The following is a 72,089-nucleotide window of genomic DNA, read 5'->3' as shown; positions in this document are numbered from 1 at the left end:
CTTATTGGAAGTTAATGTTCGGAAGGTATTTCAATACAATGGCGGAGGCATCACTAAAATTACAAGGCTACATGTGCACCCCGGTGTTTTGCAAGGCTGAATGTTTGGAGCCACGAGACAGATACAATCATAAGCAACATGCTTATTTAATGTTTATCCAGCTGATTACAGCAATGCGTTTTATATGAAAAGCGCGTTTTGTATTCTTCTTTTTATTGAATAAATAGATGTCAAATTTCGGCCGCACCACTTGGAGATGTGGTTTTGAAGCAACAACGTTGTGGGCCCTGTTCGTCAGATAGTCCGACGTCGGCATTGTCGGTGTTGGCGTAGTCAGCAAAAATCACGGGCATACCCGTGGTAGGTGGCAGTTGACAGGTGTACTGAGAGGTTGTCTAGTTTCGTGACGTCACGGAAGCACACGTAACATTACACAATATATTTCTTGCCACTGTGCCAATACCCTAGGGTTAAAGCTAGCATAAAGACAGTAATAAGGTGAAACACATGAAGGTCCTTACATGTTTTTATTTCTGGCCTATTTTGCTACCGAAACCAGTTATTCTCGATATCAACAATTATATTTCAAAGCTTCAAAATGTCTGGCCTCTATTTAAAGTCGAAAAAATAGAATTAGTAAAACCAACACCCGAAGAATATATCTCTCCGCTTCAATACTCTCACCTCGAAATCGCACACGTCTTCGATATTCAGATATAAGAAAAAGGAATCATTGTTGCCGTTGATGTGCGGTCCACCGTAAGACGATGACTGTTCTCTCAGATTCAACTGTCAATGTTTTTTATTCGTGTTCGGCTTTCAAAGCACTGGTTAGGGCGAAGTACGTTTTTAAAAATAGGTACATGATCCACCGATAATATCTATTATTAGTGCGAATGGATGGGAGAAAATCGATTATTGTTCAAAAGTACATTACCTTCCTTCTACTCTGTTATAGTTCAGCGACAATAACCTCATTCCGCTACTCATCACAAATTCATTGTTTGATTCCAACGTTATGCGCTTTTAGTGATATTCCCTCTAGTGATATTCTTTCTAGTGATACCCCCTCTAGTGAGTTCCGTCTAGTGATATTGTGCCTTTGTTATACATTGCCCTAATGCCAGCCAAGCTCTTGACAGCTTTTTCTTCCGTGCTTTTCTTTTTTATAGGGAAAATTCATAAATATTCATTGATTGAATAACTGAGTTTTGTATTACAGAATCGTGTGAATGATTGGATATTTTGTACCAACAGATTATTTATCTAATTATTTATTAGTTACCTCAATAAAGCCCCTAACCCAACACACGGCCACTAAGGAGAAGGCACAAATGCACACAACGCTGTTTCTTACTGCTTCAGGAAATCACCCTTTCAGCGTCAGTAAACTACCAGTGGCCACCCGTCAATAGCGGCGATGCGTGCTGAGTTTCGAGCAGTCTATTCCACACCAACAGCGTATATTACCGAAGAAGAAGGGACTCGTATTTACCACCATGACCAAACGCTCTACACCTTGTTCTCAATACTAAGCGTTTGACCATATCCTACTCGTTGTAAAGGTATGTACCTAAAATAGGGCTTTGTCGGGCTGGTTGGTTCATGTTGAACGGAAGGAAGAAACAGCTCAAACGGACGGGACGCGTAGAAAGGCGAGAAGACACATGAGATGTCTGTCTCATGTGTCTGTCTCGCCCCTCTACTCGTCGTGACAGTTTCAGCTGTTTCTTCTTTCCGTTCAATATGTACCTAGTCCACATATATACCAGTTCGAAGTTGAGTCATAGCTGCGTTAGAGGAATGTAAAAGATAGAAAGGTCTGGCTTGGTACCATACGGCATCAAATGCATGCTACATGCGAGGACTTAATCACAGCGCTGACGGCTGGTTATTGATTGACAATTGATCTTTACCTGTCACGCCATGGTCTGATGGCGCGGTGGGCACCATATGGGATATATGCTTCACATTAGCAGGCGTGGTCCTAATCGCGAATGATGGAACGGGGAATCTACTGCTCCCCTATTTTTCTCCTTCTGTGACGGTATGTTCTACTTGAGGCAGGCAAACAAAGCAGCATCGAGAGTGCAAGGGGGCTTTCGCAGAATTAGTGTCACATTTTTTTTTTCTTACACTACGAGAAACCAGCATATTTTAAATTGTTTCATGTATCAAATTGTCATGGTTTCAATACAAATATGATTGGTAGGTTTGAGTGGTCGGGTTTAACGTCCCAAAATGACTCAGGCTATAATAGACGTCATAGCGAAGGGCTCCGGGAATTTTGACGGGGTTCTTCAAAGTACACTGATATCGCACAACATACGGACGCCTTGAGTTCAGCCTCCTTCGAATCACGGCCGCGGCGGTCGGGATTCAATTCTGCATCCTTGACTACAGCAGCCGACCGCTGTAACCACTTCCCCACCAATGCTGGTCGACAAAAATATGAATACCATGTACTGGCAGCATACTAGTTAGTCAGCTTTGGTTCTTTATTGGCATCCCATGGAGGAGCAATGGCTCTCTTAAGAGGTTGCGACATAGAAACCAATGCCGGATACAAAAAACAAGTTCACGACCCCACGTATATAAAAGTTGAGGCAAAATTCTATAAATATCAAGACTACGAGCGTTAAACTGCAAGATTCAAACTTTTATTGCGTATGCTCCAATTGTTGAAAGTGCATTGTCATGACTTTTGCATCAGTTCTGGTGGTTTGTATTCTCTTTCTCTTAATTTAATAATTTAAGATGCTTTTAATATTGTTGTCGTTGTAGTGAAAACGTTTAGGTTGAGCAAAAATAATCTTGCTAGTTTTTTGGAAGGTTTGCAAATCAGCACTACCAGAAGAATGCGTTTGAAGGGCAGAACAACTGTTTCTTTCTTCTAATCTTACTTCGAAAACCTTCCTGCTGAAACAATGGGACCATCTCATTGCAAACAAGAGAACAAAAATATGGAATGAAAAATGAAAGGTACGCCACGTGGTCCTGTGGTGTCTGATTCAGACCAGACGCATGACACGGGATCACGCAAGCGCAGTATGCAAAAACCCTCCTTTATTCATCACAGTGAAGCCACTTATATAGGGAATCATATTGAATGACGATGACGATATGTACACTGAAAGAAACGAAACTGAAACAAGAAATAAGGATACAACAGGTCCCAAAGAAGCTAACAGAGTGAGTAAATGTTCTCTCGTAGTGTAGCACTAACCATTTTTCAACGAATCCTGTTTGAAAGGCGCACGCCTCTCGGCCATTCCACTTCATTCGTCTTCATGCAGATTAGTCCCCGCAGGCTAAGCCCCATACAGATGGGGAGAAAGCAGCGCATTTAGCAGATTGAAATTTCTCAGACTACGGAGAAGGAGCGGAACCCAGTCCAACCCAGTTGCGACAATCTAACTGCCGCCTCAGGAGGTACTGACGTTTAAATCGGGTCATTTATCACGCTAGTGTTTTAACCTCATTCAGGAACATTGCGCGAATGCTCGCGCCGACAGCTTACGGGATAGCCTTCACCCCGCGCGTTCAGGCTAGGGTCTACGGCTGAGATTGATTGGCAAAGTAAAGGAAGCACATGTCTGGCTTGAATTTATAAAACGCAGTCTACTTTTTATTCCAAGAAAGTCTAGTTTTTATTCCAAAATGATGCAAAACGTCACTAAATACTGAAAAATCAGTGGTGAGGTCTTCCGCCGAAGCCGGAAAAGCGCAGTTGTAAGAAATTTCATCCTTGACAAAGTTAATAATCTCATTCATCCTCCTGACTGTATGGGCCCTCCTCTGCGCTTGCTTTCTCTTGGAATCTGGTGTAATATGCTTTGCGATCATCGGTTTTTCCGCCTTCATATTGCATGTCTTGCCCATGCGCATTTCTCCTTCTTAATATCGACTAAGTTGCAGCTAACTCGGGCTGTTTATCTGACCTACTCTGCGCGCTTCCTAAATATTTACGCCAACCCTCTCAATATGGTTTTCATAGCTCTCTGCCCTGTCATCAGTTTAGGTACAACCCTCTTCGTTAGCCTCGATGTTCTTTCACCATAGGCGAGTACCTGAAAGGTGAAGCTATATACTATATTTATTTCTATTAAGGATACTGCTCACTGCCAGTATCCCTGAAGTGTATCTATCTACAAAGGACTCAGCCTTCGATTCCAGCAAGGAAGGAAACCTGATGAATTTTTTTTTCATATGCATTTCAAATCAATGTTACTGCGAAATTAGTAATCCGGAGGCTACTACCGCGAGCCATTGCCCCCTTCCCCTCCACACCCTTCCCTAGTAAGTAGCTGAACTGATGGCATATCGTTAGGAAGGAGATGTGATAGAGCAGAGAGACAGAGAGACAAAGCGAGGGGTGCAGTGAGGAGAAAAGAGAGAAGACGTATTAGCATGTCACAAAAGCAGTGGCTTAAACTGCGACAAGAGTACGAGGGTAAGCAGAGGAGAGTGGTGTGCCTTCACCCACCCCTCACTTTGTTCCTCGGATCTTATCACGCGCACCCGCTTCAGATCACGTGAAGCACTTCTATTTATTTTTTATTTTTTCGCAACAGTGAAGAGGGGAAATTGCGAATTACAAGACTGCAACACACTGCTGTTTTTCTTTTTTCAATGCGTCACTGCACTTTAGGGTCGAAAAAACAGAATAAGGCACGCGACCGTACGCTACCGTATTGTAAAGTTTTCGAACCTTTCAAAAAGAGATTAATTGTCTGGCGACAGGAAGTCTCGACACGATGTCTGGGGTGTAGACCAAGCAATACCGGCTACGCGCAGCGCGTTTCGGAAAGAGCGGAGGCTTTTTGTTGTTTTAATCGCAATTCATTGTATATGCCTTCAAAATTAGGCTCCCTTCAGGGGCGCGTTGTGGCGGAAATGAGACTTAAGCGATTACGCTGATGCGAGGTGCGCGTCGGACGCACGCCGTCGCAGATGGAAGGCTTCGCGCTTCTGGTCGAGATGCGAGAGCGTCTCTTTTAAAACTCCTTTCGGTGCACGCTTGGTTTTAAGCTTTAACTTGACCTTTTCTTGGCGTTTTCTTTTTTCAGCGTAATGTTCAGATATCATTCACGCTCGATTTCCTCTGCCGGCAACAATAGGCTTCCACATTTTGCTAACTTTCACAGCTGATGACATGCATGCACCGCTCCAAGGGTAACCAAATGGATTTCAATGAAAAGAAAGCGTAGCATGGGACGACAGAAAATTAAGTCAGAGAATAAGTTTAGGAATTAAGTTTGCAGGGATCAAGTGGATGCAGCTAGCACAAGTTCGGGTAATTTGAAGAAATATGGGAGATGACATCGCCTTTCAGTAGGTATAGTCCAGATAATGATGATGATGATGTTGATGATGATGAAGTAAAGTAATGATGCACTTAACGCCATAAAATCACACGAAAAGCAAAACTAGTAGATAAGTCATTTTGTGAAAACAGCGCGCGTCCCGTTTTCTTTCTTTTTCCGCTGTATTTCGCGTTTTTTCCACAAAATGCCACAAAATCAAAGCAGGAACTGAAAGAGCATATCGCGCCTAATATACTGTTCGCAGCCCTCTCACTCTTGTTATTTCAGAAAGAGTTTAGACCCGGGGTTGGGCACGACCGCCAAGTACCGCTCCTTAACATGCGGTTTAAGACACTACCAACTTTGCTCTGAATTTGCCCAGCAAGATGGCAATGCGAGCCCGCTTGACACTTTTCATTTACTAGTATTACTGTTTGACGGTAGTGAATTGCAGTAAAATAAAAAGACAAAGAATCCGAAGCACGGATTGGAGTCGAAACATGGACTTTAAATCCAAACAAATGGAATAGCGCTGGACAACTTCTTCGAGGGCGACGCCGTATCGTCGAAGTTATTTCATTACACCTGCTCTTACTTTACCCTTGCACATCTATTATTCGAAATTGCCAGCCAGATATACCCAGGCAAAGAGCAGGTATCATTGAATATTTGTTGCTTTCAAGGCAAAAGTCTTTCTGGGTTCATGGAGCGAAAATATAAGCGCGGGAGCTGTGCGTATCATCTGCGCGTCGCATCTGTGCGCTGATCTGTACGCAAATAGCGGCCGTGGGGGAGGGAGATATAAAATGAAAACTATTGGTAGTGATGAGCAATAAATAAATGTTATAAACAGAGATCGATAGAGGTAATGACCTATGTTAAAGAAAAATATTGATAATAATGACTAAAATGACATCTAATGACCGATTATCAAGCGCAGGCCAGGAGCTGTGAATTCAAACTGTCTCCGGAACGGGGGCCGACGCAGATGTTTGGCGGACGGCGCGCGGATGGCAGTCTTTACACTGCAAACCAAACGATTCTCACTTTACTACTTGTTATGACCGCAACTGATTGTAAATAAGCAAAACATTCTCAACGATACGTTTTGACCACTACAATGACTAGGCATTACTTATCTTGACTGCTAATGACTACGAAACGACCAATATGTCAAACGATGACTTGAATTAACGCAACTGATTGGAAATGAGTAAAAACTGTTAGCTATGAGTGATATCAACTACAATGGCTAGGCATTACTCACAATGACTACTAACCGACGAAAATATCACGTAATGATTTAAATGATCGCGACTGATTGCGAATGAGTAAATGTTTAGCTAAGAGTGGTAATGCTTACAATGACTAGGCATGAGGCATCTTAACTACAAAGTGACCAACATGTCAAACAATGACTTGAATGACCGCATCTGACTGGAAACGAGTAAAAATGCTTAGCAATGAGTATTGAAATGATAAGAGGCAAAAGGTAAGTGACAAAAAGAAAGAGGCAAACGATGAGAGATAAATGATAGGAGAGAAAGGGCAGGCTTTCTCCGTTCTCCCCTACGAGACATCTAAGAGACACTAACTTTTTCTTAGAATTCGAAACCTTCCCACATGATCTAAAGCGGCGTGATCATTTCAAGTCACTTAATATCACCGCACACAAAGCACAACAACTGCGGGTACAAAACGTTAACGAAACTTTGTGGCATAGAGTTGTAATGACTATGCACTGCATGCGATTACTATCTCAATGCTGTCGCGTTAAAGGCGATGTTTTCGAAGAAATCCAGAGTTGGCCTTGTCGGCTTTGTTAGCGAAAAATCGCGGCAGTGGCTCTGGGAGATGGTAGCTAGCAGCTGACATGGAAGGGTAGTGATTGGTAGTACGGAATGTACAGCGCGCGACCACATGAAATTACTAATTTGGCAGGAGCGGCCAAATAGGGCTTCTCAATTCAGATGGTAGAGTGAGGGCAATCTAACGCTCCAGGACGCATGCATTTAGAGTCAGCCATGTGCTACCATTAGGCGAAAACCTGTGGTTTTATCAGGTAGGAAAGCGTATTTATGTCTAGTTGGCTTGCATATAATGGGGTAGCTTGCGACTGCATGAAAAAGAAAGTGTGTGTGACAATAGAGGCACGAATACGAGATTAGTGATTAAGCGAGTTGCAGGAAGCATGGACCCGAAAAAGGAACCGTACGAAGAGAAGAAACCTTGAAGTCCATTACTGGACTCAGTGGTTCAATGTAGCTTCGTCTGTCAGGGTGTCAGAACCAAAAAGTTTGGAGTTAGCCTTTTCATCTGAGGTCAGGTTTCGCATCGAGAAGTTTAGAAGCCCGCCGAACGTGATATGCAATTACTCCGAAACTTGTTCCGTAAAACGCATTTTTCTGTAAACATCAGATTATCAGATTTTATTCCATTTATCATCCCGGCCTCTTCACTCTCCCTCCCCCTTCTGCGTCCCTTCTCTAGTTTCGCTCGACAGAGTTCCCCTGTTCTCTTTCGTGTACCTTCACTGCTTCGTTGAGTAAACCAATTTACTAGAGGTACGATTTCCAACTGGCTTGTTTTCCCACTTTGACCCATAACTTGACTGAACTTCCAGGGGTTAATGGCGGAGTCGCGTGTCAGTGGCGAATGGGAGAGGTTGAACTGTGCAAATAGAGAATAATGAAGCGAGTGCATCGTTCGGCTTCGGACGACCTGCCTCCCGCACGGCAAACAGGCAAGGGGCCGGTTTCGCTTTTTTCCCCGCGTAAGATAAATTATTCTCAGACTCATTTTTCCTAAATGTAGTTGTAAAAGAGAAAAAGGGGACAAGGCACCAACGTTCGGGCATACTGTTCGCACGTGCCGGCACACAGTTGACGAGGAACAACGAAACAAAGAAAATCGCAAACCAATGCTTTCATAAAACGAAGAACTGCTGCGTGGGGCGCGGGACAACGTTTATAGAAAAACCTGGCACCCGGCGGATACTTTATCTCCTACGGCTCCTATCGGGTAGAGTCGCGGAGCGATTGATTGCATGTGTCCTCTGGCTGTGCGCAAGTGCGGAGTCGACCGACATACACGTTTGTTGGTGCTGAATGTTCCGAAGCTGCGTTTTTTTTACCTTCACTATTTTGGTGGATTCTTGTGCAGATTCAGATATGTGGCTCAAACAAACACAAACACAGGAGAAGATACACACCACACGCGCACACTACCAACTGTAAGAAGAACCGGAAAACACTTCCTCTTCTACACTCAGGCACGTCTCAACTTCCTCTTCTTCTCATTTTCCTCTTCTTTGCCTAGGGGGAAAAAGGCACTCACTTCCTCCAGACCTTAACCTTGTCTAAACATGGCGGTGACCAATCTCTTCTTCCTCTTCTTCTATTCTTCCTCTTCTTTCCCAAGGAAATATTGACACTTTCTTCCTCTCAGCCCGAAAACATCAACCAAACATGACAGTCACAAAATCTATACTGTCTTGTAAATCCACACCTCTGCTTTGCCCAGCAACTCCTACCACGCTGGACAGGCAAATATCACCACAAAGTCACAAGTCATTCACTAAAAACACCACCACACATATACAGTAGGACATGTCCATCCACACCCCATAACTTAAGTAGTCCCTATGTAATGAGAAAATTTATCTTGCCAACATCTAAGAAGCCACGAGGCCCATGTACTTGAGGGGAAAAATTCTGTAAACTCCCATGGCAAAGAAGAGGAAAATGAGAAGAAGAGGAAGTTGAGACGTGCCTGAGTGTAGAAGAGGAAGTTTTTTCCGGTTCTTCTTACAGTTGGTAGTGTGCGCGTGTGGTGTGTATCTTCTCCTGTGTTTGTGTTTGTTTGCGCCACATATCTGAATACGATGATGCACCAACTAGCCCCTCAAGCCGTTATCTTTTAAAGATAACCACTGTTAGAAATTGAGGATGATGCATATGCGGTTGCTTTGATCGCACTCAGTTTGAATGCTTACTTGCGCAAGTCAGTCTTCTGGGTAAGTTTGGCCTTTACCTTACGTCGTGTGTATAACTTTCGGATGCCAGACTGAGGAGCGCATTTCGTGCGTGCGACTTTCTGTGCTCATAGGTGTCGGTACACTTGATTATGTCAGAATAACCAGAATCAGCCTGCTAGGACCCTAGCATTCACGTTACCCCTATAGACCATTAAGGCACGTTCATACGGCTTGGTTAAAGCGGGGCTTCATATGTGGGCTGGGGAAGAAGAAAACGAGAAGAAGAACGCTCGGTCACCCACAGCTAATGATTTCGCTCAATATTTGGTTCAGCAGCGTTGAACCCTTGTAATCTTTTTATTTCATGTGTTTTTCAGAAGCAAATGACAGGGAGGATGGGGGACTGAGGAGGGGGCCTCAGCTCTGGCACTGAGTACTCTGTCGCGTGCGGTTGTCATTCCCCGGGGTCACCCTAATCGAATAGGCCAAATGTTCTGCATGTGGCAGCCTTCCTTCAGGACCTCCTTGCCATTTTCCGGTTTCGAGTGCATGCCCATTTTGGCAAAGCCCTTAGTCTGCGTCATAAAAGCACCAATTACTGTCGACCTCCCGTGGCGTAAAAAAGTGCCTCCGACACAGATTCTTGTGTGTCCACTTAGATCCATCAATGGGCGCACGAGATGACCAAGCTTTTCGCCATCTATGGAGCTTTGTGTGCATAATGTAATCGCGAATTTGTAACATTCCAGCCTGGCTAACATTAGGCAAATTAACGGTGTAAAATTTGGTCTGCTCAATACCGGTGAACAGAAAATATAACGCTTTCAGAAGGTTAGTTTTCCAAGTTTCCTATACTCATGGTACGTTGATATTGTTCTAGGCTATCGGAGCAGCGTGCAAGTTAGTTATATAGCAATGAAGCCACCTTTTCGCTCTACTTTTCTAGTAATGTGCTTATGAAAAACACAAAATTGTTAGACTGCATATAAAACGGTGTCCAGAATGCGGTCTGTTGCATTCCCATACCTCAAGCCCGTTAGCAGTGTATGTGTGCACCAAATTAGTGCCGTGAGTTTTGTGGTTTTATTTTTTGCATAAATCTTGTGTGCGCGTGTGTCCTCGCGCACCCATAAGAGGGGGGGGGGGCGGTTACCAGATAAAATTACGCGTTTTAATTTCGATAGGTCTATATATCCCTCACGCCAGCTCACATCTCTGTTCTGTATCCAGGTAAGGGGCACTGGGCGTGCTCATCACCCTTCAACTTTGTTTGTAAACTGCAATCAAGCATTGTTTTTATAGCTGAGGCCTTCTAGGCCACGTCGTTCTGCGCACTTCGGAAGGAGGGGCGCCTAGTACTAAAGTAAGTCTCCATCTAGGAGGAGAAAAAATCTTGGCACCGGAAGCCATCCTGAAGACTTCAACGTGCACCGGAGAAACTTCGGAGCTCGTATCATATGAAATATATAATATACGAGAGACATCGTAGCGTAGACGCATACCGGATTACCAGAAACTACTGTTACGAAAGCACAGTGCCCTGTTTGGCCTCTTTCCTTTTGCCTCGCATGCGCAACCGGTGTTCACTATCTGGTATACGAGCGGGTTTATAACCTTTTCCTTTGCTAAGCTTCTCTAATATCAATGCTGTAGCGGAAGTAAAGAATAATATGTACGCGGCCCGCCTTATGGAAGTAACCTACCCTCTCTTCCTGCCGCGTCTACACAGGCAGACATTCCGCGCTGAAACAAACAAAAAAAAAACAATATTTGGAGCCAATAAGCACCTGATACACCTGGACACGCCCCAAAACATCAACTGCACCGGTACACACCGGAGGAGTCTGATACAGTGCTATCATGAGGAATTTCGACACGGAACCCAGTACACTAATGTTTTTCTGCGGATCTTTGCTGAGTATATTTCAGTGCACACTTAGCTGACAACTGGTTGTTACCGCGTGAATATACGTTGTTATAATCTGCCTACTAAGCATTAATCTCTGTGAGCTTGGCTTGTGAACACAGCTTCCTGGTCCCCCCAAAAAATGTTGCAGCTATTCGGGCGTGTCTGCATACTGTATAGTAACGGCACCTTGACGTAGCGGTCTTGTTATGGCGAACCATTCTAACATGTAGGTGGAACCATAGCTCTCGTCATTCATCACATTACTTAAAAAACAGCGAGACGTTTACAGTTCCATTGAACATCGGAAGTTCACAAGTGCATCCCATTTCCTCGTAACAAATAATAAGGTACAGCGCTGCGTTATGTGAAAGCCGGCTTCGCTTTTCAGTGGCTGCCGGTATTCTTGGGCACCTTTGACAATCACTTGACTGAAGAAGTCACTAATTGCTCTGCATTCACCACGAACGTGATGCCCGCCTGCGCTTCCAACAACTGACGCTGCTTGTATAAGTAAAGTGACAATGAGTAATGTGAGTGATCCCGTCACTAGCGCACTTTTTATCGCCTCCTCACAAATATCCCTGCCACTCAGCTCGAACTTTATATGTTCTAAACCACTGGGCCTTAGCAGGGAGTTGGTTGGAAAGTTTTATACGATTTCAGAGCAGAGAAGCATCGTACTTCTGTGTCGCTGCATAGCTGTTTGCTACACAAAGAGAAGTGGGTATAGCGTCTTACGCCGGAGCACGAGGTTGTGGGTCCATCCATTGTCGACGCAATTTGTGAAATTGAAATGCTAAAGCGCTTGCGTACTGATAAATGGAGCCACCAAAATGGTCAAAATTAATCTCTATTTATTTGTTCCGTACACGATTTATAAGCAGAAACGGTGCTTTTCTACCACATATGAGAATGAAGAATAACAGAAGTACTTCCGTTATTCCAGTTAACAAGTTCTAGCATATTTTACAAGTGGATCAGACAGTTTCACAGCCTTCAAATGCAGTGCCTCTCATTAAACAGCTTGTAAGTACACAAGCGTCAACACGTGTATTCATTTCTAGTTTCTGTTTTTGCTGTCCTCGTCACCTTTTGTTGCAACACCAAAACCAACACCATGACCACTGCAGAAAACCATGAAACTTGCTTCAACACCTCAAGTCAGCAGGTAGGAAATAAGCGTATTTAAAAAAAAAAAGATAAAGATCCCTTAAAGTCACTAAATAAACAGGCATTGCCATCTTGCCTCGGTTAATTCTGAATCGTGCAACTAAGGGGCGCATGACCTAATAACTGCAGACACTAGTGCTCCATTCCTATTGTTTTTTTGTTGTAATAAATAAATTCGTCTCACGTTTATTTAAGGTGAAAGTAAGCATGCACAAATATTTTCTCGTTTCAGCTGTTGACAAGCGCCAGCATTGCCACCGAACCTCTCTGAGTAACCTGGTTGAAAGAATCGTTTTTTTTTTGGTCACTCTGAAAACAAAGCCACTTTTTAACCTACACCATGCTACATTAGTATAGAAAAATATCATTGGAAGCATTGGAGATTTATTACACTAGTGTAGCTGGGGCAGGTTAGAAAAACACTCAACTAATTCAACGTGCAACATCGGCAGGTAGAAGATCCTATGCGACCCTTTGCCCTCCCCACTGTTCGTCTTCCCAGAAGAGCATGTCATGAGCACTCTTGAATGGTATGTGTCGTACATTGGAAGTGCAGTGGCATAGGGAGGGGACGAGGGATCGTGAATGCTATCGGCATCCGCCAACGCGTTAAAAGGGGCCCGGCTAGACGCGTCATCGGTAATTTGATAAGCCCCACTCTTGCTATGGCTTCCAGCCGACCGAGCTCTGACGGAGGTTAATGGGGAGGAGAAGGAGGAAGTGCGAAGGGTATCAGGAGCGGCAGCAGCAATCAATATGCCCCCCGACGACAGATAGGGTGCGATGGCGTGGATGGGACGTTCGTTGGTGGTGGTCTGTTACACTATTGGCCAGCCGCATGGCCTAACGCATGCGCAGTTGTGTACACAACTCTCAGGCTCCAACTGCCTGGTGTGGCAGTGACAGTAAAGCTGCAGCGGAGTGTTTTTCACTCAGTATTCGACTCTGTCTTACGGATCACTCTTTCGTGAAACTTAGATTTCCGTGAAACCACGGACGCTAAGTGGTTGGCTGAAATACTTTTACGACTGTTTTTACTGCCATTACTTCAGACAGCATAATTTGCGATCCAGTATTCTTGACAAAAAAAGAAAATCGTTTATATAAAACGAGGAATCAGTCACGGGAATTAGGCGAAGTGGCCTCATGGTTTTATTTCCATTCAAAGCTTCATGAGAGCACCGCTGACGTCTTGCGAACGAACGAGTACGTATACGTTTTACTCGTTTGTCAACACAAAGTGCAATTAGCCTCCTTATCCTAAACAGTTAGCGCTCCGTTCGTGTTTCATACATTTGAGCAGGCACCCGCATTATTCATCCGGTCCTACGTTCCCTCACGATCTCCTCATTTCTTACTTTCAAAATGGACGACAATGTCATGACAGCTGTGCGCTGTCAAGATATTTCAATGCGGCGAGTTACAGGCCGCGCTCTGTCCTCTACTTTTGTTTTACTTCTTGGTGTGGAATGCTGGGACTGGGGCAAGACAGAGTGGGCGGATGGGAGTGGTGTTGGCCTTTCCTGGCTGCAATAGTTTTTCGCCCGTCACGGCAGACTCAGTAGCGGTGTTGCATCGATAGCGGCTTGACCTGCCGAAATTTTTTTCCACCGCTGAAAGTGGTGATGAGACATCATGGTCCTCTGATCAAGCGGGAGCTGCCGCCTGGTCGCGCCCTTTTCCCCAATCTCTCTGGCACTGTTGCGCTGGAACCCACTTCCCGCGTAACAGCTTCATTGCGCTATCCCAAAACACGCATGGAGCTAGCTGGTAAAGCGGGAACTGCTTCCTGGTAGCGCTCTCTCTCCCGATCTTTCTGGCTCTGTTACCCGCGGGTACCCACTTGCCGCGTAACAACTTCATTAGAGGATCCCAAAATGCGCATGGGGCTGGTAGAGTGCGGTTAACTTTTCGCTACGACGGCTGTTGCTTACATGAACTGCAGCGGGTGTACAAAAAGAACGGCGAGCGAGTCGTAACTACATGCGGAGACATGGTGCTCCTCCGCGCACTTTGTGCCTTAAATTTGCGCGCTCTTTTGAAAGCCAGTGAAACATTTCGCGCGCATTCATATGTTCTGTTGTCACTAACTTGCAATTCACTATGGATTACAACAGCGTCTTAGATCATATAAACCAAGGTGAGGACTTCTAATCCATCACGGACACCTCTAGGATTATTTAGTCAACAATACACAATAGGATTACTCCAGAATTCATCTCTTTCTAAACCGAGTGAGCAATTACTGAAAAAAAAAAAATGCATAAGCACACCGAAAGTCGAAACTGCATAAACTTATATAACGTTTCTGATCCATGTTTCAGTCATAAAAGCAACTTTCATTGGGCATCAAGCCTTACTTTGCAGAGTTTTATTTCAAGTTCAGCCAGAGAAACAGGTCTGAAATCCGCCAGAGAAAGGCGAGCGCGGTTGCTGGTTCATTAAAAATTTACCGAGCTGTACACAGGATCCGGAACGAGCAGTGCAAGATTGTCTTGCAACTTGAATGTATCTCATCATCACTCGTGTCATCATCTCGTCATCACCAGTCAGCGCCCGTCCTGTTTGTTCTTCACGTCTGTCCACGTCTGTAGCGGTGTTTTTTTCATCATAACTGAGATGTTGCATACATATTGTCAGCTGGCGTGCCGGAAAAAAAAGTTCGCGAGATTTCCTATCATAACGGAGAGGCAAGCGTCCTTTGGCAGCGTCCAGGATGGTTTCGCTTCTTATTCAACATTCATCTGGTAGTCAAGTTTAAGTCTTTGAGATAAGGATTCGAACCAGCGACATATGCATGTACTCCCAATTGTACGCCGTTATTTTAAGTGTAGTTCTTCCACCGTGAACTGAGATGCTGATCCTTGCTTTCCCCAATAAACAACCTAAACAGAAAAAGTAAGAACATTCGCGGATTGAAAAGACGGTGTTTAAATCTCTATCATGTCTACGATTAAGGCGAAGCTTGAGGGGACACCTAATGTTTAACTTGAAGGGATACCTTAGTTCAAAGTTTTTGTTGCTTTTACGGAGTACTGAATATAGCACTGAGTGTTTACTTAGCACACTGATAATCTAGGCCCGTAGGGGAGAATCATCCTTTAAGGGCAGATTCTGAACATGTTTAACTGCGCCTGTATCGATGACTGCTGCGTTATATCGAAAATACTTAACTTTCATTAAAGAGACAGATGTCACGGAGGTGTAGAAATGAGGAGTACTGAAATACTGGCATGGCCAGCATCAACTCGAGAAGACAGCTTTATGGACGCGGATACTTACGGATAGTTAAATCGACCTTCACTTTCAAGCGTGGATCACAATGTTCTCTCTTACCTTGCGCCTTTGCTTTTTAGTAAAAGGGGGGGGGGGGGGGGAATCTTGCAAAATAAGTTATTCAGCAACATATGCACTTTTTGCTCCTCATCAAACATGAAGAATGCCAGAAAGGGCAATTTGTTTGTTTTCTGCTAATAACACTAATGCTTGGGCAGAAATGCCAGGCTAAAACTTTTGTGAGAACCAGAAGAAAGCTTGGGAAAATGCAATTTACAGCGAGAATAGCAGGAAACATTTAATTGCCGTAACGGGAAACGAACTTCTGATCCGCAGAGTTGCACAATTCAACTCATGCGTGGAGATACAGCTCTCTCGGCGAACGTTATGAAATTATAGGGTGTGCACCGGCACGAAGGCGTGCAACCGCAACAAAACACGTCCGCAATAGTTTTAACAAAATTAAAAGAAAGAAAGAACTAGCGCACTTCAGAGGATTCTATAGCGTTAGTTTTAAAACTGCACTAAAGCGAGGTAAATGCATTTAAAATTTTGTTTGTTCAGTTGTTCCACGGAACGCTGCGCACGCTTGCACATCAAAAACCCATTGCAGAGCTCAGTTCCGGAGCACTATTGTAATAAGAGAAATTGAAATGGGGTATATCGTCTCTATATCCCGACTTGGCTCAAAAAAAAAAAAGAAAAACAAAACTAACGAGGCTGTTTTATTAATTTTTGCATTTGACATAACTAATGCATGCCCTGGGCCATGGTGATCCGGGGCTGGTAAACAATGCCTCGAAACATTTACGGACGCACATAGGAAAACATACCGCGGCTTTCATACAGCGGTTAAAAATGAAGCCAGGTGCAGGCAGCATTACCTGCTGATTCGGCGAGAAGTGATATCGAGGGAAAGCAGAGTCACTGAACCGTTCCTGTAGCTAGAGACATATGCAGCTAAAAGGGCAATGAATTCGAGTAACAAAATATCTTTTGTTAAATAAAAAAGAAGCAGGATATCCGGTATCCGTGCTATAAACGACAGTTTGGTTCTAATGTAGAAAAGTCATTAGCGAAGAAGGACGCCCCGAGCTCTTCCTCGCTTGTACACATTTTTGCATAGTGTATTGTTGTGTGTCGTTCGCTGGCACTTGTTACCAAGCTTTTTTCGAGAACCGAGCATTAAGGCTCCGTAACACGTGGCTTTGACAAATGTACTTCGAAAAACTTTACATTCATGAGCTAAAAAGTAGACGTGAGGAGGCGGGAGGGGAGATTATACAATTAATAATACTGAAAATTATGAAAGAGCTGAAATAGAAAGAACATCAAATCCCTAGTTTCGAAAACGCACACAGACGATGCAGTTCTAGAATGCTTTCGCGTAAATCATACAATTTATAAATTCAAAAAAGAAACGAGAGGATACTAAACGCAGTGATCGCTAGCTGTCAGGAAGAAACATGCCATGTGTACAAGTTTTTTTTGCTGCGTGTACGAGTCTAGCCAGAAACGTATTTCCCTTCAATGTTCTCAAGGCCCACAGTGGAGCAAAATATACAGTTCCCGCATCGTCTATATTTCTGTGGGAACTTCAACAGTTATAGCAATTGAGGACATCTTCATCTTTTCTCATCACAGTCGAATTCCCATGCACGGGCGCCTTAAAACCACACTTTTTTTGTAGCAGTTTCCGACTTGGTACTGGCAGGTTCCTATCACAATCCGAAAAATGTAGCACTGGCTCATCTTTTATGTCAAAGGAACTGGCCGCTAAGTCTGGGAAGGGATTCATGGGTCTGAAAGCAGAAAAGATCACAGTGTTTCTTATCGTGCAGATGCATGGTTTTATTTTCCTAGAGCAAGCATAATAAAAGGATGGCATGTCAATAAAGCCACTGAAATTCGACGAAGCAAGAGAATACGACATCTATTTCAACATAAAATGCAATGAAATTGAGATCAGCTCTGAGCGCGAACAGATCACTTGACGAGCTCTGAAGTCAGTTAGCGATTGCAGAACAATTGGTGAAGTCCTAAGGCATTTTTAAAATGAAATTCAGCTTTGCCCGATCCGGTATCATCAAAGTAAAAAAGGCGGAGGGTTTCAGAATCCATAGCTTACGAAAGTTAAGTTTCAGTACTACATCAAGAAAGCCCCAGTGAGAGCTGAAGGCAACGATGAAATTTCCCGCCCCGCTAGACTTACGTGTAAACCAACATCGAAAGAAAAAATGCCGATATCAAATTGACAAACAAAATGAGTGTTACAGTGCATTAATCACGCGTAACATAATGCCCACAACGGCAACAAAATTTGTGCAACGGCCAGCCTCTTCACAAAATTCGCGAAAACACTTACAATAGAGGCGGCACGGCATGTGTAATACTTCGCATAAAAAATTAAACCATCATTTCTGTGCAGGGCGATGTAAGCGGTGATCCACGGAAGCCATAAGGAGCTCGGCTTTATTAACTGAACAATGGAGTACTGTCCTTCAACAATCATCCACACAATGAGTAAAGGCACCTTGAAATCGCCGCCCAACAAAGGTTTTGTATTAGTACACACAAAACCGTTATAGCATACACGGCACAGAGAATGAAGTCGTTAAATAAGCACTCAGTGAAGAGAAACAGGTCCGAAATGCGTTGCTTACAAATACCCCCTTCGTGTGAAAAACACGCGCTTCACGGTTTGCTTTAGGACAAGCCAACGTCCTAACTGTCTACCCACAGTGTCTCTTAATGGCCCGAGCTAAGTATAAAGTAACGCAAGTGATGCATGAAGCGTACATGTAGGAACGACGTAGGTGGCGTGAAAAACATCTCTCAGAGCTTCGCACCAACAGGCAGGGTTAAAGGTGTCGTGAGAATTAGGACCCCGTACATTTTTAAGGACAAATATAACGACAGAAGCCCCACTTTATTTTTCTACATCTGTCAACAATGGGCGTTCCCGTGCTCTTACGTACGCCAAGCTACGGAACACGGAAGCGTTCTAGATCTGCTCTGCGGAAACATGCTCTAACCCGGCTCGAAAAAAAAAAACAACTCTCCCCTTAACCCTTTTCACAAGACCGCTTAATGGTTTCTTTTCTGAAAAACAGTAAGCGAATCCCCCCCCCCCCCCCCCAAAAAAAAAAAAAAAAAAAAAAACGGGTTTAGAGAACGTCGAGGTGTTCTGTTGTTCTTTATGTGGGGAGGGCGGGTAGAGAGATGCGCGCTGCGGTCGGGTCTATCATTTCATGCAAGGTGGGCAAATTTAATGCAAGTGGGTTCTCTACAAACAGGTTCAGAAGTAAACACACGCAGCCAGGGGGCGCGCTTGGCAGGCTTCGACACTAGCACTACGACAAATCGGAAATAAATGAAAATTGAGGACTGGGGCACCGCGCGGTGCGCAATAGTGGCATTTCCAGAAAGGCGCACTAAAAATAATTGAAAGAAGCGACGAGTGTTCTTTTTTCCTCTCATTTAAACAACACTGGCTCTACCTCATTCAAAGCGATGACGACAACCAAGTGTGAAAGAGTGTGAGCGAATCGCACGATGGTCATTGAAAGAGTCTGAAAATGTAAGCGGAAGATCAAGACCCGCTCGTTTGAGTGTCATCCAGTACTGCTGTCTCGACCTTTTCTTTTTTTTTTTCTGGGGGGGGGGGGGGTTGAGGAAAGGGGCCGTTTGATGGAACCAGCAGTTGAGTGCGCGGCTGCAACTGCTGGCTGGCGCTCTCGATCTGCGCCTCTTTTCCCCTAGGCACCGGTCCTATTGTGCCGGGGGCGCGCCTGTTATTTCGCCTTTCTCACCATTCGAGCGGGAACTCACAGCGACCGCTCCCCGATCTCGCTTTCAGCTAAGCGCTTAGCCTTTTTGCGTGTTTAAAGTTGGCATCGGTTTTGTGGTACGTCCACCTTTTCCTCCGTGTTTGGACGCGCCAAGTAGTGAGTGAACAAAGACGAACCTCTATGCGCAAAGGGATTCATATATCATGATTCGCCAGCTACTCCAAAAATGTACCGCGGTAAGCGCTACTTCGGGAGAAAGCCTAACCTTGGTTCTGACCTAGGCACCCTAATTATTTTTTCCCCAGAAAAATGAATTGTGAATTTTTCACTCTTTCTACTGAATGACAAAACAATTGTTCGCTCCTTCATGACCTGCAAATTTAGGTGCTGTCAGGTTAATATAAGGGCTATTTTCTTGACCTACACAATCTACACCAGCGCAACAAAAATCGATTGTTGGTATATGAGATTTGCTACACTAGTGTAGCTGCTGTAGGTTAAAAAATGGCAATATAGGTTTACGATGAAAAGGCGCCTGATTCCTTCGCCGCAGAAGAAGGGCAATCTATAATCCCTTCTTTAAAGGTTCAGCAATAGTCACCTGTTTGAAAATTGAACGCCAACAAGACAGCGACAAAAACAAACAAACAAAACAATAAGGAAAGCTTTAATACGGCTAAACCTAAGTAGACGAAACGAAAGCGCGTGACTCCGCCATGATTCCTTCGAACATCAAGGACACCACAGCCGGCTCTAGATGACACGAGAGTGTCGAGATTATTTTAAAAGGGGAAGCTATGCGCAGTTATTAACCATTCAGTGACATCGTTCAGAAGTGGCACTTCAGGCGGTAACGGCTGATACTTACAGACATTGCTAATACTGAATATGGTGACTTTACCTTGAATAAACTATACTTACAATTCTAGACGGCGCGAAAGTGCCAGGGCCATTTTGAAGCGGGAAGTCCCAGGAGGCGAGGCAGATGGGCAGCGGTGGTTGGAAAGAGTAGCCAAGGAAATGGAAGGCCGTGTGTCAAGGTGTCAGGCAATGTTGTATATTTGTGGAGATGTGCCGGTACGAATGACGTTTGCCTGGTGTGTGAAGAAGAAGCAGATATGCGATGTAGAAGAAGAAGTGGAGCAGCAGAAGAAGCGAGTAACGCCGCCTCCGCGCTCCACACGTGCGATGAAGCGGAAACCGCTAGACACGTTCAAGGCCATATGAAACATGTGACAACCAAGCTATGAAAGGGCGTAGTAAAGCTTCCGCTTCAAAAAAGAAGAACGCACAAACAAGAGTGCTCGTCGTCGTCTTCTTAGCCCTGAATTTCCTAAGGTGCATCTGCTCCAACTCGCTCAGTTCAGCATCCTCGTTCAGCAATCAAATATCGTAATAATTAGACACGATTGAGGCTCATGCTGGCGTCGTTGCAAACTGGATGAGAGCAGTAGTACCCACCAAAGGAAAAATAAAAATAAAACACAACAGTTACTCTAGCCGGGAAGCTTATATGAACATGATAACATTCGCGCATGAGAAATTCTCCCGAAAGCGGATTTCAAGGCTATTTTTCTGGGCGTCACGGTTAGATGCGAAGGAGATGTGGAACATTGATATACTGTTACTAATATATTCATGGGAATGATCTAGGCTTCAAAAGCACAGCCTAATCGAACTATTAAAATTTGTGTTCTGCTCGGACCGAGTAGTCAAGTATGACATAGAGAAACGAATGGGTTGTTTTTGAACGATAAATATAGGACAGATGTCGAATACTGGAAGATACTGTCTAGCAGATCACTGTTTGGGCCCTCATGTTATACGGATAAATTTATTGCTTGTAAAGTGTATCCTGCATTGGAACCAAGTGTAGTAGCCTGTTTTTACACAATGAATGGACAAAATCTGCTAGTGTCCCCGAAGAACCATCTATGGCTGTGTTGATTGTTAAAAACAAACTGCGTTCATATGCAAAAGGCGTTTAAAATAATTCCATTTACTGGTAATAATTCTTGCCATTTTTATTTCAATAAGGACGTCGAGCAAGTCGACATGCTGGGACTGCCCCAACTACCGCCCAAAATCGCCCGCGTGAAACGCCCTTATCCATCGTGGGCGCTCACGCGTGGAGCCGGGGAGCCGCAGGGGGCAGGCCTGCATAGTCTCCCGGCCGTGCAACCCGTGCCCTAATTGCTTTGGGTCAAACACGGCACCCACCTGCGGAGTGGTCGGATGCCCCGCATTAATGAGCAGCTGCATTTCACAAATAATCGTCACGGGGCGCGCATTTGAACCAGAAAATGGCTGTGTTTCACCCAGTAGAGCTACCTTTTGTCGATCACTCCAAAGACTAAGAAGTTCCATATATTAGATTACACGGGTAGCGATCTATTACGCAGGGGGCTACGAAACGAAAAATGGTAGGGGTAACATTAAGAGATAGCAAGCGGGCAGAGTGGGTCAGAGATATAACTCAAGTTACTGACATTGTAGTGGAAATCAAGAAGAAGAAATGGGTATGGGCCGGACATGCAGGACAAAGAGAGGATAACCGATGGTCGCTTAGGGTAAGAAACTGGATTCCAAGGGAAGGAAAGCGTATAGGGCGGCAGAAAGTTAGGTGGGCGGATGAGGTTAAGAAGTTCGCAGGGGTCAAGTGGATGCAGCTAGCACAGAACCGGGTCAATCGGAGAAATATGGGAGAGGCCTTCGCCCAGCAGTGGGTGTAATCAGGCTGATGATGATGATGATGATTATCTTTTACCGATAATTCGCAAAATTATTATGGTTGATAGTTACGAAGCTGTGTACGCTCAAACGCACAATTCATGGCTAAATTTCTGCTTGTGTCAGCATTGTTTGTGCATTGAATTTATACAAATCATTAGCGAGTATACTATGTATTATTATTAGATGGCCGTGCAGGGTGTTCACTATGCCTGCTAGAGACATATGAAGTTTATATACCGACAGCGCACTTTTGGACATTAAATGGCGCCTCCTTTTTGTTTCTCGCAAAGCCCGTGTTCGCACGCGTGCCTTGCGAGTCAGGTTGACCTCAGGTGCAATGTGCGCTATTTATGGCGAGTTTAAATGCGAAAGCGATGACCGTTTTATAAACAGGGTGATGTTGCGCTCATTTATCGCCGTGAATGTCCGAAACCAATTGTGTGCAGCTGATCTGGTCTACGGTATTGCCAATTATAGAAACTTAGCACATCGCCTACCACTACTGCGCCCTCTCAGTGCGCATACCTTGAGGGTGCCAGATTGCTTTCGAAGCCAGTCACCGCACGCGCGCTTAAAGCACGCTGCAGTGGCAGCGGTACGCTCTATTCCTAACGTCTATTAGTGGGTGAACTGCACTACTTAAAGTGGTAATCAGCTCGTCTGGCTCACGCGGTGAGAGTACGGCCTCTCTTTGCCTTTTGCTGCACACAGAAACGTTTCAAAGCCTTACCCTACTCTCAGCTCAACAGAGCGACAAAAGAGTTGTTAATGCCACTAGGATGACTAAGACGCCACTGAGGTTTAGAAACCATATTCTCGGCATGTAAGCACCTCTTGCATATATGTTTCTTTTTTATTATCCTTAACCAGAGACTGAATATCTCACCGCTTTCATCAATATACTGACATCTCTCACATGACCACAACTTTTTCACTGTAGGAGAGTGATTCTGGGAGAATTTTCAGTGTTTGCTTTTACGGCAGTCGGAGAAAACTATTGACTGTATTGGTATTTCTCAGATAAGGTGCGCAATGACCTGCCTATTTTCGTGTCCATCTATTTCGATGACTGAGTTAAATTTTGCAGCAGCATCTGGACAGTCCTCAGCACCACCAGGTAATCTTAATCTGTAATATTCTTTACACAGCGTTAGTCAGTATTCTTTTTTTATGTACTAGTTCCTATTCGCCGCAATTGCACTACTTCGCTCGAACTTCCTTCCTGAAATGTGTGTCACCCTCTGTCATTTTAAATGGGCTGAAACAGTTGATGAGAATAGCAGATATGTTTTAAGCATCTTAGAATATCTTCTTGCTTGATTCCTCCGGCATGACAACCTTGCTTTTCCATGCCGTTTGGTATAGACCGCTCTTCATGCTATAATTTTACCAGGCACGGTGAGGAAGCCAAACATTTCGAGATACTTCTTTTATCAGAATTTCCAAACTTTTGCTATGCATGAAATACAGACTGCAAAAGGGAGCACTAGTAAAATATTTCATAGTGGCTCCTCCTGGTGCCAAAATTACTTTGGATGCACTTTGGCAGGCAGCAAAGAAAAGCTCTATAGTTTTGTCTGTAGTATAGCATTGCAGAAAATGACGGTGTCTCGGAAGTTTGCGAAAGCGTCGCTGGAAACAAAACGTAAAAAGCGCAAGGAGCTTCGCGAGTGTATATTGATATTTATGACATTTTTTTGGCCGTAGCTGCAGTTGAATCATAACGCTACACGGCTGGACAGCCCAGAGAACTCAAACACGCAAAGCGGGGAGCGTGAAGTATATTCCTGGGCCACAACTGACTAAAACGTTAAAACGAGAGTGCTGTATGGCATACAGCTAACGCGCCTGGTCTATTATCAGGGGAGCCAAGCAGTGTCTCTAACCCTGCTACGTAACAACTATACTAAAGCCCTGGCTTCGCGCCCGCTTGCAATTTGTGGTTGCTAAACCTCCTCGCTCACGCTCTAATGGCCGCGACAGGGAAGGGCCCACCACTCTCGCCAGAAGGCGACGCCCTCCGCTCTCTTCCGGATAATCCGCTGGCTCTCTGCTGCACGGGCTGGCGCAATTCATTATTTGTTTTGAAAGCTAGAGGAATTCCTCTTCACAGTGAGCAACGATGATGGAGGATGTGTCGCCGCATTGTTTCTAACTTTGCAGAGAGGGAGCTGTAATGAGAGCTTCCTCCCAACGCCTGAATGCTGGGTGAATCGTTACGTGCTTCAAACAACGCAAATGGAAGGCGACATCACTGTGAGCAGCGATATCGCCACCTGGTGTCAGGTTTCAGCGCAAGTTTTGAAGCAGCTGCAGCTTCGAGGATAATCCGTCATGGAGCTCGTTAGAGGCGCCTGTGCGTTGTCACTTAGCTTGACAGCGGCCTATTATCCGTACGGGTTACCTTTTCTTTCGATGGGCTTATTCAAGAATTCATCGATATCAGGAACTTGTTACGTGCGGTACATTTATCGCTATTTGGTTTTCTACATTCGCACATACGTGCCCGCGTGCTCCCTGATGCACCACTCTCAGAGTCCTTTTTTCGACGACGCTTTTCTTTACATTTTCGCCAATCAAAGAGGGCCAAATCACAACTGGTCATCTTCATTGGCTTCTATTGTTCAGTATGGGATGCATTCCTGCAGTAGATGATTGCTCTCTCCTGAAGCGGGGAGCCTTCGAAGGAAGATCGGCTCGCAACAGGCGATACGAACAGTGGTAGCTTTTCCGCTCTTCCGTCGGGTGTTTCCGAGCTGCTTTGCTCTCTGTCATGAATTGGCGCTTGGCAATCCATCAGCGAGGCCCCGCCGTGGTAGGGAGGTGTTGCCTCGGAAGAAGGAAGTTAGGGAGAAGGCGATGCAGGAAAAGAGGCGAAGGCAGCGGAGAAAGCGATTTGAACCCCTGAGGCGATATGGAAGCATTATTTTGTCTTGCTCGCCATGCGAAACTCAACTGTTCGGAATCCAATGAACAGGGTTGTAAAGCGCGGCGAGGAGATTGTACTACACTCGTGTAGCGCCATGATGGTACTTCCATTAATTTATTTTAAGGAGGCGAAAAGCAAGCCTCCCGTGTGCTGTGCGTTGTCAGTGCACGTTAAAGAACCCCAGGTAGTCGAAATTTCCAGAGTCCTCCACTACGGTGTCTCTCATAGCCTGAGTTGCTTTGGGACGTTAAACCCCACTAACCGCAAACAAACCTAAATTTATTCGCAGATAATACTCTAAAACGTTAACCTATACAACATTAAAGATCAAAGAGAAATATTTTATCCTTTCATTTTTTACAGTTACAAAATTTGACGGATATAGATGCTAATAAAGGTGCACTTATGATAGTTTGGCATCGTTCCGTCTGCTGTACGCAGCTGTACGCGAACCGTGTTTTATACGGCACGCAGCATGTAAACGCTCGGGTCGTTTTCTATGCGCACAATGGTTGATATTATTCATTGTGCTCGCGTCAATCGATCGCGCGCGACGAACTTGATCTTCGAAGCCATTGGCTAGCGCTCTTGGCTGCTCGCTTGGGTTATTCACCACCTTGACCAACCATCTAACTCACACACTCGCCTAAACTTGTCAAACGAACTTGAAAATTATTGAATTGCGTCGCGACATCGCTCCACGTACCGCACAGCCCTGCGATCTGCGACGCAAGCGGCCTCTATGGTCCCCGTTTTTCCAACATTGCCAGGTTGATACGTCGTAATCTGCGCTACATCCGGTCCAAAAGTCTCGTGGAAAGTGTTGGCTACCATGCGCAAAGTATCATCATGGCTGCGAATGCAATTAGCAAAGGAGTGGAGAGGGTTTACAAGGAAGTGCCGCTGTCGCCTCCGCTCTGGCCTTGGTTGCAATAACTTTATGGGAATGAAGCCCTTACCGCGTGGTGAGATGCAAAACACAAAACAAAGAAAAATGCTGCCTAGCCTAAAGTAGTCACACGTAGCCGGAGAGTTAGAACTCACTTTCGAACAATAACATAAGCGAGAGAAGGCGTCTACACAAGTAACGACGCTTGAGTTCAACAAGAGACATGGCCGAAACTGGAGGACGGCAACCGGCCTCTATGAGCCGCTCTATATAGTCGCATATAACTCAAGTCTACAGTAACTGCCACAAACCATTCTTCCGTGGCAGAAAATAGTTCCTGTTTGTGAAAACGACAGAATAAGCTTGATATTTATGGCTTATAGGGTGTAGGCAAATATAACAACTGCTTTTGTTTACTGCTTAGAGGAGTGATACCCACAATGGGTACCCTGGTCAATAATTAGCCGCTGCTATATTTGTAAGGGTGGCTTTTTGGGCTTGTTGGTGCGTGAACATAGCGAGACTGTAGCGCAAAGCAGACAGGACACACGAGAAGAACGAACAACACGAGCGCTCGTGTTGTTCGTTCTTCTCGTGTGTCCTGTCTGCTTTGCGCTATAGTCTCGCTATATATTTGTAAGTTTTATCCAAACACAGAAAAAGCTACGCCTTGCTTGCATCACTTATCATGCCTAAGGCAAACTTTTACAACGAGAAATATAGGTTTTTAAGGCAATATCTGTCCATTTCCCCCTTGCCTGGGTCGTGCGTCGTCGCTGTGGAAGTAGCAGTAGGCGTTGCCGGGGTGCAGTTAGTGTGATAGGAGAAGGAGCGCGGTAGCACGGCCTGCGCTCTTCCCGTTATTACTAGTAGGTTCCAGGGCAAATAGTTGTGAGTGGGACACAGCATAGTTTCTCCCTTTCCTAGCTCCGGCTACTGTTCTGACAACCTGCTGAAGCGCGTGTGCAGTCCGCGTCTTTCGGAATAGTAAAAAACTGGAATGAATCTCCCACCGTACCACAGGTGACAATTAAAGCCTCCTTCAAAGACTGAGAGAGAGAGAGTGGGCTACTTGAAGTAGAGTACGCAGAGGAAACGGTATATAACTAAAGATCGAATACTGAACCTCGCTCTCAATCCCTTTCTTTCGATGTACATCCTGAAATACCTCATACTATGTTCCTGAATATCTTGTTATAGTGTGTTTCATGCTGAGAAATTTTATTTATTGCTCAATTACTTTGATGACTAAACAGGCGAATAAATACGTAATTAGAAATAATTTAGGATTTATTTTGACATATCTTACTCAATCATTTATTTGACTGTATGATCGCTTAATTCAATGATAAGTTGTACACTCTGTGGAATCCGTTTTTCTGACTGACATGCCACATATGTACTTACTTTCCGACAGGCTTCCTTAGTGAACACCAAATAACGCGTCAATTACATATCGTATACAGAAAGTCTCAGGTTCTGCCAGGTTTTACTGCCTAATTTGCAGAAGGTAGGTAGACCCATGCACTTGCATAAGTGCTTCGCGATATAAAAACAATTAAAGTACTCTTGACAAGGGCTTGCAGTGTAGCGTAATATAGTGCCGTGAAAGGTGGCCTTGACATCTATATTATGAATCGCCAGGCTACTAACACCGATATCCTCGCAATTTCTTAATAGCCAGCTTTTCGTCTTCTTCAATATGCTCATGTGCACAAAGTTTTGCTTTTTCATTCCTCTCCTCTCACTAAGCATGAAGCCCTTACACGTTTGTTGGGTAAAATATTCTAGATTTAGCAGTATGGAGGTACCAATTAAGCTCGCAGTAGACGAAAACTAGGAATGATTTCAAGTTATCGGAAGCCTTGAACATGTCTTTTTTTTTTCCTACGGGATTTCCTCGTAAGCTACAGGTACGAATATTACAAAAATAAAAAGTTTGTTAAGGCAGAGGACTTCAGCCCAGATTCAATTTCGGCTACCTTTTACTGCAGCTCTCGGCAGCTCAGTCTAGAGGCCCTTGCCCGCTGCTCTTTCAGTGACGCATCGTAATGAATGTAAGTTCATTATAACAATTCTAGTCATTACGATGTTATATAAGCTCCTCCCGCATAGTCCGCATATGCATTATCGAGAGACGTCTGCAGAGAAAGCGTGAATGGCAGCAGGATTTTTCTTTCTCTTCTTTCAAAACAAAAGGGCCAACATCAAACTCTACTGTATATACAGCTTATTCTTTAGACAGTATGCTCCAGGAGCTTGTCGCCTCTTTGTATAAGATCTCCCGGGCCAGCTAAATCTTACTACCATTCCACTCCTCTTTTTATTTGTGGTCGTCACCGTCCATTAGCGAGGCACGCGGCTTAAGGGAATGTGCAAATAGCCTCGGTCTATGCCAGTAAAAGATAAATTAGGAGCTGAGGGTCTCTAAAAGGAATCGCCCAGACCAGAAGGAATATTAAATGGCAAGGGACAAAGAGCTGATCCAAATTAACAAATTCAAAGTGGAAACGCGAGGGAACATTTGACGCGGAAGAGATATGAGAGAATCGGCCAAGCATACCTCATTTGCATTCCCGATTGCGGGACATGCTGGTGGTAGAGGACTTCGGACCCGCGTGACGCAATTATGGTAAGTGCATTCGCCGCCTCGTTAGGAGTTATACGTGGAACTCGGTGCTTTGGGGAAGCGATGTGTAGTACGAGGCAGCCGACGCGCTCGGAGACCTGTACAGAGGAACCTCTTCGTCAGCGTAGGTCTTACTCAGAGGCGGTGACGGTAGGATGAAGTACGCTTCATGCATTCTCTTCTGATCACGCAGCTTTAATTAGGGAGACGATCTGACCGAGGAGGCTCAGGAGTTATCTTTCACGAGTCGATGGAGGCTAGAGGAGAGGGTTGAGATTTTCTCAAAGGAATCCGCTTGCCACCGAGAGTTAAATGTAGCGGTGAGACAGGCCGTGTGAAAAGAATCGGCGCAAGGCAAGAATGGGTACGTCTGTAACAGATGACGTGGCATGCAAGGGGTAGAAATACGTCAAAAAAGCTGTGTCGGGTGGTTCGTCACGTAATGCGGTAATTACGGCGGTATGCGTGTCAGTATACGTGAGATAATAAAGACACGAATTAAGGTATCAAGTATCAATTATGCATGCAAAACAAAATCGGTTGAAGGAGCCGCAGACCGGAGCCATTAATGCTTTCTCGTCGTATTCTTAAAGCCACGCCTAAAGAGGCCATAAAAAGCTTTTTGCTAAAACTATGAAATGCCATCTATCGTCACCGTAACCTAATAAAATGTTAAGCTAGCTTTAATACCACTGAAGATATGAGCAATCGAAAATGAGGCTCCTTCTTTGCCCCCTCAGCTCATCTCATGCCAGCGTGCAGGAAAATAAGAAGTAAACAAGTCGTGACGGCGCCCCATCCCGCCCAGTCTCATCCACGTGACTTAGGAGTGTCCAATGAGAGGGCGCGCCCAGCAAGCCCACGTGAGGTCACATGGGAGGTTTGCACGAGGTGCGCGCGAGCATGTCTCGCCCCAATCGGTCACGAGCGGTCGTCAGGAGCCCTTTTGAAAACTTATTTGTAAATTATACCCTCCACACAAAGATTTCAAATTTGACTCGGATGCTAATAAGGACCACCTCTACGGATTTCTTGCATTATAGTATTGCCGCATACTTGCGCTTATGATAATAATGATAGAGTTATGATAATCTCAAGAATGTTATGGACACCAACAATTTCAAGTTTTAAGATGCGGGTACTGAAGGAACAATAATGGAATAATGTTTTGTGCTCGTATATTATATGATGTCGCATAACTGGTTAAGAATTAGAAAAGTTCGTTGCTCAAACATTAAAACTGCGCTGTCGACGCATATTTGTTTCTTTTACTCCATTCACGCGTTTGGCCAATTTTACATGTAAACAATACGTCTGGTGCTATTTAAATTCCATGCCATGCAGGCTGCTGACATCTCGCTCTTTTCTTCTTGTAATAGATAAAGTGTCGGTACACTTCCGCGCCGACTGTGAAAAGAAAGAAGCGCGGACAATATTGGAAATAAACTGCTAAACACATTTATAATGTGTCTCAACTAGTTTCGAAAATTGTGTAGGTAGTCTAATGGATTCTGAATACAAATTGATTTACCACCTCTCTCTCTCTCATTATATGTGCAGTGCGAGAGGTTCAAGCTAGGAGAAGCCATTGCTCACGACCGGCTCGCGGACTTGATTCCGTGAGTGCCTTCGTTGGTATCGTTGTAGAACAAGTGCGTGAAAAGAACCTAGCACCACAGCAACGAGGCGCCTACGTTTGTGCCCATAACTCCAGATGGCAGACCAACTCAAATTTCTGAAAATTTACCGGTATTGGCACGTGGCATTGATAGTGCCCGAAAGCCTGCTGATGCATACACCCAGTTTAGCTCACACGAAGAACCCTGCAAATCCATTCTTTTCATCATGCAGCTGGATGATTTCCGCTGCTCTAAATAAGCGGAAAACAGAAAACTGTGAAACATGTACCTCTTTTTTTTTTTTTTTCTGTGCAGTAGACAGAAAAAAAAAGTGCAAGTGAAACATTAAGCTACATTAAAACCGGCTACCAGTCGACGACTTCTGAAATGAAACCCTTTAGTGTCCCTATAGCGTTATTAGCAAAAACGATGACACGAGGCCGTCCATTTAGAGATTAAGCTTCTAAAGAGCGAGTGCGCGAGGCAGAACCCGTTCATGAAATACGTGAGAGGCGCTATGGAGAGGCGCCAAAGAAACCGCCAGTGAGAGGCGCCATGATTCAAATTCACGCTTCACCACCTATGAAGCATTGGCCATCCGCAATACCATTGATGTGGAATTAAAATTTATGGTTTGTGTTTAACTCCCCGCAATTGTGGCAGTCCTGTGACCCCCGCCTTAATGGTGTGCCGCGAGCTCGTAAAGCAAATGGCCGTGTGACGTTACACTCATATCCAGTCAGGTGCCGCTGTGATGGTTCAAAGAGCTTGAAATGGTCGGTCACGAGGGCGGTACAAAGGAACTGCATCGGAGAAATGGAGATGCGAATATAAAATGCAAAGCAACCAGGAACTAAAATACTGTGGGGTTCAGAACGTCACGTTAGTGCTGCCGACGCGAAAAAGAGGGAAGCACTTTCAAAGGCGTTTTGAGCGCTTCACAGTGCGGATGCGTTTTCAAAGGGCGCACGGGAGGACCGGAAGGCTCGGTGGGAACTCGCGAGGGAACTTCTGAAACTAACGTTTCGCGTGCGGCGGCAGAAAGGGGGCGGTTCGGTTGACTTCAAATTATGGTTGGTGTCGTTTTGAGATGGGTTCTGGCTGTTATCGCCGACATTTAAGTGGTGCGAGACGGATGGTTTCTTTCTTTTCCATAAACGCGGATGGTGTATGCGGGTGATGTAACGACCTCTATTGTGAAACGCTATAGCGACGAGGGTGGGTGCACGTTCATCAATAATCGTGAAGTACTTTTTCACAATAAATTTGCGATACACTGTGCCAAGATGTGGGCGGAACGAAGCGAATGCGGCGTGATGGCGGTGACACCGAGAAAGCGCGTTCTATGTACAGCCCCCCAAATACGAGTGGGCAGGGGGCACTTTAGTGCTCAGTTTTTTAGATTCGTCTAGCTTCGGTCAGTTTCCGTTCAGAGATTTTTCATGGTGGCCATGCGCAAACTTGCATTTCTTTGCGGTCCCTTATTTTCAGCTCCCGAACAGTCAGTTATTCTAAAAGTTTCTTTCCTTGGCGGAATGAAAAGGGATTTTTATACGGTTACTCTATTTTACTTTTGACAGCGAGGAATTCTGCACATTATTGCAAACTGACAAAGATTTATTCAAGTTTAAACCATTTTGCAACATTCAAGTTGATCAGATTCTGATTTAACATTGCAGGCCCGAGAATATTAGGCTAACTATTTTATGCCTTTCACCGTAGGCTCAACTCCTGCTTTAGGCCTGCTATAGTTCAAACGCTCTGGTGACAGGGAAAAGCTTTATTTTGGAAAATGAATATTGCAGTATTGTCCCATAAAGGTTACATAATTACGCCGTATAAAAGTGAATCTTGAATGTCAATTTCCGCTCATGAGGAATAGGTGCTCACTGATGGGCGTGAAAGAAAGTCTCAATGATGATAAATGTTACACATCCGAACTTACGAGGCACGCGTCAGTTTGCCTTAAGAATGTTATGTGACTAATTTAGAGAGCGAAAACAATCAGTGCTGCTGTGTGGCGTCACTAATTAATTATGCCTCGATGGAATGCAATTTACAAATGGTGTAAAGGGAAGTGTTATAGCTCTTACAAGGCCTCTGCGTATGCGTACTGAACGAACTTACTGTCTTCGTGCTGAGGCAACGTGACCACCCCGCGAGCAAATGGTCGGAGGTTCAACTGGAGTGCTTCAATGCCGTCTTTTCCGCTTCAGGGACTACAGTATACGCATCATGATCCCCTTGTCTAGGGCGGCTTTTTCGCGATCGAGAACGCCTATTCGATTCTCACCCAAATGTTACCTCTCACGCCATCGCTGCAAAAGGCAGACGAAGAACACATTGGCGCTTTCAAGCGGGAATCAGAGGGCCCTAGAAGGCTGGATTCGGGTCGCACGCTCCCATCTCAATGGCGAACCCCGAGTTGGCAGCGGTTGCCGATTTGTTCACGATATCTGATCTCGTGAAGGTCAGGGAATAATGAGCCGGTTAGACATTGTGAAGTAGGAAATAAAAAGGCCTTAGCGAGGATGTCTTAGCGTAACTTGCATATATTTGCACTTGGAGGAAATTGAATACGCATGCAAAAAACAGTATGTACACCCAACGGCAGGCAGGTTAAATAACCATGATGAAAACGAAGAACGTAAGGATAAAGACAAAAAGCCAACAGCATTTGCTGGTGAACTGTACGAAATTCACAGGCTGTAACACAGCTCGTGGCTGTTTGTTAAATCGTTTAATCTACTGATGGTTTGGTCATAAAACACTGCTCACCTTAAAACTAGCATTTCTAAGATTTCGGCATTAGCTTCCGTACGATTCATGTTGGCGCAACAAAACTGTTCCCAACCGTAAGACGAAGAACATACGGAATACATACTCACTGGTTTTTCTCTTTCAAAGCCTAAGTCCCTTTGGGACGTTAAACCTCATAAACCAAAGCAATAATTTTCACTGGTTGTGTTCCTCTTTGCCGCTGTTGTGATGAATGGTTATTTATATTCGTTTCAGTACAAATAATCAGCTTCACATACGATATTCTGTTAACTGTGCTGGTTCATATCTTTGTCGACACGAAGAGCTATCTGCATAGCTACGCTTTGATTCGGCTTGAAGGTAAAGACATGGCTTTTACACATAGTAGTTTACTCTACGGTTCCAGCTTTATTTATGCCATAGGGGGCACTTTTTACCGATAAAACGCGATGAGGCAAGAGCCTATATCACGTGGTGGTCCGAAGCCTTCCCCTATGGTCCCTCTTTCTTTCTGTTTTCGCTCCCACCTTCGCGATGCGCCGCAATAGCGTATGCTACCAGCCAGCATGTGAACGTGCCTGCGTGACCTAGGGACAACGTGCACGCAAGGGTCTTGGCAGGCTAATTCTGATATCATCCTCCCATGTGAAAGGAGAGAGCCCAGTTGGCAGATCCTGCCAAACGTAATGTCAGGAAGTAGTAGTAGTAGTAGTAAAAGACTTTATTGAGGTGCAACACTTAGGCGCCTAATACACCGATGGCCTGCAGGACGAGCAGGCGCTGTTCTTCTTCACCCTCAGCACCAAGCCAGTCCACCTAGGTTCAGATAGTATGGGAGGAGGTGGGAATGAATCCCAATTGCAATGCAACCGCACATGAAAAAAGGCAGTGAGAAAGGTTGGCATAAGGGGAAGGGCAGTTGGGGCATGATGGATCACGACGGAATGTGTAGGGAGTAGCCGTGCAGGGGTTATGAGTGTGTTCAACTGTATTTGCCACTGTCAGGAAGTCCTACGCCTAGTTAGTGATCGGCCATGTCAGCTGCAAGCTACCGCCTCCCACGACTCTTTCTTTCTTCGCTCTTCGGACAGGCATGGACATGCACGGTGAAATGGCGAGAGTGTGGCCAATGTAGCTCTCGCTACAAATGTCTGCTTTAATTTCACGAAGAAAGACAACTGGAGCCGATGGTTACATTGCATGATGTCGAGATTTAGGTTTGGATCTCGATACAATCGGGTGCACCGGATATACTACATTAATTGAAATGGAGACTGAGGGGCGATTAATAAGGCCATCCAGACTGGTAGATTAGCGCCATGTGGGAGTTTACTGAAAATAAGGCTATTGTGTATAGCGCTGAAAATTAGTGTGAGAGCTAAGTGCCCGTGGCACCGCCATCTTCAGATTTTCGCAACAGCTGCGGCTGGCGTATCTGGTAGGCTGCATGATGGACGCTACTTTCCTCTTCTCCATGGGCAACTATCGTGACATTCTGAAATTCTGAATTCCCATTATAATTTGTACTTCCAGCTGCGAGATTGGTACGTCGCATTATGGCCCATTATCTGCATTTGATATTACTAGCCTTTAGATATTACTCCATTTCTTATTCCGACTGATTTCGTCTTTACAGTAAAGCTACGCTACTTGCCCAGCACGTTGACTATGTAAATGAAAACGAACCTGGCACACGATAAAGCATATAAGCGTATACAGATATGCAAATGATGAGTATTTTCTTAAAGTCGACACTTCCTTGATGCAGATTGCAGAAAAAAAAGAAGCAGCTTAGTCAAATAAATTCCTTTATGTCCACCCGGATTCGATTATACTTCATGATATTTTACTTTATTTCCTTCAACAATGTGTTTATCTGCAACTAATCGACTTTTATCTTTTATCTTCAAAGGAATTTCGTTACCTTTTTCTGTAGGTACAATTTCTCACGACACTCTTCAGGAAGTCATACATGCGATCAATGATGGTGACTAGATACGTTTTCCTAAGAATAATAAGCTTAATTCCCCACAACACATCACTATACATGTATGTCTACAGAGAAGAGTGAGCGGAGATAAGGCCAGAGGAATTAAACGTAGGTGCTTTGTTCTTGCCTCATTTTAAGCGGAGGCTGCCAGCATCTGATACCGGACCGTCAAACGCACCTAAGTATGTGGCTCTTGAGTCCTGAGTTATTCTTTTTCTACATTTACTTTAGGTTCCTCATCAACAGAGAAAGAAGAGTCGATTCAGTGCTTTTACAACAGGAAATCGCGAGCCAATTTACCGGATAAAGTGAAATGAAATTACACACAGGGGTAAGGAAGCATCACTCTTTTCGAGGGTTGCTCAGACAGAGTTTCATTCATAAAGAGAATGCCCGGGAGCATTCTGATCTAGATTTCCTCATGGATAGCAAAGAACTTGGGCTTGGATAACGCAATGTTGCTATGCTTTTATTACTGTGAATGTTATCAGGGCTGAATATATGCTTCTGAGTAACGACCAGAGAGGACACCGGCGGGCTTGGGGAGGCGAATGACTGAACGTCATCTCAGTTGCTCAGCGGTGTGACTTCATCTTCTTTGCCTCGACGAGCTGTGCGTTCGAGATCAGCGCCTTGTGAAGGTGAGGAATGCACTGTGCCAATTCAGCTAGGTTTGCTTTTATTTTTGCAAGTAAGCACACATTAAATACCCTAATAGCGTGTTCTAAATCATGAAGCGTCTTTTATCAGAGTAACTTCGTAAATTCTGCAGGTAGACGAAACGGCGATGCTATTTTGAGAGAGAAAAGCTGTCTGAAATAGTACATGCATCCCTTTCTTACGTTCTCCATATGTAAGTGCCTGGAATACAGGCAGTTAAAGCATGCTTGGAGGTTTAAAACAAATAAATATTGATACTTATGATGAGGATTGCTCGTTTTTAAATTAGCATCACTAACTGTATAATTGTACAGGTAATTGATAATTCAATACATTACTATTAATAGTACCACATAGATGTACCATTAAGTACATTTTTGCGATGGATATTTTAGCTGGTCCAGTATCTCCTCAGACAATTGTGCGATACTACATTCATGCTTTGCACTAGCAAGCGTGCACATGCCTTGTTCTTTTCTTACAACGTCGAATCGATTTTTTAAGATATGCATGCATTGCGGAAAAAGTCGAGGAGTCGAAGTTCTCTGAAAAAAAAAAAAAAAGAAATTTCATCTTAGGTAGAGAGTGGGTTATCTCAAGACCAAAGCAGTTCCAATGTCTCGGGCTATTCATTGACTCGTCATTGAAGCTAACTCAAAGGGAGCACGGATGCCACGTGGGAATAGAAGAGCCAGTCCCCCTTCGTTTGTTCAAGGGCTCAGGTGAGAGGAAAGCCTGCCGTGGTGGTCGAAGCTTCATTTATATGCAGATTAGTGTCAGCGATTCATACGGTGCTCCTTCGGGCATTCAGATCTCAAGACAATATATATAGCTTTGTGTTCTGTAGGCATGAAAGAGAGCTGAATAATAATTAGTCGCCTTATTTGAATATATAGACACGAAATCAATAATTTTTGCTGCGGTGCTATATGCAGGGCTTTCTAACAAGATGCAAATACAGCATCACACACTTGTTTTGAAGCACGTCATAAGCAAGCCTATATTTTAGGCAAACCAATGTGAGCACAAAACATGATCAATTTGTTTATTGTTCTATTTTACCCCTGTTAGAAAGAGGCATAATATTTGACAATATGAACAGTTTTAAAGGAACTATACGCATCCCGGATTGGGATGAACGTTTCTTTACCTGAATTTTTTCTAGAAGTCTGTGTGGCTTTCGTTTTTAACCGTATCACTGCGCTTACGTGGATGACAGTATGTAATCACTCTATTATTACAAGTATTGACAGTTTTCTTATAACGAAAAGATGATTTGAATTACTGGACAATATTACTATGATTTGCGCCCCGATCCATTATAAAGTCAGGCATTTGTATACCAGATTTAAGTTGCTTTGGTCATGTAGCAAAGTACCACCCGACAGGCTTTTTATTTTAGAAAACGCAAACTGGTTGGTCATTGGAAAATGTCTTTTGCCAGCGGATCCTAAGAAATCTAAATTGTGGTTTATAAAAGAAAATTCTATTTCCTTAAAAGAATACAGAATGCTAAGGACGACTCTAAAAATGTTAAATGCCGAAGCGATACCGGTGAAAATGTGCAGCACACTCAGTGACAGGCAAACGATGCTGTATATGCCTACTGAAGAGCAAGCTTGGTGGCAACTCGGGGCGCCAGTTACAAATAGCTTGTATTATCCTACCAGTTCTTTATTGGCTGACGAGTCTTTCGCAATCTTTGATCGATTGTTCGAATTGTGCAGCGCGTGCGCTCACCAATTGCTCACAACGGGTGTCATGGTATAGATTGTGAAAATCGGTCTGAGACTAAGCTGAAAACAGAACTTTATGTATTCGGCATGAAAGCTATAGTTCAACCCATGAAATGGTTTGTTTTGAGAAGAGTTCTTGCCGCCGGCCACGCTTGGAGAACGTGCTGTCTCTTCCAACCTAAATGCAGCATGACATGCAAAGAGGCTAAAAGACATTTTGTCCTTGAAGAAGATAAAGTTACCAAAACATTTTCTCCGGTTGTTATATTTTTTTTTAACATAACAGCAGTATTTACTACCCTTTCGTCAGCCAAGCTGCCTCCTTTACTAAAACCAAGCCTAAGCGCGCAGGTTGTCGCACAAAATCGAATTTCAATCTTGCAAGTAGTGCCCTGTATTACCTTCTATTTAGCTGCGATGCAAACAGGTGCTGCTGTTTTTCTTCATGTAAACATTGCTAATTGGTCGCTTACCTTGCAACTGCGCTCCGCTTTGTTCATTTCTTTTTTATAAACAGCAACTGAGGATACTGAAACTGACAGCTAGATTGTCAAATTATGCGCTGCCGTTGCGGAGAAACAAAGGTCGTCGTTGGGATTCTGCCCAGTAAGACTGATGTGCCATCTTAGCGCCGTCGCACCAAAAAACTGAAACGTCAGTCGAGATTGCGCAACTGTGGTACCTACATGTGTCGCAAGTGTGGGATTAGCGAAGGATCGAAGGTAACGGTCATTAGATCTCTGTCTTCTAGATGAAGTTTCGAACAACAACACTATAGGTGATTTCAGAAAGTACCGTTTCAATGTTCGACGCTGAATCCTGAAACTTTGTCGCTTTTCCGAAAAGAGCAATAAAGGTAAATGACTGCAATGCCTTTCTTCTTGAAAGCTTACGAAGATAAGAAAATGAACGGAATACTAGAAACAGTCAGCATCATCTGGGCAGAGGGAAGCAGGTGCAAGAAATGGGCAGACAAAGCTTTCAAGGCTTTAGCTGCGACAGATATCTCCTTTGGTGATGCCCTGATGGTGATGACAATGGCCGGAGCTTTCGAATATAAGACGAGAGGATGTCGTGGACATCAGAGTAAAATATTGGGATTGCTTTTGCGAGCCATGAAAAAAAAAAAAAAAGACGCAAATCCCTGTAAGCGTGTTAATCTTCATTACTTGTTTCTTTTCGGATTGCTCTGCTCTTAGAAGCACCTAGAAGGACCTCATAGTTGTTAGGACATAGAAGTACTTCATAGTGCCAAGTTGGAGGATTTGACATTATTGTCCCTTAAAAATCTAGTACATTTAAAAATGACGCAGTTAAACTTCACACTCGTGTACTCTCTCCCTCCCCCCCCCCCTCTCTCTCCGCGCAACTTTCCCCCCCCCCCCCCCCCCCCCAAAAAAAAAGAACGATATAAGCTAACACATGTTATACTTTCTTCTTATCTCAACTGCGTTTACAGCAAGGTCTCCCTGTTGTCACTATTTCTGCTATGTTAGCCCCACTGGGAATAATGTGGTTTTAATGTGATAGTTTTAAAAGGACCTTTTCACCCAAAAATCGATGCCGACGTTCGCGTTGTGAGCGAAAACTCACATGAATTTGGCTGGCAGCCGGTAGCTGGCAGCTCACTTGGCCGCGCACTGACTGGACGTAGGGTTTCCTGACTTTACGTTTGGTAGAAGCTGCCAATTCGGGCCTCTCCTTTCATTTGAGTGGGTGATGTCAAAATCAGCCTGCCAGAACACATGCAATCACGTTAGCTTTAGGCCATGCAGGCACTTTCGTACTGCTTGGTCAAAACGGTTCTTTATATGTGGGCATGTAGCCTACGCTATCGCATCATAACCCTTTAAGGTGGAGCTTGAGTGTCTCTATAATTTCGTTCGACAAGCAGTTTAGATATTTTGTGCACCTCGGTCAATGCTGTTTATCACAAAAAGTGGAAAACCATCTGCTCTGGACTCATGTCCGGAACAGGGAAAGGTGCTGGCACCCCAACGATCCTCAGGACAGAATAAGACATGAATCTCACCCTTTAAGAGTACGGCGCGAGGGCTTAAATGGCTTCTTTTGGCAGCTCGGATTCTACTTCGTCTGTAACATTTTGCTACTCGTTTGATCATTAATCTTTTTTGTGTGTGTGCCATGTAGCACATACTATAGTGTCCCGATATACCACATATTGTTAAAGATGATTATCACACGCTTCAAACAATCAGTTCGAACGTGTCTACGCAGAATAAGAGTAGCGCGCCATCCTCGGAATCCAAGTGTCCTGGGAGGTTTGTTTTCCATCTAACCTTATAGTTTAAAAAAGCTACACTTGTTGACAGCTCCTGTTGTCTCGGCAATGTCATATGGTTTCATGACCACCCATAACCCGCAGGTCAATCTATGCTCGGCCGTGCCACATCCAACTACCCCTGTTGTGATGTTTCGCTCACAATGACGAAATCACATTTTCTAGAAAAGGTGGCCTTCTACGCTACATCATTAAACAGCAAAAGACTCCCTTTCGACACACCCTTCACACAAACCAGTGGAATGACTCATCGGAGCACACGTGGACAACCTTCGTCTGCATACCTTGACTGCACGATAATACAATGGTATTGCTTCGTCTGCTAAACAAACCTCCAAGCTTATCAACACCGTCTCTGTGTGCGGTCACACTTTAGTTCGGCAAGCAACACGCACTGCAATCCCTCACGAGTCCCTGTGGTAATGTGCAAGCAAAGGAGGATACAATTTTCTTCCAGATTTTTTTCCTTTAGGCTTTTGCAAAATATTTGGTTAGCTCTGTGGGAAAGCAATCGCATTAACCTCTTCAGCTTACGTTTTGCGACAAATTTCAACGTGTCGCTAAAAAACCTGGAATACGCGAAAACCGCTGAAATGAATGTGATGTCATTGGTTCTTCTATGGGCTGGTAAACCAGGATTAGTTAAACTGGAGCCAACTGCTTGAATATAGTAATTTATGAGACAAAACTGGCTGACCTAACTGACAACAGCGCAGGCCCCTTTACTATAGCTGGACTTTTCCCTAGGGTATCGGTGAACGAGGGAACATACGCTAGAGTGGCGCGGAGCGCAAACGAGTTTCGGTTCATAACACCACGTCATTCTCTACGACCCCTTTCCACCCTCCACGACGGTTCGATTATTGGCGGGAGGCCCGCGCTTCTCGGTAGCCCATCGCTGTGCATTGTCTTTTCTCTCGGGTTCTCGGTACTGGCGCATCTGATTTTTACTTGGGTCCATTCGTGGGTAAACAAAAGTAAATACATCTGCTCACTCCGATGACTAACGTCCCGCAAACAATGGCCGGTGTACCGGAGGAGCGTGCCTGTCTTTCTGTGTGTGCCTATAGCAAGCAATATCAATACCTCTCGTAGGTATATGCCTCGTAGCAGAACCTTTGCTCCGAGCGATCGGGCTGATCGACCCCTTTCTTGCTGGTGCTTTCTGCTGTGATTGAGCAGCCCTTGTCGAGCGGCGTCTAAGCCTTGTATGTAGCAGCCTCTAATTGGGCTCCACTATATTTTCCCCGGGAAATGAATGACGGTGCCCCATGCACGGGAAGCGATGGCGTCCCCTTACACTGTTGCTGCGTTGCCTGTCGCCTTTTAGAATAGAACCCGTACGAGGTATAATTTGTGTAACATTACTTTGACAAAGAAGTTAATTTGTGCATTGCTAAGGGATTCGCAGGATGACATCAAGGAAAGGGGAAAGTACACAGCACGAACACAACAGCACCTATCTGTTCAACTCTGTTACCAGTGTCAGTATGGTGGAACACGTTAAGAACAGAAAAATACACGTAAAAGAGTGAAAATTTCCACTCTAGTCGCATCAGGAAATCGTAATTGTTTAGTGACATGCTTTATAGTTAAGCGCTTCGTTTGTATTTTTTGCGTTTTAACTTTTGCTTAGTAACATTTGAATTAACTCTCTTTCTCGATAAAAACAACAGTTTGAACGCTTATAGAATTCCCCATGTTATGCGAATATCATGCTATACGTTTTTTTTGTGTATCTAGCAGCAGCCCGTTTCCCGAGTACTCAAGAATGACTGCTTCATGAAACTTTAGAACACACACCTTTAATATTCTGCAATAATGGCCCTAATTTCACAGTCCTGCTAGCAAATTGCGCGTTTTTGTATGCTGTGATATTCTTTCACTGACGCGTCTTGCAGTTTATGCTATGCAATCCTTCCTGCACAAGATGAAGTCTTGTACAACACAATAAAGCTTACATACTAAAGCCGCGGGCCGCACAAACATCACATCACCAAATAAACATTATTGACCCAAAGGACTTCGGGAGGCATTTCTTGTCACGATCTCGTGTGTTTTTCTATTGTTAAGCCTTCACGTGTTGCACAATACTGCCATCAGCCATGGAGTGCATCAAATATTTGCTATTTATGATTGGTTGTGGGTATAACTAGTCAAAAAAAGCTACAGAAAGATCTCCAAAATACTACGATTCACTCTGCTGTTCTGTCATACACGTCAGACATCCCTGCACATGTGTAGTAAGACGCTCTGGTGGGTTAGTCGGTACATTTTAAAGCGAGAGTTAAACTGCGCGAAAAAGACGGGACTGAAAAACACAGACGCCTTATTTGTGCCTGTATGTGTCTTTCAGTCCCGTCTTTTCGCGCAGTTTTACTTCTTCGCTTATGTAGAACTTTTCTGAAGTTTTTTAGTTTTTCTGCAGTATACCCTTTTGCTGCATATACAGAAAATTTTGATGTTAGTACAGACTTCTTTGTTATGACAACGGAAATTGTAGGGTAGTTTGTTTCCTCTGCGTACCTTTCCCTTGCCTTTACTATATTCTGACAACTGCCTAGCAGCGCACAAACTTCATTGCTAACGACGTGCCTAACAAACCAAAAATAAATGGACCACTGATAATTATCTAGGATAAATTCGCGTACAACATGAGACCAGCTCGAAATATTCAAGCGAATACGTAACCCTGCTGACTATGCTGCTTTTGTTTCTCAGTGTGCGAGACCTAAATGTATACAGACCGAAAAAATAAACACAGAATCAAGATCACCGTCAATTTATGTCGAAATAGAGTTTTGGAAGATGGCTGCTAGGTAATGGATAGAAATTGTAGCATGTTTTTAACCACTGAACTCCTTCGAGAATGGCATATTTCCTCTCTTTATAACACACCCCTGAGGACATTAAGAAAGAAACGTTTGTTTAGACGATATAGTTCATAACTAAACTTGTTCATAAAAGGCCTGTCATATTACATGCATTTTCACGCATTGTTGCTTCTTGTTGCTTCTACCTTCTAAATTGTCATATATTTCTGCTCCTGCAGAACAAACTGGCCATTGCGAAATTGCTCTAATTTCTCTTCCAGGATGCGTGCAATGCACCGTTTTCGAAAATGAAGGCATCGGTATGATATCGAAATTCCCCTCAACTCACGAGGCACGGAATTCTCACGCCAATGGTATTTTTATTGCATCATCGAACCTACGGCGACGCATAAGCAGTTCAGGTGATTTGCAGGGCCGAACGAGTTTAGCAACGGAGTTAGGAGATGGAAAGACTCGGCGACACAGCAAACTACAGGTGTACATACGTAGGCACACACAAGTCATAGAAGCTGGTCTGACGCATCGCTAGCAAAACGAGAGAGAGTAAGCCTATACTTCGTTTCAAGTAGCCAGCGACACCAAGTTGAGAGCGACGAAATCGTGTGGCCGAACGCGGTCCCCGCATCAAAAACGGTAGATGCTTCTGGGCTGCGTTCAGTCGCATGAGAAGTATCTGATAGCGCTGCCTGAATCCTCGATCGTTGGTCACGAAAGCTGCCCTCGCTGTCCGGGCCGAGGAAGAGACGAGGACTAAGAAAACAGCCCGTCCAGGAGTCAAAAGACATTGCGGATGTCCGAATGCGGCTGCCACCATCTATGAGGCGTTTTTTAACAGGTTACGCCTTTCCTGAAATGAATTTCATGCTTCTAATTGTAAACGATATTCTTGACCATGGGAGATACGAAAAAAGACATTTTCTTCTTTGAGATCGAGTGGTGTCTCGTACCGTTCGCGTCGGACGGCAAACGTGCGTACAGCGCCGTTTGAAAAAGCCTACACCGTATTACGTATCATTACATATCACAAACATTTCAAAAATAATTGGCACGGTCATGCCTTACTTGACTGTTGCCTTCGATAACAGAGGATAGGTTTCGTACAACAGTAACATTGCATTCATGATGGCAGGTAAAAGTAAACATCTAATATGCATCTAAGTAATAAAAAAGATTTCGTTTTTGCCAACTAGTCAAGAATTAGATCAAGTGCTTCCGTTGCTGCCAGTAAGACTCTTTGATGCGGCGTACTGACATTTTATACCTATCTGATAAGAAACAGCAAAATGGCACCGCTCTGAGATTACGATGAAAGCGGGCCCAGACGCAGCCTTTACTCACAAGCCGCGCACAGCAGTTTTTATCACCTCGTTACGACCTATTTCACATCATAGGCTTCCCGTCTTATTCATTGTTCGCCGCTAAGACGCCGTTCGCATTTGATTGGTCGGGACACCCGCACTTTCGGAGAAGCGTCGGTCTTTTGCTCCGTTAACGCCACATATAAATCGCCGTAGTTCTTATTAGCTACGCATCTATATACCCTGAACTGGAAGACCTGTGAGACTCAGGACCATAGCTATAGATGACTGGCTCTTAGCTGACGTTACTGCACGACACCAGGGGTGGTTACGAAGTGCGTAGGGAAACGCTCATAATTAAGAAGTGATTTGCTTCTGTGTTCTTGCTTTTTTTTGTGATTCGTGTCTTAATCTGTGAGGAAGTAGGGAAATGGAAAGAACTTTCGCGTAATGCGGGTGATATCTGTAGCTGGTTAGCTGTCTGTCCCGCGAAATGTATTTGTAAGTGGTGACACCATAAATTGCGCGGCAGGGGCTGTAAATACTACTCGAAACATTTGCCACAGCAGTGGGACGAACCGAATTCTTCCGCACAACTTAAATATTCGGGAATAATTTGATTTAATTGAAGTTGATTTGTCCACACACATTATAGTGGGTAGAGAGGATACTGGGCAAAAAGCTGCATAATGAAGCTTGAGGAAGCACCAAGTGTCCCAAGAATACATTGGCAGCAGTGTGTTCCGCGAACATAAAGCTTAAGCGAAACTTGACATCCCCATCAACACAAAGAAAGAAAAAGTACAACAGCATAACGCTGATCGCGTATACAACAAAAGAAATGCACATAATAGAAACAACATACATTAAAATGCAACAAACCGATGTAATAATTATTCCCCAATTGGCTCGAAAATGACAGATAACTTATTTTTTGAGATGTCTTCTATACATATATTATTTGCTGCCAATATGTTAAGGTAATTTCTTAAATTATAGGATAATGTTTGCTTACGAGTGAATCGGTAACCCGCCATTTATTCTGTTCAGAATATGATTGAGAATCATGACTGAAGGTAAAGAAGGAGAGGTTCCGTACTCTGAGCATTATAAAAAGTGTTTAAAGAAGGCAAGTATTGAACATGGAATCATAGGGATATGCTCAGAAAACATTGCGTGTCCATGGCAACACCGCACCCCCCTTATTTGCAGTTATGACAAAGTTGGGTGAGTACAGCTGAAAAATTTCTGTTTTGTGAGACTGATGTGTTTCGAGAGGACCTCCAAAGGACGCGAGTTCTTCGGCCGTGGTTAGTCTTGAATGTATTGTGTTTAGTTGACTTACCTTGCAGTATTTATGTCGGTAGTCCGTGACTGCTTTCGTCCACCAATTAGGCTTAACGATACAGCATCGCAATGATCATTTGGCAGGTTCCGAGCAATGCAAGTCAGCTAAAAATAGAACAGTGATGAGAATACATTTGCAGACACAGGGGCCGGATAAATAACTGCTAAGAAGGCCAGGGCACTACGATAATTCGTGAGCGCTGTGATCGCTGTATGTGCTAACCTGCACAACCGGATGTTCGATTTTTGTCTTGCGGAACCGCTCCCCCCTCCAGCCAAACAGTGGCTTCATTTGTAATCTATTTAAACGTTTTCATCACTGTCGCGCTTATTTAAGCTGTCAGCGGCAAAACAAGATGATGCGCTCTTCCTTGTCATTTGTAGAGAGTGCACAGAGCGCTGAGACACACAAAGCCAGGTATTTTGGTCGCCTTTCATCCTCGAAGGGCATGGGCAATCGCGATTGGACGCCACTAATTCCTATATAACAAAATCCTCACTACCATCTTCAAAAACTGCGACGTAACTACGGCTTTATGTGGTTCAGTTTTCAGACATGTGTTTTAACGTACTCAGTCAAGTGTCAATTTTCTTTTGTCAACGAATTATTTTCTATCATTGAGTAGCCAATTAGTAATTTCTACAAGACCTGGAAAACCTCAACCGATGTAGTGTGCGCAGATACAGTAGTAGAATTTAGGAATCTGAAAATTCTTCCACGGTACAGACGCGCATAAAGGAACCGGAAGTGACGTTAAAATAGGAGTCGCTTCAATGTGCTTCCTCTAAATTCAAAGACTGATTTCTCCGCGACGTTTCACTAAGTTATACGCCAGGAAAGCTTGCTAAGCCTAACACCAGCCACAACGTCCTTACGTTCGGAAACAATAAGCTGACTTTGGCGCATAGTTCTTTCAGTTTCTCTTACGCACCGCCCTGAGCGGACCTCCTTCGTTGCCGAACCCACTACAGCCACTAATCTCATCGTCGGTCACCCACCAACTGCCGACGACAGACCTCCCAGGCAGAACAGAGCGGAAACCTCTTTCTCTTTTCCTCAAGGCACTTCCGTAGGACTCCGGAGACGTTTCGGCTCTTCTACCGAAGAGCGGCGTTTAGGCTTTGATAAATGACCGAGCTTCTCACGGCTGATTCCTTTCCGGCCGACGCTGAAACTTTCTCCCGGTAGTCTACAACACGAAGTCTATCGCGCGTCGCTTTCACCCCGACCGAACGCGAGGCACTGTCGGGAGTTCGTTCATTAGAGCTGCCCCTCGAGTCCGCGGCGTCATTCTCTTCGTTGCGTGCAATTCAGCTCTCAGTGCCACGTCGGTTGAACGGCTCCGGGACGCGGACGCCAGTCTGACTATGCGCGATGGGTCCCTGGGGAACAGGAACTCATTCGAAAGGCCTTTGGGTCGTTTTTGCTGTTCGGGAAATTCAGAAAAAGGGCATCTCCAAAGTCCCTAAGTTGCCAGTTGACTTCTGTCTAATGACCACCAATCTCTGACGCGAAAATCTTGCAAGCATAGAGACTTTGGTTCGTGACTGTCAACTGGCTAGTAGGTTAGTTCGTGTCTTGAAGGCAATGCTGCGACTTCGGAGAACGGGGGTGATTTATCAAGATTTTGGAAATTTAAGCAGCATCAGTTGAAGGCAAAACGCAGAGTCTACAGCTATGCAAGAAATCAGAGATTTTTAGAAAGGATTTGAGACTAAAGATAATTTCGGAGTACTTGTTAGAAGGATCTAAAGGGCAGGGTTAAGCCTCGTGGCTTAGCACATCAAACAGCTCGAGCTTAATTGGCATTTGCAGGAGGAAGCTTGGGATTTGTAGCAGCCTCTGCATCTATACCGCAAATGCAGATAGTGGCTCAGCCTTCTGTCACCGTTTTCTTTTCTTTTTTTTTTTATGAAGGATGTAGCGTACATAGCAAGGCAGTAACGCCCGCGGTGAGGCACGGTTGCCCAAGTGATGCCAGCAACTGGCTCGGACAGCGTTCATGTTTTTTCGTTATTGAATACTTGCAGCTGCTCTGCCGTAGCACACAAAAATATTTTTCCGTTGCCCGGCCCGGGTTCGATCCTGGCCTCCAGCGGCTGCGTTTCGGTGGAGGCGATACGAAGAAGCGTCCGTGTGCTGTGCGACGTCAGTGCACATTGAAGATTCCCAGGAGGTCGAAATTACTCCGGAGCCCTGCACTACGGCTCCCCTTTCTCTCCGCTGTCACTCCCACCTTACTCCCTTCCCTTATAGCGCGGTGCAGGTGCCCACAGAGGCAAATGTGACACTGCGCATTTCCTCTCCTGGGAACCATTTATTATTATTATTATTATTATTATTATTATTATTATTATTATTATTATTATTATTATTATTATTATTATTATTATTATTATTATTATTATTATTATTATTATTATTATTATTGCCACGCACGCTACAATATTCGCTTTGTTAGGAACAAAAAGAGAGATACTTTCACAACGAGTATGAAATCCTGCTAACACTCATCACGACCTGCCTCCAAAAAAGTATTGGCGTCATTGTTTGCTCTCTCCTATTTTGCCTTTCTTGCTAAACTTTTGTTAATTTTCTTACTACAGTTGTTTTTCAGCTCCTATAATAAACCGCGTTGAAATACCGATCGAGTCATGAAAACTTTGCTCATTTTGAGTGTTATGGGGTTCCCCTAAAAATTGAATTTGTAATTTGTGTTTTAAAATCTGAAAACATCGTTATCCGCCATTAAAAAGTGGGCTTTCTTAGAGGCTGCCTTCAGCGGCTCCTTTGCCATTGTTTGTTAGATTCGCAACAAATGAGAGGAAATAGAATGGAAATGTCGTATATTTAAATGCCACTCAGATAAAAAAAAAAAAAAAAAACAGGGCAGCTTCTCAGCTTTCCTCACCGTGAACTCTCGATAACACCGTGGGCTGTTAAAAGGATAAAAGAGAACAAAAAACCGGAAGAAAGCATTATGTGCATCCCGCGTTCCTCTTTTCTGCAAATAACGTAGTCAGCGTGAAGCCCACCGAGTGGGACTCGCTCCACCGCAGCACACGTGCCATCAACCATGGTCGGCTTCCAGGGAGGCCATCCCCGAACGTGCGTTGCGCCCTCTGTCTTCTGAGTGTTGCAGCCGCTCCCCCGCTGGCTTTTATGTCCCAGAAAGGCTAGCGTACCGCGTCATTGGCACGCCTGTCGCCGAGAGCTCTGTGCGAGGTCCGCTTGTCTATGTCATGATTTTTATGCGATCGAGCAGCAAAGGGAAGCGTAGACGCAACAGTTCGAGGGTTGGATGTGAACGGCCTGCAGCTCCTCTTCCTCCCTCTGCCCCTCTTTCATTTTCGCTTCTCTATGTTTAGTGGTGTCATCCCTTCTCTTTTATTTCGTATTTTTCCGTGTCGGTCGCCTTCTCTGCTTAGCACTGAAATTAGAAGTTCTTTCGGGTGATGGTCAGGCAATGGTTGGGCTTCCCCTGCTGCTCGTGCCATTTGCTCTCTTCCTGCTTTGGTAATAACACCGCTGCCTTCAGCCGGAAATGACGCTACGAGGGATCATTGGTCGTTGTCTTCCGCCTGACTGACCCTGCTGCTAAGGATGGAGGGCAGCAAATTCTGGCCACTGTGTGAAAGGGATGCAAGGAATGAAGACATGTCGCGGGCTGGAGATCGCATGAGGGAGAGAATTAACGCACTTTTCACACCAATAGCGGCCTATCTTTCTGCGGGGTGAATTCCGCGGATCGGATGTGGTTATTTTAGGCGCTCCGAGACATCAAACTGTTTTTTTTTTCTTTCTTAATCAGTATTTCACCATTACACCTTACAAAATATATGGTAGAAAAAAAGCACACAAATTATGGATTGTTCAGCTGCAAAAATAGTTCTATAGGACAGAAGAAACGCCCGGAGAGTTGTGCAGATTAGAGCAAAGCAAAATGAGCAAAAAGAGATCCGATTCTGAGTGTTCCTCTATGTGAACGGTAGCATGGATTGTTAAAATACCTTACGCCACATTTATTATTGTATAGGTTCACGAGGTGACGTCCTCCCCACAAGTGATATTGCAAACCATAGAAAAAAAAAAAGACCGTCCAAAAAAGAAGCAAGGAATACACCCGGTGTTGTTTTCTGACCTCAAGCCCTATACACATGTGAAAACTTTAAAGATCGCAGAAACAGTTCAGTGCCCCTACAGGAATTCCAGATAAATCGGAGCGTCTCTCCTACACAAATGAAGTGAAAAGGACCGTGAGTTTGCTGCTTTCAACCCACCCCGTCTAAAAAGAATCATTACAAACCGTCGTGGCAGTTAAAAGTTGAACTGTTGCTTGGCGTTGTTGAATTAACCCAAGAAATGTCGGCAACGAATGATGCGTGGTGTTTGTTGCGAACTCAATACGTTTGCATCTCGCAAAGGAAGAGAGCAGAGAGTGAACATTGGGTATTATATTTTCTAAATATACATCTCGAGGGATCGACTTAAAGTTTGCAAAAAGTGATATCGCGGAAAATGGTTTGGTCATGCTGCGTTGTTCACTGCAACTATAAGCTATATGAAAAAGGCGATAGCCAAGAAAACACCTCCCCGACGGGTCGTATGGAAACCCACTGAGAGAACCTGTCAGCTGGACCTTTGGGGTATAAGGAAATTCTGTCTCTAACCCAGTGATGCAGAATGATTCTGACGGGAGAATCTCTTTTCTCGCCCGGCTATGAGAGGCCGATTGTCAACAGGAGATCTCTGAAGGGTTAAAGGGATGGAAAATCTCGCTGCGCTCTTGGCGTTCGTGAAGTATCCAGGTATCAAGGGCTAATAAGACAGGATCTATCTTGCTTTCAAATTTCCGCCAAGCAAAGTTTAGCTGCTTTTTATCGCGCCGTCCCAAATAGAGAGTTCGAAAGCTTGCGTAAGTTGATAGCCAATAAGCATGGAACTGCTCGATTACGCTTAATGGCAGTGACAAAATTGTCGCGTTTTCTTTCAAAATTTGTCGCTCACTCAAGGCCCCCACGTTCCGCGCATTTCTTCAGTACTCTGCAGAAGACTAACATATTTCTCATTATCAGCGTCAATCGCCGTACTAAAATGTTCTGCTTTCTTTCCAGGCGGTAATATCAAAATTTAGACAATGTTTCTAGTTGTCCTCTCACAAAAGCCATATCACAATTTGCAAGAAACGCCAGGTACACGAGGACTGCATCTTTCAAACTGTGTCACTATTAATCACTTTGACAGATGCCTTAGAAAACTGTTTTGCTATGAAGTTCAGAGTGCTTTCTTTTTACTAACAATCTCTAGGATCCAGACTGTCTCCTTCTACATCCTGTAGAAGAGCTTTTGTTAGGTCGTGTCCACAGCGTGTTCCCCGCTTAACGATTGGGTAGCATTACAGCCCTATATTTCTAGCAACTGCTGATTTCTCTACTCTATATAGTGTTAAATGTGTCGAAAGAGCACTGTCATTGGCAGAAAAAAGCCAAATTTATTAGATTACATTCATGAGAGTGTTTTCCCCTAGTAAGCACAACAATTTTGTCAGCGTTGATCACCAAATCAGACGAAGTATTGTCACTGAAGTGAAAATATGGACGTATTTACGTATCATTTAAAGACGTGGCTTGTTTTATTTTCGGGACCCCTCACCCCATACATGGCTTTCAGAGCAGAAAGAAAAGAGAAAGTGAACACGGTCTTTTACAAAACTGCAGTTTAACTCCCCGAAGCGGCATACGGGCTAAAAAAGGGCACTGGGCTCTAGATTATTTTCAAGTGTAGGGATTATTTAACGTGCACAGAGGACAAAAACCCCTCTACCATTTCTGTACTTCATCTTAAAAATTTGGTCACCGTCGCTGGGACAGATTTCCTACCTTGGTATCAGGAGCAGATGTACAAAGGCACGAAGCCACAGCGACGGGTTCAATACTAATCATTCCCTTTCCTATCGCTTGACTATTAATCGGCACGTGCGCGGCAGTGTGGAAAGGGATACGGGCTGTACCCTTTTAAATAGTTGTGTCTTTCCTAAAGCCCCCTTGTGTGCGTCATTAAGGGCTTATTCCCTGCATGAGTTTTTCCTCTGTTGGGCACTGATGTCCCAAGTAAGCCTGGTTTCTTGGCATACTCCCAGTGCCCGTTGGCACCCATGGGTAAACAGAGTGAGGGGCGCAGCAGTATCTTCGACTGCAAACTGGATTTGGCAGCGGGTGGTTCCGCTGAATAGCCCGGGGGTCTTTTACTGCCACTCAGTTCTCCTTCGAATTCTGATCCCTCCCTCTGTCTAGCTTTTCACTTTCACGCTATGCATCGGTAGAGTGCCCATTTCCTACCGCTGTGCTGTTCACTTCGGCTGGTCTTTTTGCTTCCTAGCAACATTCGGCAACTGAGGTTCATTACTTGTTTTGAGGTGTTTGTTTTGCTCAATTTCCTGCACTTGTGCGCGACGCTTTCCCCGTGGTGACAACGCCAGCGAGCAGTGGCTCTCCCGTTCACAGAGTACCACTCCGCGTTTCGTTTAACGCCTCTTTGCACCTGCCGTAGAAATATGTAGAAGAGCTTAGGTCATTTACCTCTCCCCTGGAACATTGCGCTTTGATCTAAAAATTTCAAGTAGAACGCTGACACTTTGGAACACAGACTTCCTTTCAGTAAACCAATATGTTTCCTAGCGCACTGTCGCATTTTCGAACTTCCAAACTACGGTACTTTTTCAATTCCTTCCGGTGGAGTGTTGGTCTTATATAACGGCCTGGCGAAATATCTAGCTGGCATTCTTGATCTTCGGTGGCAAATCCCGATCTCAAAGGCGGAAGAAATGCGATGCCAAATGAATAAAAAAGTATTGTAGAATCAGTAAATATACATTTACGGTGGCAGTCTGCACTGCCGAAGAAACCCAGAAGATTTACGTGTATTTGGTAGGCAGCATCTGGGACGTCAGGATGTAAGCAGTCCTGGGATAGCCGTATAAAGAAGACGCTGCGATTGGTTTAACGAGAATGCGGAATAAGGAGCGGAAGAGGGAAAACCCGACATAAGCAGGATAAGCTTAAGGCATTCGAGAAAGGCATTTATATCAGAATTCGCATGTCTTTGAGGAGAGAAGGCTAGGGTCGTCAAAGTTAAAAAAAAAAAAACAGCAGATTTTGTCGCTCCGACATCGACACCTGCGACAAGAAGAAAAGAGGAGGACGTTGTACATACCGCGTTAGTCCTGGTTTAGCTGCGCTGACCTTGCCCAGGTTTGACCTCTGCAATAAGGAGGAGCTTGTGCACTATATAGCTCGTCGTAGCACTGGTAGAACACAGTAGGAAGACGGCGTCGGAATGCAGCCGCCATGCTAATGTCAAGAAAGTTGAGTACATAGAGACTAATCGCTCTCAAGCACAGGAGAGTGTACATTGCTAAATTTGAATATAATAGATTAATGCTTTTGCAGGCAGTGCACAGGTGTCGCCCAGTACATCTCTAAACTAGATCATTTGATTTCTGTTATGCAAAACATTGCTCGTAATTCCCCGAGACAGCCAGATTCAATATAATGCGAAATTAACAAATACTGTGGCAGCAATGCACGTACTACGCTCATCACCGATGCTTCCACAGGTAATATTGATGACCCTGATAGAGTATATAAACAAGGTTTTTTTTCTGCGGCACAACTGGCCTCAACGCATCCGGTACATGCGGAGATGGTAGAGGATTCTGGTTTATCGCCCTTTCGCCAGCCATCAGCGACTGCTAACTTTTTATTAGCTATATTAGCGTCTTTGCGTTTCCGATGGGATCTTTCAAACACAATAATCGCCGCTAAATTTAACTAGCATCCACATTAAGCTAAACCCAATAAACGCCAAGCATTGTGCTGTGCCCATTCATTCAAACTGGTGAAAAAAGAGAATGGAAGGCCTTATCATGCTACATTGTTACGTAGCGTGATCCGAACAGCCTAAAAAACGCAAAGGCCGGAACCTAAAACTGTTAATGCAAGGCGTAATAAACGACTATAGTGGACAGGATTAAGCCCGTCAGCAAAGGTTTCACTACAGGATAGACAAAGATACTCCTCCAGGCAGCCGTATTCAATAATTCATTTTTGCTTTTGTTTTTATTATCACTGTCTTGTATTTCAAAACACCTGCCTGCTCCAACATCAGGGAAATTATCGGGTACGAAGTACAGAAAGATGTTTCAGGATGCTAATGCATCTGTTAGCCTCCTTGTGCTTCTAAGAAATACGAGACAATCGCGTTTGGTATCGGTGACATGGCGTCGAAAGTCAGTCAGAGCTTGTTTTAGCGTTGTCCCTTCTAATTTACGTCCATTCTTGTCCTCGTAAGATCATTTAAAAAAGGTGAAAAGACTGGAAAAAGACTAGAAACACTATGACTAGGTGAGTCATAGGCTCCATCACTATTTCTGTTGGCTGACGAACTTGAGAGACCCGTTGAGGAGACTCGAACCTTGCAGCATGCTATACCAGACCAACTTTTAATTAACCGCGAGAGGCCACCTGGTTGTGACCTCAAGAAGCAGCCCAACCAATCAGAGTTACGCTGCAAACAGGTGGGGCTAAGATCACTGGTCAGTGTCGGTGAGAGTACGAGTGATTTCGCACTAATATCATCGAACACTGAACACAAAAAAATCGAACAAAAATTCGAACCACCGATATTGCGAAATACAGTTTTCCCGTAAGTCTTTCCCAAATAGTGAGAAAACCCGTTGACATTTGTCAACCAGTTCTGCCCACTTTGTTGTAAACAATCCCATCAGCCTATTTTGTAGTCTTCCATTTGAGGGTCAATTCGGTTCTTCGGATCCACGTGTCCGCCCTCTTTCACGCATGGTCTGCGGACCCCGTCTGCTGCGTCCTGGCACGAGCCAAATATGAAAATTGCGAGATAGCTGTATTTTACGGTGCCTACACCTCATCTCGACTGCGGATGCTCAAAAGGGTAGGCGCCTCAATGGCCCCCGCCGTGTGCTACAAGGAGAATGCCAGAGAGCATCGTAGGCAACGATGTACTCGCATCTCCCTCTGTCGGCCACCGAAATGGTAGTCATCTGGAGCCCCTCCGATGACTTACGGGACACGTAGGGTTATTGCTTTGAAAAGAGGAAAGTGGCTGGGTTACAATCAATGCACAGAAGAGGAAAAGGGACCAGGAAACATGTTTAAGGCAAATGGAGCGAATAACAGAGATAGGGGTGGGCGCTGTTGAGCGCTAAAGTACGGAGCCATGTACACGCGTATCCTCTTGTAGCCTAATTTAGTTATATCGCGTGGAATTTTGCACGACCCCACCTCGTGGGAGACGTGACGGTTTTCAAGCGGGAGGCTGTTTCTGGGGATTGTTCCCGGTGATTGAGTTTTTGCTGCCAAAATACCATAGGCGCCGAGCTTTGGGGTCTTATTTGGCAGAGAGTCTGTTCGGTTATTTACAAGTCTGCTCTGTGGCGAAAGCAGATGGGGATGTAGGGACGTCGCTTCGTTCGGGTTATTAGAGAAGGGAGCGAAGAAAGGGTGGATTGGAGCAGATAAGGAGGAGCACCACTGCAGTTGGTGAGCTTTCAATTACGCAATTCAAAACAGGTCGAAAGAAAGCCCACAACGGCTCTCCCAATATAGTCTGCGCAATTTTCGTGCGCGCATCTATTTAAACAAAATGAGCGTAAGCCGTGTTCTATAAATTGTTGATGCACAGTAGACAAGAGATTGAAGAGCAGACGTCGTATAATTTTGTAAATGTGTTCCTTCCAACGTTCCGGAAACATAGTGAGCTTTTGTGACGGAGCTAGCGAGCGAGTGAATGAGTGAGTGAGTTAGGGAGAAGCAAAGGAGGGATTGAGTGGGATTACCGATTGTTTTTCTTGGGGATTCAGAAAAGCTAGTAGGCATCCCCGCCCGCTGACACCTCGCCACATAATCCTGTGCGCTCCGGACTCGCACGCGTACTTCATTTTCCTTTTCAGAGTGAGAGTGCACTCAGATGCAACACGAATGCGCGTGTTCGGCCGTTGCGTCACGAGGTGCTATCTGATGGATCGCGGCGCCGCAACTAGATAAGCGCGGAGCCAGCAGGTAAGGGGTGATTTCTGGTGCAGCGCTCCTGAAAAACAGACACGTCATAGAGTACTATATAGGTATATAAAGAGAGGACGCTCCCATAGGCCCCAGCGGCACACTTTGGATTTCAGCACACAGCGGAATCGGCGAAGCGTGCCAGCCTCAGAGTGGGCCGCTTCAAAACGCCAAATCTCGGAGGCCGAAATGTTACTTTAGATTTCTGTTTTTCGCTTGCGTCTCAACCAAGCACACAAGATACTGCCGTGTACAAGATAGCAAAGACATGCGTTAAGACTAAGATCAAGGAAAAGGAGCAATACCACGGCGGCTTACTGTTACAAAGAATATCAGCAAAGAGGCATCAACCCACTCTCGCGCCCCTTTTATATGGCATGACAGAGACGCAAAAAGTATTCGCACGGGCATATGGGGCTATGGACAAAGCAGAACCCTTTGAATCTGGAAGTTGCGGCGCATGCCACCTAGCCGTGACAATTATACTATTTGCACTTAATATTATCTCACTTTTAGTGACCAAATAATCTATATTCCGTTACTTTTCCTGTCTACAGTCTATTTTTAACTACATACAGTCCTGAAGCTAAAAGTTTTATTTTTTTTTGTAGGGGCAACGCCGTCAGGCGGAGTCGTGGAACCTCGAGCTGAGCAGCAAATGGCGTTGAGTTTCCTCTCTTTATGTATATATATCTTACTCTACGGACACGTTGCCGGCGGGCCCCGTGGAGCGACGGACCATCGTGACGTTCCCGGACCGCACCGGAGGAGAGAGAGAAAGGGAGAGAAACAAGTTCTCAAGACGAGTTAGTGCGATGGCATAAGTAAAAAAAAAAGTCCCTCGTATATACACTGTAGTATATCAACGCCGGTTAAAGAAGCTCAAGCAGCGGTCGCAGCCTGGAGTCGTGCCATAGGCTTAATTCATTACGGTTGCCTTACGTCGCCACGTGGGTTTTCGGTGAATGTTCTCAGGCACGTTATTCGTGGCAGATTTTTTCTTACAGCGTGCAAGAGAAAAATCTCTTGGCCTATAAGTAGAATGAATTTCGCTCGCCGGAAGAATTTATAAATTCATAGAGCTAAACGGGCCACACAGAAGCAGACCGCTAGATGTTTAACGATGACGGAGCATGTTATTTTTCGCTCCCTGTACGTTGACGAAAAATTCATAAGCGAATCACTTGGATATGCATATCTTATGAAATATATTTTATGTCTTTAAAGAAGAAAATATTTCTAGCGTAAAAAGGCTTTCACTCGGCCGTAGCAAGCTTCACATTAATTTGGCTTCGGCAAGCTTATGTGCCACCTTCTAACGGATTCTCCTCAAATATTTTGCTATCTACCAACAAAAGCGGGCATGATTTATAATCCATATCAAGCTGCATATTCTGTGAAATAAACATCAGTTGCTAGTCAGCGTTTTTATTCATCCCTCTCGTCCGTGTTTCCATGTGCGGAGTATAATACAATTTGCTTATCACGCCATAGAGCACTCACTTTGAAATACACAAAAAGGGAGCCACCACTGAAAGGGTTTGAGAACAACGCAGGTGGCCCGGTCAACTCTCTCACGATTCTCAGCCGACGCATCTACGCGCGGCCTCCGCCATCCCGCCAAATTTCAGCTCGTGTCTTATGTCCTCGTAAACTTTGGCGAGCGGAGCCCTTAATTCGAACTTCCTGATTCCAGCTTAGAAGTGCCCCCTGGGGATCCATGAAGAGTACTCCACCGACTCAGACACCGAAAGGTAATGGCTAATTCAGGGCACGGAGGGCACGGCTATAGGAACGGTATGCGCGAGAACTGACCAGAACGCAGTCAGCGCTAGATTCTCGCTGGTACCACCTCAGTCTTAATTGGATGCATAGCGCGCATCGGCATCGTGACGACTTTAAGGGCTCCTCTTCTCACTGCATCCTCGCAGAGGCTAGATCCCAATGTCGAGACACAGGAAGCAGCGCTGAAATACTGATGTCGTTCGCGTGAATGATCCAGGGCAATTCTAAAGTTTGGATGGGGTTCCATATCGACGAAGACCGAAGAGGTGAGACAAGCCTCTACAATATACACCTCTTCGTCTCCATTAGCCTAGCAGTGGACGGAGCAGCGCTACTGCAGTCGAGGGTAATGAGGAAACGCACACTAGCGCTTAGTCACCGCATGGTCTTATCTGCGTACAGATAACGAGGAAGGACTCAGGAGTACTGCGCGGACTGATAATCAGGCTCATTTGTATACGGCAGCTCGCGTTTGACTACGATCCTAGGCTTAGGGTCAGCGATTTGATTATAAGCACCGTATGACACTGCCGCATTGGAACGGCCGCGTTCTTTAATGAACTGAGGAGCCTCGGTGCACATGACCTGCCCTGCTAATTCTGTCCGTGGCGTAGGATTAACCAACCTGACAGCAACCCCTTGTCTGCAGCAGTTTTTTTTTGTTTACGTAAGCAAGGCTGATATGCGGTCACTCCTAAATTCACATTATAAAGGGCGTGCCGTTGAGTTCAAGCGTCTAGTCTTTCCTGTCATTAAAAGATGGCAGCAGGGAATATTTGTCCTCCCCTAGGCCGAGATGCGAATTAGTGAGATGGAAGTTTCTCATCATATATCTATATACGCAACTGTGCTCCTTCAAAAGCAGCTATAATCGCAAGCAACTGCAAAATGACCTACACGCCGCCAGTATATCCTATTGCACACCTCCTTGCAGTAGTACAGATATGTTGGGACCTATTTGCACGCTGCCAATCCTGGAGCAGATGCATGAAGAAGGCTTACACCATTGCACTCAGCTCAGCATCCTTCAAGTTTATGGATTGCAAGGAAGCTTCATGTGCAATCAGGATATGCTGGCCATCAACTACATGCTGCGACAGTTTAACATAGAACAGAAGCGCAAATGGCCCTTATAACCTATGCAAATTAAGCAGCTTCACTTTTGGGCTACTGCCATCTTCGAAAATTGCGTTTCTTCCATTTTTACGCGTGTTATTGACCCAGTTTGGTGTTTTTTTTTTGTTTGCTCTTCTAGAAGAAAAGTACCAAAATGTGTTCGAGCTCGCAGGGAATGCCGGCATCGTAGTCGACAGAGAGAAAATGCGCGAAATATTACACTACCTCTTAAATATTGTTTTTACAGCAGAGCTGTTTAGGAGAAAAAAATGGAATATTGTACACAAATCACCATGTCAACTGAATGCGCATACATAATTTCATTTGCAGCTTTGACTTACCCTGCAATCCATTAATTAGGAGAAGCAAGCATTCAGCTGCATTGAGCGGGTTGACGTCATGTGATTGCAATAGATTTTATGTAGCTCGATTATTCGCATGGGTGACAAAAAGTTATTCCGCATTTGTTTTTGTGGACGCATGGCTGCTTTATTTTGCGCAGTAAATGCATACGCTCCTAATAACACATTCTCAAGAGCCCAGCTTATCTCTTCGACCATCATTTTTGCGCATACTCCGAAGTAATTGAATATATAGAATAATTAATAACTGATGCGAGAAACAACAGCAGTGCTTAGCCTATTTTCGTTTGTTACATGTGCGATAGATGCTGCTGCCGGTTTCCAAGGTGACCCCATGGTATGATGGGTAAAGACGTTTGCGCAAAAGCTACGAAGCGGGTTGGAATCTCTTTATCTTCTCAGTGCACAGCGACCTAGCCGACCATTACGGCTGGTGACCTCTATCAAGAACTACAGTAAATGGGCATGATCTCGCTCACTGTAGTAAAAGGGGTGCTTTAAAACCGCAGAGAGTTGTAAAATGTAAGACACAGACGGCTGCCTAGTCTGGTAACATGCAGAGTTAGTTTATAGGCAACATATGGGCTCTCGTAGGAAGTCTACGTAATCACTGAAATTGTACGTCTAGCGTTTCGAAGATAGATAAGCCGCGGCTTCATCCTTGGTGTCATAGGCGTGGGCTGGAATGATGTCAGCAGGTAACCTTGCCACCATAATGATGCCACATGAAGCCACTGCCCTGTGCCGTGGTTGCTCACAGTAGCTTCTCGTCCGGCATGGTCAACTTGTTATCAGTATCACTGTTCTTTTTAGTTGGGAGTTCTTCGAATTCTCTCCTGTCTTTCCCACTTAGGGGAATACAGCACAGAAAAGGAAATGGCAAAACAGAAACAGACAAACAGCATGGGGACAAAACTGCCCGTGTAAAATCAGCACGCATAAAGAAAAACACTGGAGCATTACAACACAACAACAACAAAACAACGTGCGAAGAATACAAAACAGTAATCTGAACGAACAGCATGACGGCAAAAAGCTCTGCGCAGTGCGGTGCAACACTGCGAAAGTGGTGGATTGCCATAGTAAGAAAGCAACGCATACCGCAGGATAAGAAAGCAAAGGATAAGAAAGCAACGCATACCGCAGCGAAGTTCGAAGTTGGAGACTGTTATTCTCTTGAAATAGTTAAATCAGTAAAGGTCATGGTTTAGTTTCTCAACGGATTAGAAATTGTGATAAGGGGGAGACTACTAGGCAAATTTTAACCTTTTCGCTGCTTGATGAAAATAACACGTTTTCTTTTTTCTTCGCTCTATAAATATATTGAATTGTGCACGAGTCAGTTTATTCCCTTGAATATGTCTATCCCCCGTGTATTGTATTGTCACTGCGCTGTGTTTTTTTGTACTGTCTTGAGTTCTGTTGTGTGATTTTATTTCATGGTGGCGTTTCATGACGCATGCCAACACTGCCTCTCTGTTTAGACACCCTCTCCTCAAGTGGCACTTGGAGGCCTCTTCTGCCGAAATATATTTCAGTGCGCCTAATTTGCGCATTCCTTAAGGTCCACCTTTTTAGGGCATGATGCAACCACTTTAATGACTCCAATCCGAGGCTCCCTATTCCAATTTATATACCTGTTTATAAACTGTGCTGCTCGCCAAACAACTGCTCTCAAATTTTGCCCCTATATATTACTCTTCATCTCTATAAATATATTATATGCAAGAACACCCGACATAGATATATAGCACCGCTTTAACCAAGACATCTGAGCGTCTCTGCATGGCCTAGAGGGCTTGCATGTGTGATTTGGGATCAAAAGCTACCACGCCCGATCCCCATATGCCCTTCCCATGTCATTGCTGCCGAGTTGGCCGGTGGGAACGGGCTGAAATCTATACTATTCCCCATGCCTGCCATCAGTGTGACCTGTCAACTTCCGCATTATACATTAAACTTCACCTTTAAGTGTAGGACGCGAAGGCGTTAAGGCATCTCTCAGGATCCCGCCGCTACCATTTAGCAGGCTGCGTCAGTTATCTCTGTTCCGGGTGATCATGGCGGATTTCGGACGCCTGAACAAACTCATGCGCACCAAACTCTCCAGTGCCACCTGTAACACTCTTTTATGCAATGACCCCTCGGTCCACCATTTATCATCACACTAGTTACGCCAACGGCCTTCGAGCCAGGAAAGAATTGTGCTCTTAAATGTTACGGTGCTTGAATTACTTATCTACATGTTGCCCCACCGCGACATCTCAGTGGTTAAGGCGCTCGACTACTGAGCCGGGGTGCATTGATCGGATCCCGAAAACGGCGGCCACGTTGCCACGTTCTTCGAATTAGACGCAGTTCAAGGCGCCCCTTTACTTTGCGGTGTACCGGCGGAAGCAAATATATTGCACGGAGAAAATGCTAATTTATGTCACTAAGGATAAGCTAGCAACAATTAAGGTAAAGAAACGTCTGGCTGATCTCAGGACAAACACAAGCTCAGTTTATGAAATGGCGTCAGCTTAATAGTCATGAGTTTTGGTACAATAAATCGCTGCACTATAGAAATGTGGCACAAATGTCAGTAACTGAAAACGCGATTCACATCTTCATTTTAAATGACACTGCCTACAGACTGCTAAAACTAGCTACACCTTTTTCAAAACACAGTCTTCTTCCGCGCAATACGTATTACGCATTCCATAGCTGATAACATTAGCAGTAATTAACACAAAAACTGCATCAATGGAGTCCTGCACTCAGGAAGCAAACGTATTGATTTCATGATTGCATATCTGACGCAGTAAAATGATGCGCAGTATTTTCTAAAAAGCCTGACTTTGAGGTCGAGCATGCACAGCTACAACCTTACAATATAGCGTGATGTAAGAAGGAGCCCTCAAACACAACGGTATTTTATATGAGGTCTGAAAGCTCGTACGCGAAATTTCTTTACGGTTTGTACGCGGTTTCTTACCCTTCACGAAAAATTCTTTGCTTTTCCAACTCGTGTGAGCCAGGCGAAGGAAAATTGATATCTAAAATCTTGTCGTTTTCAAAAACGTAACGCAATGTAACTGAGAGCGACATGTTTACACCACAAACGAGTTCTTGATTCGGATGTTCCTTTTCCAACTTCATGTGGCGTAGCTTGGTCCGAAATGAGTGGCTTAAGGTTCTGGTATAAACAAACTAGGCGACAACAGATATTTTGCATCAACCCACTGGCGTTCTTACTTTCCTATGCGGCATTTCTATCCATACAACCATAAGAGCCGCAGCAGACTTTGCGTTCATACGCTCCCAAGAGCAGCGAGCAAATAGTGCGCCTATTTTAAGTGCACATCGTATTCTATTCTTGTTATCGACCTGGGCCTGTTGTCTTTCCCTCAGTCAGACAAGCTGAATCAGATCGCAGCGTGCAACGCGCGTATAAAGCCGGTCTACTGATTTGTGTTTGCCTTTCTTTCCTACTTTCTACGCCCAAACAGGGGCGCGTGTTTGCACGCTTGTGGTAGCATGCAAGCATTGAAAGGGAAACGCAAGCCCGCTGTGCTCGACCCTTTCATTATTGGCGGGTTCCACCTTCATTCCAGCTTCCAAAAAGAGTGACGGTGTCGTTCTAGACTACGTCAATTTATGCGCTTTCCATTAGCCACTAGTCGGACGTCTCTGTTCTCTATGCTGAATGAAACAGCCGAGTAGACTATAGTTGAGACACGAAAGCTGTGGCTGGGAGCGCCTTTTGTTTCATGGACGTTAGGGGATTTGTTTGAATAGCGCGATCACAGCGGCCCGCCTATTCATTTGAGCTGTTTTACTTGCGTGTTTACCTTGGGGAAGAATAAGAGAGAAGGGATTGGCGTGGTTGTTTCTCCTGTGATCGCGTGCGTGCTGGCAATTTTCCGCCTTGGGTCTAACGTCAACAATAAAATGCGAGCTTCGCAGCGTTTTTGTTTCCCGACTTGTCAACACAATGGTTCTTAGGTCTTTGCTTTTAGAGTAGAGATCGAAACGGGGGATGGCTGCTCCCCAACTGCGTTTCTCTCCAAGCGTACATCCCTGTGAAGAAAGGCTTCACTTGTCTTTTCTCTGAAACCTGACCACAAAAAACTGAAAGCGTACTTACACCTACGGTGGAAAATATCTCGGTAATATTTGTTCCTGGCGCAAGCATAGCAGCTTTGGGAGGGGGAATGGAGGATTTTAATTCCCACAAGTGCCATCCCAATTGGAAGCAATGGAAAGGCACGGCCACGCAGAAATGCCATTCAAGATCTCGCATAGTCGCTATTGTTGTCTCCAAAGGATCCAGCGATTTTCCAGTCCATCCCACTCTCTCCAAATTGTTACTGTAAACGGAAAAGTGAATTTCAGGTTGTCTGGTACAGAGCTGTGCATGCTGAACTCTTTGGTCAGAAAAAAATGGAAACAGATTCCTAGGATGCAGCACTTTGTTCCAATTCGTTGTAAAAGGAACTATAAATTTCAGGTTGTCTGGTAGACAGCAATGCTCGCAGCAATGATGGCAGCATCGACTCTTTAAGGCCATGTGCGATACCTTTAGAGAAGCCCGAAAAGGAGTGGTTGTCGTCAAAAGCGGCGGACACGGCCACGTGATGATAGTCCTGGCTTGGCGTACCAATGATTTATGTCTGAATTCAAATCAGATAACAGGACGTTGTTTTTTTTCTTCGCACAAGCTATTGCTCGCAACTGTACAGGAAAGGGCGGATGCCCCGAAATTGCGCGAACATCGCTGCTAAGGCGGGTCAGTGCGAGACGGGGATGCCACCTTGGGGCTTTGCCTGACGAAATTGAATCGTGATGACAAACTTGGGGAGAGGTTTAAAAATATTTCCTCGAGCGGCTGAAAAACAAGTCGATTGTTAAACTGCAGTATAATGTATAGAGTCGCTTTACACCATAATGAAAGGTGTTACGTGTTCTGAAGAAGCTCGGATAGCTGGGAATCGCTCACTTCGGGCGCTTCTTTAAACTGAACGATTTGAACTCGAAAGGTAAGCTAAGTTATTTTAAACTGCAAAGTTTACCTGTTAGGTTGTCACTACTGAGTGCTGCTTTTTACTCCCGAGATTCCCGAGTCGCTTCATGAAGAACTCAATAATTCGAACACAGAAAAAAGACATGAAAGGATGCCTACGAGAGCCGCAACTTCGTGAGAAATTAAAGAAAGAAATAGAAAGCCAGGTAAGAGAAGTCAATACATGAGGAATCGCTGACATCAGGGAGAGAAAATGAGCGTCATATCTCGCACTGAAATCATCTTCGATTGTACACCTTCACTATCGGTCTAATGGCTGAAGTCAGTCCATTGGAACAGAGAACTGGAAACAAGAAAAACTGCGTTTCTATGCACATAAAGGAGCAACACCCGCGCGCGTGAAAAATATACACGAACATCGTACTTTGCCACTCCCAGAAATTGACCGGCGCTTGCTGGCATTACAGCGTGCGGAAAGGACGAAATTAATTCGTTTCGTATTAACGCAAAACAATCGACGCCCTTTCGACCGAGCCTTGCAGGAAGCCTTGGAACAACAGAAACTGCGAAACGTGAGATAAAAATCCTGGAATAAATTGCACACACACCTGCATGTGCGGCTAGACGGAGCGCTCGCTCGAGCCAGCCTCTTTTTGTGGTTTCTACGCCTGCTGCCAAGCAGACCACTCTCTGATTGCACCTTCGTGCAACCGGGAGAAATATTGCGATCGTTAAATATAGAAGAAACACTGGATATGCAAGCAAAAAGGTATTCTGCAGCCGGCGTCTGAGGGGTATTCTGTTTTATATTTAGTAAGAATCAAGGCGAACCGAGGTGGAGCGGTGTCGAGAGGCGTGCTCCCGGGCAACATGTAGCGCCAGCTGCCTTTTCTTTTGAGAACAAGAGCGGAGTAGCGTTTCTTCACTGTAGTGAGCAGCAGGTAAAGCGCTGCCACTGTGGCGTGTCTGAGCGAGACGCGCTGTAGTCTACCGGCTCGCAATTAGGATAATTGACCGCGTGGCCCCGCGTGTAACACACAGGACCAGGAGAGGGATTTCGCGACGGTGTGTGGTCTGCGGTCACATAGCTTAGATGAAAACGGGAATGCTCAGGCCAGGGAGAATGCTGTGTTGCTGTCCCTCTCTCGTGACACTGGAAGACAGTGGTAGTGGAGAAATGAGAGTTAAACAAAAACACTCAAAACACGATGTAGGAGTTTATATGTTTTAATATTTCTGTTTCCGGGACCTAATGCGCCAAGTCGTCGGGGGTGTACCTTCAGTGGTCCGCCTCGTGTTCTCGTATAAATTGAGGACGCTGGCAGGATTGCTGGCGTTCGCCTCGACCCAGAGTTTTCTTTTTTGCGTGTGTGTGGCAGTACCGAGGTAAGCAAAGTAGTTATCTTATATTTCGTTCGGTCTTCTGTGCATTTCCAGTCACTGGCTAACCCGCCATGACCAAGCCGTGCAAAGTGTAGAGGAATTGATCATCGTCACAAAATGTTACCCAGTGCTTTTTGAAATTCACGTATAAAACAATATTTAAATGCATCCTATTTTTTTTGCACTTTACCACATTTGATAAATGCCCGAAAAAAAGTAGTAAAAAAGCGGTGTACTTCAGGATGGAACATGTTTCAGAGCACTATCCTGGTTTTACAGTAAGAAAATGTGTATATTTCTGCACCATAATTGCAACCGCGAACGGAGTACTATAATATAGTATCGGTAGATAACGGAAAAGCCTTCGAACTAATCAAAACCTGAGCCGCCTTGCAGAAAGTGCGAAAGTAGGGTGTAACCGAACCATATGCGAAAGTACTGGAAGATGAATGTAGTGGCTGCACAGCAACCAACAACTATTGTCCTGCTTAGGGAAACGTTCTCATAGGTAAGGTTTTTAGGCAAGCACACAGGATCTCAGCCGTTCTATTTAAAATCTTGTTTAGAGAAAGCAGACTTGGCAAGGAATAGTTACGAAGAATTGTTGATGCGGGATTTCTCAGTAATATGTGATTCGCTGATAACATTGCCTTCCTAAGAAACAAATGGGATGAATTGCAAGCCATCAATGACTTACACTTGAAAAGCTGAATGGCTTGGTTTGGTTTATAGGGTTAAACGTTCAAAAGCGACTAAGGCTATGAGAGACGCCGTAGTAGAGGACGCCGGAGATTTCGACCACCTAGGGTCCATTAACTTGCAGTGTCATTGCACAGAACACACCGACGCCTTAATTGCTTTTCGCCTCCATCTAAAAGCGGCGGGCTTGGCCAGAATTCGATCCCGCATACTTGCCTACAGGCCTACAGCGCCCTTGCCACAGTGACATCACGGCGGAGTGCAAAGAAGAATGGTAGGCCTAAAAAATAATGTGCCGAACACTAAAGTAATATTCAGCAGTCTCGGTAAGGAACATCAGTTTGCAATAGGTAGAAAGGCGCTGAAAGCCGTAAGGGAATACGCCGACTTTTGGAGGAGTAGTAACCGCAGATCCGGTCCACGAAAAGGAAGGAAATGACCAGACGACATTGATTTTCCTATACCGCATTTGTAAAACACTCAGGCCATGAATAGCAGGTTACCAGTATCCTTCAGAAGAAAATTTAGGACAGCCGTATCTTACCGGTACGCTCCTATAGGGTAGAAATGCAGAGGTTAAGGAAAAATGAGGACAAGGCAAATAGCTCTGGAATGACCTGTGTAACATTAAAAAGCAGAATCGCGTTTTGTGTGTTAATGAACAAACTCCAGTTAATGTGCATTCTAGGCGAAATCAAGAAGGGGTGGGCCTGGGCAGGACATGTAGTGTGAATAGGGGATAAGGGATGGTCGCTCTGGGCAACCTATTGGATTCCACGGCGAAGAAAGCGTATAAGGGGTCAATAGAAAGTTACATAGGCAGAGGCATCAGGAAGCGGGCAGCGGTGAAATGTACGCAGTTGACACAACATCCAGATAATAGGAGGGATATGGGACAAGCGATTTACCCTCAGACGTCGCATACAGTCAGGATGCTGCTAATGATAATGAAGATGGAGTATCTGCATTTCTTAGTGCCGAGAGCTTCACAGAGAGCTTATTTCAATCAAAAGCTCGCAATGCCCACAAAGTGCAGCAGAGGCAACACGAACAAAAAAAGATGTAAGAGATATTTAAAGCCTCATCTTCACGCTGCGCCTACTCAGCTGTGGCTATATAGTAACTGGCGTTTCTTTTTGCGCACTAATATATGTTAGGCCCTTTAGTAAGCGACTGAACCGAAGCTTTAAAAAAGTATAATTGATGTTTAAAAATCGAGTAATGCGAGCTCTGGTTATGTTGTTTTGAAATAACACCACGTGTATTGAAATGAAAACAGTTCAATGTAAGCCACGTGCAAGTCACCGAAAGACAACCTATGCTTCAGGCACGCGACCGATAAGCGCTTTGCGCCCGAATGTGGTCTACCTCATTTGAATTTCAGCCAATGAGCTGTTGGGTAGGCCTGTAAAGTTGTGCTCACTTAACGTGAGGCACGGCATTCACTTTTTTTTTCTTTACTGTGAGTTCAACAGCCGTAGCATCCCTCACCTAAATATCTTTCAGTCTGTGTGGCGCATTTCGATCCTGCGACATATATTAAATTTCGCTCCAGTAGCACTGGCGTCAAAACTCCCAACGTAATAAACATAAATTAACGGAGTCTGACTCCAGAAACAGATGCCAAAATGGTCGTTTATTACTCCTGAGCTGTGGGTGTGTGCATGTTGAAAAGAATGACAGTACTATATTTTACCAATAGGCCATGATAATAGCGACGTTATTTGGTGCATGGCGCCGCGGTGACCAGTTGAATCCTTTAAGGTTATGCCCTGACTGCCATAGTTTCGAACAAGATGCCCTTAATTTTCTTGTTTGGCTCTGCAGTCGAAATCACCTATAAATTTTGAACAAAAGGATGTTAGAAACATAAGCAGCGACCGATAACTTCCAAAGCAATTCCCTCCACCCCCTCCCTTCCCCCCTTGCGCCTTCACGATGCGTTCTTTAAATAGTAATGATGAACGCTTGGTAATATCTCTTTCTTTCTTTCTTTCTTTCTTTCTTTCTTTCTTTCTTTCTTTCTTTCTTTCTTTCTTTCTTTCTTTCTTTCTTTCTTTCTTTCTTTCTTTCTTTCTTTCTTTCTTTCTTTCTTTCTTTCTTTCTTTCTTTCTTTCTTTCTTTCTTTCTTTCTTTCTTTCTTTCTTTCTTTCTTTCTTTCTTTCTTTCTTTCTTTCTTTCTTTCTTTCTTTCTTTCTTTCTTTCTTTGTTCCTTTCTATTACAGAATTCTCGTTCTCACGAGTTTCTTGTTCGCGCAGCCCAATATCAGGGGTTCTAAATTATCGCGTAAGGCGTCACACAAATGATTCGGCTCTAGCGCCTCACAGGACGTAGGACACATGTCCATTTCCACTTTCTCTCCTACTCTTCTGCTCCACCAAAGCGCCCAACATTAACACATGGACCAAGCGCAGCACACCACGGCCTTGCGCAACGCCAATAGGCGCGTGGCTTAATTCGTCGGCACCGCTCGAAAAGGGAAATCTGCTGGGCAGGATCTGGGACCTTTGTCGGGCTTCCCGCATTCTCTGCGGTAGAAAAGGAGCGTGTGGCGTGGCGCGTGCGCTGGGGGCACTGTGACCTCACAGGGTGCACAGGGCACGTTACCAGCTCGTTAATTTAGAAGTGTGGTTCGGGACGCTTAGGGTGCTGCTGCAGCACTTTCAACTGTGCGGTGAACCTACGAAACGACGTCACCTTCTGCGTTGTGGGTCTTCATTTAATAGTTACAAGGTGCGTGCGGGCATGTGCACGGTCTTTCTGCTTCAGTTTGTAACATGCAATGTGAAAGCTGAACACGTAGATGTTTCATACTTTTTAGCGCTTTTTTTATCTTCCCGCACGGAGGCTTATTTCTATTCGAGGGGCATGACTAAGCGTGGGAAATAGACTTGCCACTATAAGAGATAAAATGCCACACTTTACGAGGCTACCTCACCTCTACAGCTAGTTTCATGCTGATGATTCGCCTTTTTCACTGCCTTTTTTGTTTTTCCAACTCACGAGGAGGTAGAGAGAGGTGATGCACGCCCTGTCATACCCTGTGCAGGTAACCTTGAAGGTGGGGGCTGCTGGATGGCGCTTTTGGAGGGTAGATACTTCACTTTCTTGCTCTCACATGTCGACGCTGAGGACACTGTAGAGGAAATTGACGCTCCTTCATTGTAAGCCGAAAGTCCTGCAATGAAATAAACACCAGTATTTACAATGAAGCAGGCGGCAGACGAAGCTAATAGCGACCTTCAAAATCTCCCTGGCTACAATAACAAAAAAAAAAAAAGATGTCCTTGATGGGGCTCCCCATCAAAGCTGCATTAGTGCTTGTGGTCAACAATATCGGTTCGCTCAAATGTTCCCAGATTGTCGGCACGAGTTCAAACTCGAAAATGTGTTCGTGCGGTGGCGATATGTTTGCGTCGGTCAAACAAACGGCGAGGAAATGCTTTCTAGCGTGACGCAGAGGTTTCGAATCCGCGTGTCTGCCGAACTATACGTCACATCAACTCGTGGTCGGAGAGCAACGTCTGTGTGAACACGAATGTGAGACACGCTGTCAAATCCGAGCACGCGAACAAACTCTTCGTTGTCGGATCTGACGCAGCGGGTTCTCTCCGAGCCGTTACGCGCACACAGCCCAGTGCATGTTTGCATATTGCGTAGACACGCGAGAAGCCACTCACGGAAAAAGCGTCATTCACACTTGAAATCAGAGGGGCCGACCCCTGCAAACAAAGACCGCTACACTCGTTGAAAGGATGTTTGCAACCGTTATACATACCGAGGAGTGTAAGTAATCATTTCCTCCTCTCCTCATTTGCAACAAGAAAAAAATGAGAAAAGTTCCTTCGCGTACAGGAGTCGAAAGGCCTGGAAACGACAAACTTTAAACGGCTCAGCCTAGCATCCGATAATATAGGGCTTCATTCGCTAAGTTTTCTGCACGGAAGGTGGCAGGCAGTAAGTAGCAAGCTCCTTCGTTCTCGAAATACTGGCTGCAGGCGTCAGCGTGCATTCCTGTGTCACAAGCACCACCGTACATGCTGTTTTTTTTTTCTGTTTTTTTTTTTTTTTTTGTAAACCTCTCGTATATAGACGAATATAGGCAAGATAATTAATGTCGCGCTTCATTCAAATCCTGACGTGGTGGCTCAGTTGTTAGTGCGCCTGACTGCTCTACCGGAGGACACGGGATTGAATCCCGACCTCGGCCCCCCCGTTTCGACGGAGGTGGAAAGCAAGACGCCCATGAGATGTGCAATGTCAGTTGGTTTCCGGAGCCCTCCGCTGCGGCGCCCATCAATGCCTGAGATTCTCTGGGATGTTAAACCCCATACATCGAATTAAATGACCTTTTAGCCTCGTAAAGTATGTTACACTAACTACCTACTCTACTTACATGCTGTTTGCTGTTAGATCGACCGGTAACCTTTTTCGTTTAATCTATAGGGAAATAACCGTCGATAGATTCATGGAGAGGCAAGCGCCGTCGTTTATCTTTTTTTTTTTATCTATTCGGCAAAGCAAGACGGAAGTACACACCGTAGGGCTTGACAGAAGCGTCGTCTCTTTTGTGAAATCCAAAACCTAGTTTCTGAAATTTGAATTCACCCCCGTCATATTCTTTGTCCCGCGAGCAAACAACTTATACAGGGACACGTTTGCGACTATCACTTTATGCTTCCAGCCCTATAGAGATGAAAGAGATCGAAAAACAAAAGCAGAACATTTTGGTAAAAAGCTTTTTATTTCACCGTGTTTTTTTCTCCCGAGGCATGCAAAACAATGAAAATTCATACAGTATGGTGCTTTGAAAAAAAAGAAAAACTTGTGCTAGTCCTTAAATTTGACAGATAGATGATTTTAATATAGGAAAGGACACTAAGAAGGTTGCAGAGTGCTATTTTTATTTGCTGCTATTCGGTCGTCTTACTACGAAAACAAAGAGTAATGACTATATTTAGGTCTGTGGAACAAATACGCCTAATGCGTGGACATAGGTCAAAAGTGTACCAATACTGTGCCAAGGTTTCTGTTGCTGGAAGCGCATCTCTCACTGTCAAACATTTAGGAAGCACTTAAGATCCGCCCTAAACCATGATGTGATAACGGCTTAAGTATTAATCTAATCACAGATATACATCATCATACCATCGAATGATAAAAAGTTTACGTAAAACACTGTGCTACATACATACCCATCTCATATGCCCAAGTAATATGAAGGCGTGTTCCATGGCCTAGTCGGGATAGTATCTGGCTCATCAATATCAAGTATCAAGGCTAGTAGTTTCTAATCCGTTCTATAGACTGCAACTGTAATCTAAGCAAAGCAATTGCTTTTTAAAGTGAATTATATCAGATATGTGGTAGAATTTGCTTCGGATGATAAGTTACGTTTTACTCGCTTTTTTCCGCACGTCACATGACGCTTATCGTGCGCTTTGTAGGTGTTTGAAATCCTAGCGCCAGAAAATTTAAGCCATCTACGCCGACAGCAGCGGCGGCAGCACCGACTTTTTTCCAACTTGACCCCTGTGATGTCGCAAAATACTCTTTGTAAAAAAAAATATCCACAGCCCATACACTGTTTCAATGTTTATTAATTTGCATGTCAGAAGCGAAAATATAAATAAATGAAATGCGTAATTTCAGACCAGTCACACATAATTAGAAACGCATTGCGTCCCTATTTGAGCAAAGAAGTCGTTACTGAGACGCGGTTAAATTATTTCTTTCTTCAGGTTGCGACTTGCTGCTAAGCTTAGTTTTACGAATAATTTGCGCATTTCCAAAAGCATCTGGTTTTGTAAACCAAAATTCAAATTGCATTTCTTTACTTTCTTCGGGATTTGTCCACTGAAAAATTCATTACAGCTTATCTAAAAGTGCAGTGTCAACGAACAATAAAACATACAAAACAATTGGAATAAATATGCGAGAATACAAGATCCGAAATAGTAACAGTTCTAAATTCATATTTATGCATGGCATTCAAGCGCGGGCTGCTTGACAACGGGTCTTGATTTATGGCTGAAAAATTATTCTCAGTTTGAACACATATATTGATAAAGCGTGTAACTGCACCCCAAACCCTTCTCACACAGACACCTAAGATTGCTTTCCAACTTATGAATCTTTCAGCGTATTGAAAACAAGGGCAAACGCAAAACTGAATCGAACGAAAGCGATAAAAAAATAAAGAAATTAAAGCACACCTAATATTTCTAATATTTTAAACGGATTCTCCACACTTGCAATTGAACGTAGAGAATAAAAGTTTGGTGTACAAGGTGCAGTGCAGTTGTATTGCAGTAAATCAAATAATAAAAAGTAAAACAAAAATGTCCGATGGAGACAGGTGAAGCATGCGGGGGAGCTGCAGACTATCCGAAGCATCATTGACAAGCGGTCCCGGAGTGACATATGACAGGCCGGCTAATCCGCCTAATCATGTAAACCAGGTCCTGTGCAACACCTTCACTACTCATA

Source organism: Amblyomma maculatum, chromosome 10, assembly GCF_055883805.1.
Source record: "Amblyomma maculatum isolate TAMU_Amacu chromosome 10, ASM5588380v1, whole genome shotgun sequence".
NCBI lineage: Eukaryota > Metazoa > Arthropoda > Arachnida > Ixodida > Ixodidae > Amblyomma > Amblyomma maculatum.
The sequence above is the reverse complement of the archived record's forward strand: the minus strand, read 5'-3'. Positions refer to the sequence as shown.